Source organism: Phyllobates terribilis, unplaced genomic scaffold (genome assembly GCF_046119375.1).
Source record: "Phyllobates terribilis strain yellow unplaced genomic scaffold, ASM4611937v1 Scaffold_4__5_contigs__length_816908805, whole genome shotgun sequence".
NCBI classification, from domain to species: domain Eukaryota; kingdom Metazoa; phylum Chordata; class Amphibia; order Anura; family Dendrobatidae; genus Phyllobates; species Phyllobates terribilis.
The window spans coordinates 48,724,033-48,796,121 of record NW_027362764.1 but is presented as its reverse complement, the minus strand read 5'-3'; positions in this window follow the sequence as shown (position 1 = coordinate 48,796,121).

The window sequence follows — 72,089 nt, the reverse complement described above, 5'->3', positions numbered from 1 at the left end:
CATTGTTTCACGCCGGCAACCTGCAAAGTCTGAGGTGGAGCACAACAGAGGGCAGCGGACCTAGGAGAAGGGAGCGGAGCCCAGGATAACTGGGAAAGGTGTGTAACAGGGGTGTACTGTGTATCATTTTTATATGCTCATTTTATGGTACTTTTATGTATGAACTGTATGGCAGTACTGTCTGGCCACTGTATGGCACTGCTTTATGCTTACAGCAAGATACTATCATATAAGTGCTAAGTTGGCACTTTGTGGTGCTTGTATGGCACAGTTGTGTAGGCACTCTACATCAGTAGCAAACTGTGTAGTACTTTTAGTTGGCCGGAGTGGTAAGGCAAATGTAATGTTATTACTTTTGCAATATTATTATCTATTTCCCTCAAACCAAAAAATAGTAGAGTAAGGGTACCCATCCCCTACAGTTTGACCAAGGACCACCATAGACCTTGATGTAGCCTTGGCAGATATTAATTGCAATTCTTCGAGATATACATATCCAATGGAACCCACGCCAAAGGATTTGTGTAGCCCTATCACCCACAGCTTATGGAGGACTCGTAGACATCAGGAATGAACGATCTATGCATTTCTCAGAATTCCCTCCAAATTAGACCACATCATTGCTCCTGAGCCTTTGGGGATGGAGGGAAACACCTTTGGTGTTTTTGTTAATCTTTTTGAATTTTTTTTTCAATCCATTTGAATCTTTTGCTAAAGGGAAAAGAAAAAGAAAATAATGAAATCATCACATTTCAATAATATGTTGGAGATTTTGGCATTGCAATCTATGGAACTGACCCAAGAGCTGACATCTTCTTCGCGGTATGAAGAGATGATTCCAGAATAGCCGGAGGATTAGTTGCTGACCCCTCGTACTGTACACTGACTGCTGACTGTTTAGTCACAAACTGTTCCAATTGATTAGTAAACACTAAAAACTTGTGTTTTGATCGGTTCAAGGGAGTCCGCCGGGAATTTACAGGAAATTTTCCGTGCACCTGAAATACAATGTTTTTGTCATGACTCTTGAATAAAAAATATCTGGTACCAAGGTCGTAGATGTAAGGGGTGAAGAGGTAGCAGTCATAGAAGAGCGCATCGATACACCGCCTTGGAGAAGAATGCGATGCCAAACGTAGGTTCACCTATACCATTTCCGTAATTTTTGTGAAGAGTGCCTAGGAGATATGGGGCCCCATAGTAAATATCAATATTGGTTCCTTATTGTGAATCAAGGTTTTACAACCCAGGACATAAGAGCTTGATGATAATTTCTATAGCCTTTCCGTGTCCCATGGGCTAGTAGCATGTAGGAGTCCTGGACAGGTTCTGACCACCTAGTACCAAAAGGCTTGGAACCAAGCAAGGCTGAGACCTTTTTCTCCAAGGGCCCTATAGAAGCTAAATAGTGTGTCTCTATGTAAACCGGGGTAGAGCTCTCATTACCCTCACCAATTCCACATCTATACCACTACTTTCTATTGATACCAAATGTGAAACTTAAAGGAGTTGTTCGATACTAAGATATTGATGGCCTTACGATATGTCATGATTCCACCCCTCAGTGTGTCTGGGATGCAGTTACTGATGGCTCAGCCGTTCAATCTGTTACAGGGGCGTTTTGAAGCTGTCAGTACTTTGATTGACAGCTCAGTGTCCAGTCTGGTGCAGGAGCGTGCTGAGCTTTCGGTGTTTTAATTGACAGCTCAGCTGTCCAATCTGAGACTGGGAGGTGCTGGCTATCTCCAGGTGTTCATTATCCCAGGTGAATGCCAGGCTACTTAACTGGGCTGTTAGTCCCAGATCTCAGCCAGACGTACATTCAGCTCTGTCAGGTTTGTCTCTCTGTGCCATGTGTTCTCTTTGTTGATCTTTCATTTCCTGACCTTGGACCTCATTCTGACCCTCCTTCTGGTTAACACCTTTGCTCTGATCCACTATCCTCCTGGTATTTTGACCTCGGACCGTTACATGACTATTCCTTTGTCTCTTCCCTCTGTGTAGGACATACCCTCCTGGCTTTTGACCTCAAACTCCTTGACTATCCCGACTCACATCTTGTCAGTGAGAAATGACTCAGCGTCACAGAATAGGTCATTAATATCAGATCGGTGGAGTTAGGACCTCTGGCACCAGCACGATCGGCTGATACCTGGAGCCGCGAGATCACAGCTCCATATACCATATAGTGGCCACTATCTGGTACTGCAGCTCAGATCCAAGGAACCTGAGCTGCATGTATCAGCTGATTAGTAGCTGTCTGGGGTTTGGACACCACATAGCCTAAGGATAAGTCTTCAATATCTTAGTCCAGAGACAAATCCCCAATGAAAAAAAAAAATCTAGCAAGGCCATCGAAATGCTAACATTTCTCATTACTGTCCTTCTCTTCTGTGGATGGGTTTTTGGATCCCACATGTATCCTCTGCATTACATCAAGAAAACTAAAAGGGATTATCCAGGATAAGAAAAACATGGCTCCCTTCTCCCGAAAACAACGCCATCCCTGTCTACTGGTTGTGTGGGGTACGGCAGCTTTGCATCATTCATTTAAGCGAAGCTTGGCTGCAATAGCGCTCACAACTGTAGACAAGAGTGGTTCTGTTTTGGAAGAAGGTAGACAGGTTTTTCTTATCAAGGACAACCCCTTTAAGCACTGGACAAGCTAGAAGCATCTAAGTCATGGGACTAGAGATGCAGTTATAGTTTGTCAAGGGGCTCGGGTCGCGTCCAAGCCATGGAGCCATTGGTGGCCCAAAAGGTCCCTTCAGTCCATAATAGAAGACCAATTCTATTAAGGACTAGAAATAATTGGGGGACCCTTTTGGAGATTGTGAATTGGGACCCTATAAACTTCAAGTTATGCCACTGACGAGTACTTTCACCCTAATCAAAATTGGAGTTAAGTTGTTTTATCCTCGGGGCACAGTAAGAATTAGCTTTTTACATATTGAATATTTGGGCCAATTTGGATCTAAGTGATTTGGAACATTTGTCAGGTCCATGGGTCATTATTTAGTTGTCCTGCGGGCCATGACGTGAACGGCCAAGTCAAGTGACCTTTAATAAACATCATTTCCTCAGTGGATAGAAGACTATGACCAAGTCTTAAAGGCGCCCGCTTGATTATTCATCTTGTACGGAACAGATGCAGCCGGGTGGAACAGCGCAGAGTAGCATAACGGCTCAGTCTGTTCCATACGCGCTGCATCCTAACCCCTGATACTTCCCAGTGCTCTCTGTGTTTGTTTCTCTGTTTGAAGTTTTATCCTAAAATTGTCTCTTTTCATCAGGGTTGTGTTGCTGTGTCATGTGGCAATCATTGCGGGAGGAACAGCTGCAGAGCAGGCACACATTGCTGCGGATCGGCTCGCACACAGATGCAGGGCAGGAAATCACTTCCCTAGACACAACAGAGAATTGAAGTAGCACTTAAAATACAAACAGAAAGTTACGTCTGCAGCAAATCCGAGGCACCGACCTCAAACGTCAAGGAAGGAAAGTGAAGGCATAAAAAGAGCACAATTGCTCATATGTTTCCGAGTGTTGTAATAAAGCAGCGCTGTAGTAGCCATAGACTGATACTGTACGCAGCCTAACGATAGCTCAAACCTCTGGCATGTCATATTATATTGTTATATCCTACATTATATCATTACGAGACTTAAAAAACCACATAGTGAAGCTTTGTAGATGCTGGTACCCAACAAAAAAAATGTAGGAGGTCACATATTCAGAACCTTTATCTCTATTCAAGACCATTACTACCACGCTGGAACCAAGAAAGTGAGATGCTCTGGTGGAAAAGCACAGTGGACGTATAATGGACTTGTTAGGCCAGAGAAGAGTCTAACCCTATTTAGTGGCCGTGGCAGTATGACGTCAGGTGGGGGGGGGAGGAAAAGGCAGTTTGGTGCCATTTTGTTTACTAATCAAGACTTTAATACTCCTCATCGGAACAGTGATAGGCCAGGAAGCTGGTTAACTGGAGGAGCAAGTTGGTCCTTCTTGATGAGGTTGATGCTATGGAAAACGGTGGACCAGAGGTTAGGAGGTGTGATGGAGAGGCCTACAAAGAGCTGAGGAGACTGTAGAAGGATCACCTGTTGGAGCGTGAGTGGATCTTGGAATGGAAGTCATGTTAACTACTTTGCTAAATAGTGTCTTGGGACTGAGCCACAGAGTGGAAGGTGAGCAAGAAATTAACTAGCAATGGTCTAAGGTTGATAGATTCTGCCATGTAGGAGGTGGAGTAGAGGTTAAACCCAACTGGAGATGACTAAAGTGTATCAATAGAATGGTTAGATGGGTAATGGCTTCTAGGATATGGGAGCACTCAGCGCATTTGGGAACAAGTACTAGTTGAGGGTGGAGAGCTCAAACCTGGTGTTAGGTTCTGCAGTTGAGGATCCCTGGGGACCACTAGAGACAGCAATGAGATCTTCTTCCCCTGTTGTGCTTGGGAATTGCCTAAAATACAGTCTACAACTACACTGGGCCTTGTGAAGTAGACAGTGGAAGAGGTGACCTACCTGGAGAGGTCGGGTCTAAGTAAAAGGCTGCCTAGTTGTATGAGATGAGAGGACTATAAGAATGGCCTGAGTGTCCTATAGTTAGACTGATTAAAGAATGAAACTTTGAGAGCGGACCAAGCCCTGGAGGCCAAATTTTGAGATGCAGGGAATGATAAACGATAGACAGCAAACAGCGAAAAAGACAGAAATCCTTGAGTTACCTAAGGTTACTTTGCAACGTTCAAGAATAATCCCTCAATTGTGTACTGAAACCATAAAGCAGTTTGTGCCTGTTAAAGTGACGGTAACCATAACCCATTGTGTGCCATTGTGTTTACCAGTGGCGTAACTTGAAGCTCATGGGCCCCGATAAACAAATCTTTGACAAGGTCCCCAACTATCACAGGTCTTAAATGGTTTTGGTCTTCTCATATTGGTAACTGCAATCCCCTACACCCACTATGATTACGCCCCTGGTGTTTACTACTGTGATTGGTAAAAGTTTAACTTTTTGGTCTGTGATCCTCTTCTTTGCGTAAAAGGAACCGCTGATTTGGCCTTTGTTAAAAGCTAGTAGTAGAATTATTTATGTTCTGTATAGTGGTATTTTTTGGGCTCTCAGTCATGTTATAATCATATTGTGCGGTGGTTTTATATTGCAACTATATGTAAGATTAGAAGAAAAACAGGCTGCTCACCCATATGAAGGTCCGAAGCATGGAGACCGGCAAAACAATGGAAGGAGAAGGAAATGAATCCAGGGTCAATAACCACATTTTATTGGGTAAGTATTAAAAATCACATCCCCTGCACCATTGCCATGATTAAAGAAGGCAGTCTGAAACGCGTTTGCTAGATGTCGCTGTACAGGGGTTTGTGATTTTCAATACTTCCTCAATAAAATGTGGTTTTAACTGAAGATCTTGATGCTGGAATCCTTTACTTCTCCTTCTGTATGTAAGATTATTCAGCCTCTATGTGGCAGTATTAATTAGGGATTGTATGGCGACTTTATTTGGAAATTGCATGATGAAACATTTCAGTCACTGCATTGCAGTAGTACGTGAACACTGTAGGCGGTATTGTTTATGTACTTTATGGTTGCATTATTTAGTATTTGGAACTGTATGGAGGTATTATTTATAGTTTTGCTACAGTTGAAACCAGAAGTTTCCATACACTATATAAAAAGACACATCTGCATGTTTTTCTCAATATCTCATATCTCACAATATCTCAAATTTATGGGCAAAGCTGAAGAGGCTGCGAGCAAGGCGACCTACAAACCTGGATCTGTTACACCAGTTTTGTCAGGAGGAATCGGCCCAAATTCCCACCAACTATTGTGAGAAGCTGTGGAAGGAAATCCCAAACGTTTCACCCAAGTCATTCAAATAAAGGGCAATGGCACCAAATACTAATGAAATGTATGGAAACTTCTGACTTTGCAGTAAGTAATAAAAATGCCTTAAAACATTCTCTCTCTCTCATTATTCTGGCATTTGGCAAATATTAAAAATGATGGTAATCCTAATTGTCCTAAAACGGGAAAGGTTTATTCTGATTTCATGTCAGATATTGAGAGAAACATGCAGATGTGTCTTTATATATAGTGTATGAAAACTGTATGTGGCCGTATCATTTGAGAACTGCTGTATTATGCATTGTACCTTTTCAAAACATATTTTTAGACCCCGAATGACAAAAAATGGACAAGGTTAATAGATATATCTTAGCTTTTTTAAATCAGCTAATCCATCTGGTCCCCAAATAGTCCATTAATCACTTTGGGCTTCCATAAACGGCAATTACCCTCGTGGTTTTCTTTTGCAAAACAATCCTTCCACCTAGGGGCAGCATCAAAATCATTTCCATTTATCTTTTCTAGGATACAATTTACATATGAATTCCTAACAAACAATGATGAGCTGTAGTAATGGTAGAACAGTCTGGTAATAACTAGCGGTACTATGTATATACTATTCCTTCTCCTAACGGAAACCTCACATCTAAGATCTATTGTGCACCCTAAATGGCATTTCTTCCTCTATTCACATGCATGTATTTTTCCTCCTAGATGTACATTTCCATATCTAATGCATTGCCTCCGGCCAGTCTGCAAGACAAGGACCCACTTTTCTGGGTGCTTCCAAATGACCCTTTAAAGAATCACATCTGGAAGCATTTGCATCATGCAGTTAACCGTTCTCCGCAGGCCGGTAATTGGGCTCCCAAAATGAATTTCTCTCAACTAAATCCTATTCCTAATGTTTTGCTGTCAGACTGTGGAACATGAATTTCAGTGTCCGCTATGACAACAATCTCTAGTCCTGCGCCTATCCTTGCAATGACAATTTCCAACTTAAATCCCCAATTCTCAAGTAAAGGTAAGTCTGGGAGTCAAGACTTCTGTAAAGTGTTTAGAAATTCTAAATCTTGTGTTGTGCATATAAGGAGTTGGACATTTGTTTCTTTAGGGGAAAACTAACTCAATGTAGCCCACAGTCCTCCCCATAGCGGAAGGAGCAGGTTCTTCTTTTTGGAACAAATTGGCAAAATGAACCACTAATGCTCCCTATGGTGAGATCCTCATAACAATGTCAAAAGGGCTACATTATAGGGAGAGCACATGGGGCATCTCTGCTCCGGGCCATACACTACTTTGGCTACTTTGTGGACTTTAGGCAGCTCCACCCCCCAGTTATGTCCAGTACTTGCCAAACACTCTCAGTAGCAAGACAAGTATAACAAAGAACCAGATTATAGATATAATTTAGTGTTGCAAAATTAGACTAATCCATATAATCCCAAAGTAGTTTATACATCACTGGGTAAATTATATAAACAGATAAGTTTCTCTGTGTCTAGTCAGGAGTTGACAGCTGCAGAAGAATTTATGTGTAGTCAGGATCTTACAGCAGCAGAGGACTCTGTATTCAGGAGCTTACAGCAGCAGAGGACTTTATGTGTAGTCAGGAGCTTACAGCAGCAGAGGACTTTATGTGTAGTCAGGATCTTACAGCAGCAGAGGACTTTATGTGTAGTCAGGAGCTTACAGCAGCAGAGGACTTTATGTGTAGTCAGGAGCTTACAGCAGCAGAGGACTTTATGTGTATTCAGGAGCTTACAGCAGCAGAGGACTTTATGTGTAGTCAGGATCTTACAGCAGCAGAGGACTTTATGTGTAGTCAGGAGCTTACAGCAGCAGAGGACTTTATGTGTAGTCAGGATCTTACAGCAGCAGAGGACTTTATGTGTAGTCAGGAGCTTACAGCAGCAGAGGACTTTATGTGTAGTCAGGAGCTTACAGCAGCAGAGGACTTTATGTGTAGTCAGGAGCTTACAGCAGCAGAGGACTTTATGTGTATTCAGGAGCTTACAGCAGCAGAGGACTTTATGTGTAGTCAGGATCTTACAGCAGCAGAGGACTTTATGTGTAGTCAGGAGCTTACAGCAGCAGAGGACTTTATGTGTAGTCAGGATCTTACAGCAGCAGAGGACTTTATGTGTAGTCAGGAGCTTACAGCAGCAGAGGACTTTATGTGTATTCAGGAGCTTACAGCAGCAGAGGACTTTATGTGTAGTCAGGAGCTTACAGCAGCAGAGGACTTTATGTGTAGTCAGGAGCTTACAGGAGCAGAGGACTTTATGTGTAGTCAGGAGCTTACAGCAGCAGAGGACTTTATATGTAGTCAGGAGCTTACAGCAGCAGAGGACTTTATGTGTAGTCAGGAGCTTACAGGAGCAGAGGACTTTATGTGTAGTCAGGAGCTTACAGCAGCAGAGGACTTTATGTGTAGTCAGGAGCTTACAGCAGCAGAGGACTTTATATGTAGTCAGGAGCTTACAGCAGCAGAGGACTTTATGTGTAGTCAGGAGCTTACAGCAGCAGAGGACTTTATGTGTATTCAGGAGCTTACAGCAGCAGAGGACTTTATATGTAGTCAGGAGCTTACAGCAGCAGAGGACTTTATGTGTATTCAGGAGCTTACAGCAGCAGAGGACTTTATGTGTAGTCAGGATCTTACAGCAGCAGAGGACTTTATGTGTAGTCAGGAGCTTACAGCAGCAGAGGACTTTATGTGTAGTCAGGATCTTACAGCAGCAGAGGACTTTATGTGTAGTCAGGAGCTTACAGCAGCAGAGGACTTTATGTGTATTCAGGAGCTTACAGCAGCAGAGGACTTTATGTGTAGTCAGGAGCTTACAGCAGCAGAGGACTTTATGTGTAGTCAGGAGCTTACAGGAGCAGAGGACTTTATGTGTAGTCAGGAGCTTACAGCAGCAGAGGACTTTATGTGTAGTCAGGAGCTTACAGGAGCAGAGGACTTTATGTGTAGTCAGGAGCTTACAGCAGCAGAGGACTTTATGTGTAGTCAGGAGCTTACAGCAGCAGAGGACTTTATGTGTAGTCAGGAGCTTACAAGAGCAGAGGACTTTATGTGTAGTCAGGAGCTTACAGCAGCAGAGGACTTTATGTGTAGTCAGGAGCTTACAGCAGCAGAGGACTTTATATGTAGTCAGGAGCTTACAGCAGCAGAGGACTTTATGTGTAGTCAGGAGCTTACAGCAGCAGAGGACTTTATGTGTATTCAGGAGCTTACAGCAGCAGAGGACTTTATATGTAGTCAGGAGCTTACAGCAGCAGAGGACTTTATATGTAGTCAGGAGCTTACAGCAGCAGAGGACTTTATGTGTAGTCAGGAGCTTACAGCAGCAGAGGACTTTATATGTAGTCAGGAGCTTACAGGAGCAGAGGACTTTATGTGTAGTCAGGAGCTTACAGCAGCAGAGGACTTTATGTGTATTCAGGAGCTTACAGCAGCAGAGGACTTTATATGTAGTCAGGAGCTTACAGCAGCAGAGGACTTTATATGTAGTCAGGAGCTTACAGCAGCAGAGGACTTTATGTGTAGTCAGGAGCTTACAGCAGCAGAGGACTTTATGTGTATTCAGGAGCTTACAGCAGCAGAGGACTTTATATGTAGTCAGGAGCTTACAGCAGCAGAGGACTTTATATGTAGTCAGGAGCTTACAGCAGCAGAGGACTTTATGTGTATTCAGGAGCTTACAGCAGCAGAGGACTTTATATGTAGTCAGGAGCTTACAGCAGCAGAGGACTTTATGTGTAGTCAGGAGCTTACAGCAGCAGAGGACTTTATATGTAGTCAGGAGCTTACAGGAGCAGAGGACTTTATGTGTAGTCAGGAGCTTACAGCAGCAGAGGACTTTATGTGTATTCAGGGGCTTACAGCAGCAGAGGACTTTATATGTAGTCAGGAGCTTACAGCAGCAGAGGACTTTATATGTAGTCAGGAGCTTACAGCAGCAGAGGACTTTATGTGTAGTCAGGAGCTTACAGCAGCAGAGGACTTTATATGTAGTCAGGAGCTTACAGCAGCAGAGGACTTTATGTGTAGTCAGGAGCTTACAGCAGCAGAGGACTTTATATGTAGTCAGGAGCTTACAGCAGCAGAGGACTTTATGTGTAGTCAGGAGCTTACAGCAGCAGAGGACTTTATGTGTAGTCAGGAGCTTACAGGAGCAGAGGACTTTATGTGTAGTCAGGAGCTTACAGCAGCAGAGGACTTTATGTGTAGTCAGGAGCTTACAGCAGCAGAGGACTTCATGTATCCAGTGTGGATCTTACAGCAGCAGAGGACTTTATGTGTAGTCAGACACTTACAGCAGCAGAGGACTTTATGTGTAGTCAGGAGCTTACAGCAGCAGAGAACTTTATGTGTAGTCAGGAGTTTACAGCAGCAGAGGACTTTATGTGTAGTCAGGAGCTTACAGCAGCAGAGGACTTTATGTGTAGTCAGGAGCTTACAGCAGCAGAGGACTTTATGTGTATAGTCCGGAGCTTACAGCAGCAGAGGACTTTATATGTACTCAGGAGCTTACAGCAGCAGAGGACTTCATGTATCCAGTGTGGATCTTAGAGCAGCAGAGAACTTTATGTGTAGTCAGGAGCTTACAGTAGCAGAGGACTTTATGTGTAGTCAGGAGCTTACAGCAGCAGAGGACTTTATATGTAGTCAGGAGCTTACAGCAGCAGAGGACTTTATGTGTAGTCAGGAGCTTACAGCAGCAGATGACTTTATGTGTAGTCAGGAACCTGCAGCAGCAGAGGACTTTATGTGTAGTCAGGAGTAGTGTTGAGCCACCCCCGTAGTGTTCGAGTTCGGTTCGGTTCGTCGAACACCCGTGTGTTCGCCGAACTGTTCGTCGAACTGTTCGTCGAACACCTTCGAACACCGTTAAAACCAATGGCAGGCAAACAAAAACACATAGAAACACATAGAAAACACCTTCAAAGGTGTCCAAAAGCTGACAAACTGCTCAGAAGACATAACTAACACATGGAAAAGTGACAAGTACATATAGTCATGCGAAAATAAAAGAGGTGGAGGAGTAAAAGGAGGGGGAGACACAGATATAGGCATGTCATGCCCTTCTAAAATCCAAAAAGTGAGAAGCCGACACAGCCAGTCCGCTCCTGCCCGTGCCACCTCCGTGTCGCCGGGTTTGTGCCAGAGCCGCGGTGAACCCTGACGGCCAGCCCCCCTCTCCCAATACTGGTGCCTGTCCGCTGGTGGGTCGAGCGAGCCCCCCTGTGGTGGAGGCAGCTCTAAGCTTTTTAATTTAAATTGTCTCTCTAATTTGAATGAATACACTTTAAATCCATTTACAAGGATCTATTGGGGGGCAAGTCTCATGCCAGCAGCCGCATAATTCCAGCTCCAGTAGCGTCCACTAAAGCTGCTGCAGTTAAAAAGCTTTTATAAGGATCGAGCTCGGCTGTCCACCGCAAGGCATCCTACTGCCAGTCCCAGCCCCTATGCCTTGGGGTGCCTCCTGATGCTCTTCACTAAGTATCCCATGGTCCCGAATCATTTCCTTTGAAAAAATTAAGTGTCTAAACTACAGGTGGTGTAGCTTGCTTAACAGCCGGGATAATCCGCTGACTAGCAGACACTGCTACTAGGCACAAAGTATTTCCTGGGCTAGATGCAGTTAAAAATTTGTAATTAGATACTCTCGTTGGATGCTGAGAAAGCATTCCATAGAGTCTCCTGGCACGCCATATATGATTCTCTTAAAAAGCTTGGGGTAGGGGTCTAGGGGACCCTTTTATAGCCAAAATCACGGCCCTGTATCGCAATACGTCACCTAGGCTGAAGATAAATGGAACTGTAGCACCCTGAGGGCTCGGTTGCTACAGACGTATTGCACCTCACCCAGAGGTGTGATATCTCACTCTCAGGTAAGGATGGAGTGTGGATCAGGACCCGACACCTGCATGCATTACACCACATTGCCGTGGGGCAGGGCGACCAATATGCCCCTGAGATGGGCACGACAGTCCCTGTCCCTGGCTGGAGTGGGGGGAGGGAACACTGAGGAAGGGGAACCCTGTAGTGCAGGAGCAGGGAGGAAGCAGTTCCTGGGTGCATTGAGAAGGGAGTATAAAAGGTGGGCACCATCTTAGTTCAGTGCAGAGAAGTCTGAGCAGAAGTGGCAGGGAGCAGGGGCTCTGCATGAGCTCTGCTCCGGAGGCGGGCCTAGTAACAGAGGCCCAGGCCTGGAAGAGGGAGAAGGAAGGAAGAGGAGCGGAGAAGGCTCCAGGAACGAGGAATGAAGAGATCCCAGGGGTGCGGACGGGCGAGTCGCCACCGCACGCCCGAATCCACCTGCGTGGAGGGGTCAGGCCAAAGGGGGAGACCGGTCCCCGAACTAGTGGAGGCAGGAAACGACCCTCAGCTAGAAACCGGAGGCTCTGACATTTTATGTGGCGCAGCCCCTCGCTACACCCGCTAGGAAGGCACCACATAGGGTCAGGGAAACTGGCGCCAAGTTTACCAAGAGGAGGCCCGAGGCAGCCGGACAGAAGTGTTGGTAAGAAAGGCCAGACAAAGGACACACAAAGGGGGTCCTGTGAAGTGCTCCAAAGTTATCTGGGAGTTGTCTGAGCCCCTCACCTGGTGAGCACAGTACGACGTGGGCAGCCGTTACCTGCAGACGTGGTCTGGATAATAAGAACTGTGAGTAAAGGCCCTGAACTGCATCACTGACTCCGTGTCGTTACTGCTGCTGCCCTGCACCATCACCCCCATCCTCCGCATACACTGCCCTGAGGCTATACTCCTCCCGTGGGGAGTTATGCTACGCTCTGCTGCACCCACAACACCAGCCTCAGCGGTCTGCCCTGTAGCAGCGGTTCACTCAGACCGCAATCCACGGGTGGCGTAGTCGGACATTTAAACATCAAAACCATATAAATAGTTCAGCCACTGGTTTGACCGCCCTGAGCCACGGAACCGGGTCGCCGCCACGAAGACTACAACCACCAGCATCCACCAAAAAGGGTCCGGCTCCGGGTGTCCCAAGGCCCAGGGAGCGCGTCAGAACATTTTCATCACCTTTCACAATCACCAATGGGACAAGGCAGGGATGTTCTCTGTCCCCTCTCTTATACATCCTAGTGACGGAGCACCTGCTCTCATCAATTCGCCATAACCCCAATATTAGGTGGATTGAGGTGGGAGGCACCGAGTACAAGTGCTCTCTATTTGCTGATGATGTCCTAGTATATATCACTCAATCACATATATCCATCCATGCTGTTATGGCTGAAATAGATCACTTTGTTACATGGTAAAATTTTAAAATCAATGCAGCGAAGTCTGAGGCCCTCGATGTCTCCCTCCCCAAATCCATATAGGATTCCATCCAGTCCAACTTTCCCTTTGCCTGGCCCTCAAAGGGTATCAAATACTTAGGAATTCCTATTCATAGAGACCTCTCCCATCTATGTTATCTTAATTTTGGGCCCTTTATTGAACAACTCCATACAGACCACGGTTGGCAAGTTAGAACTGTAAGATTCACTACGTGAACCACTGGTGTTTTGTGGAAAAGCACATGTACACTGCGTTCCAAATTATTATGCAAAAAGTGTTTAGGAGTGATAAGGGAAGAATTTGTTTGTTTGTCAGTTAAACTCATTGATGGTGATGTGTGTCAGGGCTCTTTATATCACTGTAAGCAATTGCAGACACCTGTGCTAATTAGTTTGGCAGGTGTGTCCAATGAACGGCAAGACTACTTAAGAAGGCTCTCTCACATTATTAAGCAGCCTACATTTTCTGCCAAAATGGGAAAGAAAAAGGATGTGTCGGCTGCTGAGAAGCAACAAATTGTGGAGTGTTTAGGTCAAGGCATGACTACAATCAACATTGTGCGATGATCAGGATGAAGTGTCTTGGCAATCAAGAAGTATGTAGCTGATTCACAGTACACACGTGTGCGTGCTGATAAGGGCAAATTGAGGACTCTTTCCTACAGGCAATTACGTCAGGTTGAAAGAGCAGCGGCAAAAAAGCCTTGTCATAGCAGCAGACAAGTTTTTGAAGCTGCTTGTGCCTCCAACGTCCCCCGAACAACAAGATGCAGGGTCCTTCAGAGGTTTGCAGCTGTGCATACGCCATCCTGTCGACCTCCTCTATCCACTTCACACAAGCAGAAACGGCTCCAGTGGGCCAAACATTACATGAAGACTGATTTCAAAACTGTTTTGTTCACGGATGAGTGCCGTGCAGCGCTCGATGGTCCAGATGAATGGAGTGGAGGATGGCTGGTTGATGGACACCCCACGCAAACACGGCTACAGCGCCAACAAGGAGGAGGTGGAGTAATGTTTTGGGCTGGAATCATGGGGAGAGAGATTGTCGGCCCCTTTAGGATCCCTGAAGGCGCTAAAGATGAACTCCATAATGTATGTGGATTTTCTCAAACAGCACTTCCTGCCATGGTTCAAGAAGAAGAACTGTGTATTTCACAGCAAGATCATTTTTCTGCATGATAATGCACCATCTCATGCTGCACATAAAACATCTGCATCTCTGGCTGATATGGGCATAAAAGGGGACAAACTTATGGTGTGACCCCCATGCTCCCCTGACCTCTACCCCATTCAGAACCTTTGGAGCATCATTAAAAGGAGTGTCTATGATGGCGGGAGGCAGTTCACATCTAAGCAACAGCTCTGGGAGGGTATTCTGTCCTCATGCAAAACAATTGAAGCAGAAACCATCCAAAACCTGACAAATTCAATGGACGAGAGAGTTCAGAAGCTCCTTTCGAACAAGGGGTCCTATGTGAAAATGTAACATCACCTAGAATAAAGTTTTGAGTTGAAAACTGTTTGATTTCAGTTTCTAACAACCTGCTAATGCTTATAATTTCAAAAATGACCATTTTTTTGGTCTTTATTAAAATGAAAAGGTTGATCGAAAAGTTTGGGGGATCTAAGAGTGTGGCAACCCAGTAGTCATGATTACTTCGAATTCTGACAATATGAGGGTCATGCTGCAGGTAGTGCAGCAAGAAGGCACTTATGTGTCTTGCGCATCTCGGAGCCCCAAAATTATTTTCCGGGCTAGATGCAGCTAAAAATTATTTTTAATTTTAAATCTGGTGAAGCTTTAGTATAGATGGCCTAATAGGATCAGTGCTGCACACTGCTACAAAGCCCAAATTATTTTCCAGTCAAGATACAGATAAACATGATTAGTAATTTGAAAGCTTAAAACGGTTGGTAGGGTGATTTTAACCAATCATCAAGCTTTTACTCTCCCCAGGATGACACAGGGGTAGAAAAGTCGTTTCGGATCCATGATTTGTTCATCTTTATGAACGTGAGTCTGTCTACATTATCAGTGGAGAGCCGCGTGCGCTTATCTGTCAGCACACCACCAGCAGCGCTGAACACACGTTCAGACAGAACGCTGGCTGCGGGGCATGACAAGATCTCCAAGGCGTAAGTGGCTAGCTCCGGCCATTTATCCAGATTGGAAGCCCAAAAAGAGCAAGGGTCCAGTGACACAGTCGTGGCTTCAATGTTTACTTGGAGATACTCCTGTACCATCGTCTCTAGGCGTTGACTATGTGTCAGACTTCTTGTCTCCTGTGGCCTTGCAAAGGATGGGCTAAAAAAGTGGTGAAATGATTCCGCAAAATTGATGTTACCAGCAGATACTGTGGTTCTGTTACGGTTTGAGTGCTGAACACTTGACGGTCCCACGGTTGGCAAGTTGGAACTGTGAGATTCACTACGTGCACCACTGGTATTTTGTGGAAAAGCACATGTAAGATTCTGCAACAGTCTCTGCTGATACTCCTGCATGCGTGCATGCCTTTCTATGGCAGGAATAATTTCTGCAAATTTACTTTTGTACCGGGGATCTAACAGTGTGGCAACCCAGTAGTCAGGATTATTTCTAATTCTCACAATTCGAGGGTCATGTTGCAGGTAGTGCAGCAAGAAGGCACTCATGTGTGTTGCGCATCCAGGAGCACCAAGTCCCTGTTGTGTTGGTGGCGAGGTAACAATCATGCTTCCTTCCTCTGTCCTCTCCCCCCAACCTCGCACAACAGAAATGTGATCAAGTCCTCCCTCATCTGATGAGTCTTCCATCAGTTCGTCCTCCACTTCTTCCTGGGCTCCTGCACCTTCCTCACTAGTTTGGCTGCTACCATGCGCCCTGGTAAAACCATCTCCCCCACCCTCACATGCCTGCCGCCTTGGTGCTGCCGACCGTGTGGACCTTGCAGATGTTAGCCCTTCCGCATACAACTCCTCCTCCTCTACTTCCTCCACCTCCTCTTGTGCCACCACCTGACTCCGAATTCTGTTTAACATGTGCTCCAGCATGTAAATCACCGGAATAGTCATGCTGATAATGGCATCGTCAGCACTAAACATCTTCGTCGCCATTTCAAAACTGTGCAGAAGGGTGCATAGGTCCCTGATCTGAGACCACTCCTCCAGCGTGATTTGCCCCACCTCTGAATCTCGTTGGCCCAGGCTATACGTCAGAACGTATTGCACCAGGGCTTGTCGGTGCTGCCACAGTCGCTGCAACATGTGTAGAGTTGAATTCCACCGGGTAGGCACATTGCATTTTAGCCGGTGAAGTGGCAGGCCCAACGACTTCTGTAGAGATGTAAGTCGCTGAGCTGCGGGATGCGAACGGCGGAAGTGAGCACACAGCGACCGTGCCCTCTGCAGAAGGCCATCTAGTCTGGGATAGTGGGCTAAAAATTGCTGGACAACCAGGTTCAACACGTGAGCCATACAAGGCACGTGTGTGACATTGCCCCGGCGAAGGGCCGCACCCAGGTTTGCAGCATTGTCGCACACGGCCTTCCCTGGTTTCAGGTCCAGTGGAGACAACCATTCATGAAATTGGTTCTCCAGAGCTGACCACAACTCCTCAGCTGTGTGACTCACATTTCCCAGACATTTCAATGTAAAAACCGCCTGATGACGTTGAGCCCTACTGCCAGCATAGTAAGGAGGTGTGCAGGATCCCTTCTGCGCAGTTAGAAAGCTTGTGGCATGACCAGACAGGCTTTGGGTGCAGGTGGAAGACCGAGAGGAGGTTGAGGAGGCAGAAGCAGTGGAGGAACTTTGACATAAAGAGGATTGACGCACAACTCGTGGGGACGGCAAGACTTGGACAGCAGCCCCTTGTCCTGCTGTCACCATAGTTACCCAGTGCCCAGTCAGCGACATGTAACGCCCCTGTCCATGCCTACTCGTCCAAGTGTCTGTGGTGAAATGCACCCTGTCACACACAGAGTTTCTCAAAGAAGCGGTGATGTTGTGTCCGACATGCTGGTGGAGCGCAGGCACACCTTTCTTTGAGAAGTAGTGCCGACTGGGCATTTGGTACTGGGGCACTGCGACGGACATAAGGTCTCGAAAATCCTCTGTGTCCACCAGGCGGAAAGGCAGCATTTCTGTAGCCAAGAGCTTGCAGATGGTGAAATTCAACCTCTTAGCTTTCTCATGGCTAGGAGGAAATGGTCTTTTACTTGTCCACATCTGAGGGACCGAGGGCTGGCTATTGTGCTTAGACGGGGTTGATAAGGGTGTCCCCGGCAAACTGCCGGTCTGTGAGGAAGATGCAGGCGGACATGTTAGGTTGCCTTGATCCAAAGGTGGTGCTATCGATGTCGGACAGCGCTCAACACCAGCTGGTGTTCCCACCGCCAAAGAAAATGATGACCTGCCAATCACGCTGGCTGTTGCGGGTAAAGAGGTGGCAGGTCTGCGCCCCAAAACAGGTGTGACTGCTGTCCCCCCAGTCACAGAGGATGAAGAGGCCGCGGATGCACAAGATATGGCAGACGGTGGTTGGCCCGGCCGGCTAGGCCGCATTTTAGCACACTGAGCTTCCCACTGCAACTTATGCTTCATGTCCATGTGCCGGTTCATGCATGAAGTACTCAAACTATGTATTTTTTGGCCTCTACTTAGCTTTTGCTGATAAATGTTACAGATAACACGAGTTGGGTCATCTTTATCGATCTGAAAAAATGCCCAGGCTATGCAAGGCTTAGCACCCATGCGACCTGAAGAGCCACCACGACTTGTGGTGAGAGGCAGAGTTGTGTTTGAGGATGCAGTTGTTGACGTGCTTCCAGTACTACGTCTCTGTCCAGGAAGGCGCAACCTGACCTCGTCGTCACTAGCATCCTCATCCACCTCCTCTGCTGACCTCATCTCTTGGCTGACTGTGGGTTGACAGTAAGTGGGATCTCCAACCTCATCATCATCACCCTGTGTGTTATCACACCCGTCGTCCTCAGAGCCAACCTGTTCCTGCCCTGACAAAAAACTAAAGTTGTCGCTCCAATCAGGTATTTGAGTCTTATCATCGTCTTCCTCATTGTCTCCACCAACAGGAGTTACAGTTTGGGAATGAGGGTCTACATTATGGTCAGAACCTTCTGCGTCTGGTCCTGGATCCGACTCATAAAGATTCTGGGCATCAGTGCAGATCATTTCCTCGTCTGGATTCACAGAAGCGCTGGAGTCGACCTCTGATTCCCAGGCTATAGTATGAGTAAACAGCTCTGCAGACTCAACCATCTGTTCTACCTCATACTCAGACGGGCAGCTGGAGATTTGGGAGCTGTGAGGAAGCAAGTGCGATTTGGGTGACACCTTTGAGGACTGGAGTATTTGTGATGTTGAAGTTGATGTGGAGGAGAGCCCACTTAAAGGAGCACTTGATATCCGTTGAAGCACCTGCTGTTTTTGTGCCTCATCTGGAATTTGTAGAGATTGGCGTGGCCGTAAGAAAGGGATCTTATCACATTGTCCGCTAAAAGAAGTAGACATTTTAGTTTGGCTGGAAGATGGTCTTTCTTCTGCAGATGTTACTGTTGCTTTAACACCTACCCCACGGACACAACCTTTTTTCCCCTTCCCAACACGCCTATTCCCCTTTCCACCAGCAGCAGGCCTTTTTCCACTCATTTTGGTGGTTAACTAATTCACAACTCTGGAGTTGTTTGCACAAAAAAAACAATGGATGGTAACCGAGCAGAGCTGAGTGGCCAAACTGTGGTATTAGGCCAAAACTATTGGCTGGGTTAGATGCAGAAAAAAATTATATTCAATTTGCAACCTGATGGAGGTCAGTATAGATGGACTAATACAACAAGTCCCACACACAGCTAGAAGCCCAATATTTTTTCAGAGGTAGATGCAGAAAAAATATATTCAGTTTGCAACCTGATGGAGGTCAGTATAGATGGACTAATACAACAAGTCCCACACACCGCTAGAAGCCCAAATATTTTTTCAGAGGTACTGTAGATGCAGATAAAAATTATTTTTAATTTGCAACCTGATGGAGGTCAGTATAGATGGACTAATAGAGAAAGTCCGACACACTACTAGAAGGCCAAATATTTTTTCAGAGGTAGATGCAGAAAAAAATATATTCAGTTTGCAACCTGATGGAGGTCAGTATAGATGGACTAATACAACAAGTCCCACACACAGCTAGAAGCCCAATATTTTTTCAGAGGTAGATGCAGAAAAAAATATATTCAGTTTGCAACCTGATGGAGGTCAGTATAGGTGGACTAATAGAACAAGTCCCACACACTGCTAGAAGGCCAAATATTTTTTCAGAGCTAGATGCAGACAAAAATTATATTCAGTTTGCAACCTGATGGAGGTCAGTATAGATGGATTAATAGAACAAGACCCACACACAGCTAGAAGCCCAATATTTTTTCAGAGGTAGATGCAGAAAAAAATTATATTCAGTTTGCAACCTGATGGAGGTCAGTATAGATGGACTAATAGAATGATGCTATGCCCAAAAGATTTTACTTCACTAGGTGCAGTAAAAAAATTGGTATTCTATACACAGGTGTTATATCTTGCAACACAGATAGGCTACTCCACTGACTAACACACTCTGCAATAGGCCAAAAAGGATTAGCTTTGCTAGATTCAGCCAAATGCTGTGAAAAAAACTTGCACAGCACTGGCACAGACCTGCCTGGCAAAAACTGATAGGAACTGATGTAACCTAGTCCTGAAAAGGACTCCAATTACAATTAGTCTTTACTCCCACAACCTATCTATTTAAGAGCACAGACCTCCCTGATAAAAGTCGTAGGAAATGCTGTAACCTAGTCCTTAAAAGGACTGCAATCACAACTATTCCCTACTCCCAAGCTATCTGTATATTTGTGCGAAAATTGGCTTGAAATTAACAAGGTATAGCGCACACAGCAACAGCGGTGCCGTCTAACACGCAGCTGCAGCAGTGAGAAAATGGTGGCGACGGGGAAAATGGCTTGGTCTTATAGGGCAACGACAGTCTAGATCACGTGAAGTCATTATCGGTCTTTACTCCTCTTTGGTCAGACCTCATCTGGAATACTGTGTACAGTTTTGGGCACCACATTTTAAAAAAGACATAGACAAACTGGAGCAAGTTCAGAGAAGAGCGACCAGAATGGTGACTGGTCTGCAAACCATGTCCTATGAGGAACGGTTGCAGGATTTGGGAATGTTTAGCTTGCAAAAAAGAAGACTGAGAGGAGACTTAATAGCTGTCTACAAATATGTCAAGGGCTGTCACATTGTAGAAGGATCATCTTTATTCTCATTTGCACAAGGAAAGACTAGAAGCAATGGGATGAAACTAAATGGGAGGAGACACAGATTAGATATTAGAAAAAACTTTTTGACAGTTAGGGTGATTAATGAGTGGAACAGGCTGCCACGAGAGGTGGTGAGTTCCCCTTCAATGGACGTCTTCAAACAGAGGCTGAACAGACATCTGTCTGAGATGATCTAGTGAATCCTGCTTTGAGCAGGGGGTTAGACCAGATGACCCAGGAGGTCCCTTCCAACTCTACCATTCTATGATTCTATGTGACATACACTGCCAATGACACATGCCCTTGCTTGTGTGAAAAAAAGCACTTCGCTCCGTGTGTGCGCTGCTGATAGGCTGACAGATTGCACCTCCCCACTGCAAATGCGGGAAAGAGAAAAAAAAATGGAGATCTTCATTGTTCCTGCAGAGATCCATCCCCTGCCCCTCCCCCCACCCCGCTGTACACTCAAACTGCGTATTAACATTAATTTTCATCATTACTGAGAAAAAATCCAGTTATGATTTTGGTGCACGAACAGTTATCGAACATAACCTCGAACAGCCGAATTTTTCTCAAATTGTTCGTGTTCGCCGAACGGCTCGAACACCGCCCAAAACAGCTCGAATTTGAGATTGGCGAACAGTTCGAGTAGAACAACGCTCATCTCTAGTCAGGAGCTTACAGCAGCAGAGGGCATTATGTGTCTAGTGTACTGTTTGCAGTAGCAGAGAGTTGTATTTGTCCAGTGTGGAGATTACAGAAGCATATGGCTTTGAATGTATTGTATGGAGCTTACAGCAGCAAAGGCCATCATTTACCCAAATGTGGAGCATCTGAACATCCAAAAAGATTTAGCACACCCTTATCTATTTACTAGTATTAGTAAGTAATGTGTAAAGAACTTATGCAACATGGGTCTGGCCACTGTTTGCATTATATTTAGCGTCAGTATAATAACTCCAGTGTTGCATTTTAAATGTCTTAAAAAAAACATAGATAAGATGTATATTTGACTCAACCCTAAGGCTAAGGCTGCGTGCCCACTATGCATTTTTCAAGCATTTTTTCCTCAGCGAAAACGCTTAACAAACGCCTGGTAATACGCGCCCCATGTTCCCCAATGATAATCCGGATGTGCTGTGCACATGCTGCGGAAATTTCCGCTGTGGATTATCATTGCGGAAAAATACGAAGCATGTCCATTAATTTTGCGGACACGCAGCGTAACTGCCGCCATTGACTTGCATTGAATCACATATTATCTGTGTCAGCACATTTGCACATACGGATATTATGCGATTCTATGTGCGGATGGTACCCGGGTCTGGAGAAGAGGAGACTCTCCTCCAGACCCGGGTACCATTGTACTTGTAAAAAAAGAATTTAAAATAAAAAATAAAGATTATACTCACCTTCCGATGTCCCCCGGTGTTTTCTCCGCTCCGTCTGGTCTGTTGTATATGTGCCCACGATGCAGAAATGCTGCATATTTTTTCCGCTTCTCCCTGGCAGGAGAAACGTATGCGGATTGTACATGCGGATTGTACATGCGGATTGTACATGCGGGTTGTACATGCGGGTTGTACATGCGGATTTTACATGCGGATTGTACATGCGGATTTTACATGCGGATTTTACATGCGGATTTTACATGCGGATTGTACATGCGGATTGTACATGCGGATTTTACATGCGGATTGTACATGCGGATTGTACATGCGGATTGTACATGCGTTTTTCCTGCCAGGGACATGCGGATGTGAAGCGTTCTTCACATGCATTTCCGCATGCGGGTTATCAAGCGCTTTTCCAAGCGATTTTAGCATCAATTGGAAAGTGCTTCACAACTTGGTCACACTATATAAATCCATGCAAACGCCATGGATTTCTATAGTATGACCAAGTAATAGTTAAAAAAAAGAATAAGAATGGTAAAAAATAAAAAATAAAGATTATACTTACCTTCCGATGGCCTCCGGTGTTTTATCCGCTCCGTCTGGTCTGTTGTATTGGTCGCGGTGGTGTGAAAGGACCTGCGATGACGTCATTGAGTCATGTGACAGGTCACGCGACCGCCGATGTCAGCAGTTGCGTGATCTGTCACATGACTAAATGACATCATGGCAGGTCCTTCACACCACTGCGACCAATACAACAGACCAGACGGAGCGGAGAAAACACCGGGGGCCATCGGAAGGTGAGTATAATCTTCATTTTTTATTTTAAATTCTTTTTTTACAGTTTCTATGGTACCCGGGTCTGGATGAGCGTCTCCTCTTCTCCAGACCCGGGTACCATCCGCACATAGAATCGCATAATATCCGTATGTGCAAATGTGCTGACACAGATAATATGCGTTTCAATGCAAGTCAATGGCGTCAATTACGCTGCGTGTTAATGGACATGCTGCGTATTTTACCGCACATGCGGATTATCATTGGGGACCATGGGGCGCGTATTACCAAGCATTTTTTAAGCGTTTTCACTGCGGAAATTCCACGGCAAAAACGCTTGAAAAACGCATAGTGGGCACGCAGCCTAAGTGGCCACCACAGAGCCTTAAAGTCCATTTTGCTGGCGGTTGGCAATTCTCGATATTTATATTGTACCCCATCTTGCCATTGAATTGCATAAATGTTATTCTGCTGGACATCCCGTCTTCTCTTTTGGTCTTCTATGTTCTCAATGCAGTTTTTGTAACTTTTTGAGATTGCCCCTATTCTAACCATATCATCCTTTTTGTCTGTTTTCCTTCCACCAAAAATGCCTTTTTGCATTGGGCTTGGTCTGCGTATGGTCCCTGTGAAAGATAAAGTTATATTTGTTCTCAAAAAATCAAACCATCCAAAAATAAAAAGTAAAAAGCCAAAAATAGGACAAAATGTAATCCCAAACTAAGGTAGTTTTAACATCGGTTGGGTGATATTAATGACCCCTCTGATCCTGTTCTCATGCCAATTAATGCCCTTTAAGTCCCAATGGCCTCTATATTTAGCCTCGCTTTGCTCTTTCCATGTGATAGGAATTAGTGCGTTTCCTGTGGACACAATAGTAGGTTGCAGAGCCACCTCCACGGCTAATGGCAGAGCTATTTATAGATAAAATAGTAGCGCTTGGCTAATAGCCTATGTAATAATTGCCGCAATCAACTGGGAACAGACATTTAACTCCATTCCATAAGTATTAGATCCCTTCTAGTCGCAGGGTTATAATAATGTAAAGCTTTATAGCTTTGGGGAAGTCTAGTTGTTTTGATGCGTTCAGTATGGATGGGCCGATGACTAGCAATCATATGCCAATAACCCATTGTATGTGAGGGCACAACGTGAATCACCTGGGCACAACAGGACAGACATTACACCACATAGACAGCTACACAATGCAATATCACAGCAACAAAGAAACCGCACATACAACCTCATTTTCCGCTTTATATACAGATAAAATCGACATAATATGTGTACAAACATTACATTACTGATCCTGAGTTACATCCTGTATTATACTCCAGAGCTGCACTCACTATTCTGCTGGTGCAGTCACTGTGTACATACATTACATTACTGATCCTGTACTGATCCTGAGTTACATCCGGTATTATACTCCAGAGCGGCACTCACTATTCTGCTGGTGCAGTCACTGTGTACATACATTACATTACTGATCCTGAACAAAACCTACAAAAGACAAAAGACAAAAATATATCTCATACCCTACCATCATTATATATAAATGTAAAGCAAAGTTGCATAATAAATATAGGGTACTTAGTGAACTATTTTTGATCAAAAATGGTCTGGAGTTGGGACCCGGTCCTATTTGTCTACCCTTTTATATGCATTACTTCAACTTTGATATACAGTAAGGTTTTTAATATAGGCAGTATAGGTACCGTCCCAATTTAGGGTCACCTTGCCGCTGGTGGGACGGCTTGTATACTTTTTTTGATCAAAAATAGTTCACTAAGTACCCTATATTTATTATGCAACTTTGCTTTACATTTATATATAATGATGGTAGGGTATGAGATATATTTTTGTCTTTTGTCTTTTGTAGGTTTTGTTTCTTTTTTGCTAGTGTGAACATGCTCCTATTTCTTGCATGTCTACCATCTTAGACCTCAGTTCACATTGCCTGGTTTTTTGTCTTGTTTGCATTCTGTGCAATTTAAGGGTGTGGCATCCCCTTTGTTGAGCTGACTGGTATATATGTAGCTTACCACGGGCCTGGGTGGTCTGGAGTTGGGACCCGGTCCTATTTGTCTACCCTTTTATATGCATTACTTCAACTTTGATATACAGTAAGGTTTTTAATATAGGCAGTATAGGTACCGTCCCAATTTAGGGTCACCTTGCCGCTGGTGGGACGGCTTGTATACTTTTTTTGATCAAAAATAGATTACTGATCCTGAGTTACACCCTGTATTATACCCCAGAGCTGCACTCACTATTCTGCTGGTGGAGTCACTGTGTACATACATTACATTACTGATCCTGAGTTACATCCTGTATTATACTCCAGAGCTGCACTCACTGTTCTGCTGGTGCAGTCATTGTGTACATACATTACATTACTGATCCTGAGTTACATCCTGTATTATACTCCAGAGCTGCACTTACTATTCTGCTGGTGCAGTCACTGTGTACATACATTACATTACTGATCCTGAGTTACATCCTGTATTATACTCCAGAGCTGCACTCACTATTCTGCTGGTGCGGTCACTGTGCCCATACATTACATTACTGATCCTGTACTGATCCCGAGTTACATCCTGTATTATACTCCAGAGCTGCACTCACTATTCTGCTGGTGCAGTCACTGTGTACATACATTACATTACTGATCCTGAGTTACATCCTGTATTATACTCCAGAGCTGCACTCACTATTCTGCTGGTGCGGTCATTGTGTACATACATTACATTACTGATCCTGAGTTACATCCTGTATTATACTCCAGAGCTGCACTCACTATTCTGCTGGTGCAGTCACTGTGTACATACATTACATTACTGATCCTGAGTTACATCCTGTATTATACTCCAGAGCTGCACTCACTATTCTGCTGGTGCAGTCACTGTGTACATACATTACATTACTGATCCTGAGTTACAGCGTGCATTATACTTCAGCGCTGCACTCACTATTCTGCTGGTGCAGTCACTGTGTACATACATTACATTACTGATCCTGAGTTACAGCGTGCATTATACTTCAGCGCTGCACTCACTATTCTGCTGGTGCAGTCACTGTGTACATACATTACATTACTGATCCTGAGTTACATCCTGTATTATACTCCAGAGCTGCACTCACTATTCTGCTGGTGCAGTCACTGTGTACATACATTACATTACTGATCCTGAGTTACATCCTGTATTATACTCCAGAGCTGCACTCACTATTCTGCTGGTGCAGTCACTGTGTACATACATTACATTACTGATCCTGAGTTACATCCTGTATTATACCCCAGAGCTGCACTCACTATTCTGCTGGTGCAGTCACTGTGTACATACATTACATTACTGATCCTGAGTTACATCCTGTATTATACTCCAGAGCTGCACTCACTATTCTGCTGGTGCAGTCACTGTGTACATACATTACATTACTGATCCTGTACTGATCCTGAGTTACATCCTGTATTATACTTCAGAGCTGCACTCACTATTCTACTGGTGCAGTCACTGTGTACATACATTACTGATCCTGAGTTATATCCTGTATTATACTCCAGAGCTGCACTCACTATTCTGCTGGTGCAGTCACTGTGTACATACATTACATTACTGATCCTGTACTGATCCTGAGTTACATCCTGTATTATGCTCCAGAGCTGCACTCACTATTCTGCTGGTGCGGTCACTGTGCCCATACATTACATTACTGATCCTGTACTGATCCTGAGTTACATCCTGTATTATACTCCAGAGCTGCACTCACTATTCTGCTGGTGCAGTCACTGTGTACATACATTACATTACTGATCCTGAGTTACATCCTGTATTATACTCCAGAGCTGCACTCACTATTCTGCTGCTGCAGTCACTGTGTACATACATTACATTACTGATCCTGAGTTACATCCTGTATTATACTCCAGAGCTGCACTCACTATTCTGCTGGTGGAGTCACTGTGTACATACATTACATTACTGATCCTGTACTGATCCTGAGTTACATCCTGTATTATACTCCAGATCTGCACTCACTATTCTGCTGGTGCAGTCACTGTGTACATACATTACATTACTGATCCTGAGTTACATCCTGTATTATACCCCAGAGCTGCACTCACTATTCTGCTGGTGCAGTCACTGTGTACATACATTACATTACTGATCCTGAGTTACATCCTGTATTATACTCCAGAGCTGCACTCACTATTCTGCTGGTGCAGTTGTAGCACCCTGAGGATTCGGCTGCTACAGGGGTATTGCACCTCAACCCAGAGGTGTGATATTCCACTCCCGGGTAAGGATGGAGTGTGGAACTGAGCTCAGTTAGCTGCATGCACTACACACATCCCATTTCCGAGGAACAGACCGACGGTACTCCCACTAGAGAAATGTGCAGGTACGACAGTGTCTGTTCCTGGCTGGAGTGGGAGGGGGGTGGAACATCCCAGTAGTGTAGGGGCAGATAGGGGGAGCAGTCTGGGTAGTGATAGGAGCTCATTGGGTGCTGGTCACCTGAGCTCACACATAGAGGGAGTATATAAGGTGGGAACCATCTTAGATCAGGGTCAGTCTTTTTGCAGAGTCAGAGGAAGAGAGCAGAGGAGGAGAGCAGCTCCAAGGCCCAGAGAGAGAGAGGAGAAAGAAAGACCCAGAGGGGGAGAACGAAGGAACTCCAAGAGCCCAAATTAGACCAGAGGGTGAAGAGTTGGCAACAGGGTACCGGATCCCAAGCTGGCAGAGGCTACAGCACACCTTAGCCAGGAACCGGAGGTCGTGGGCAGGATCTGCCACGATCACCCACTAAATCCACCCGGAAGGCAGACCAGGAATAGGGTCAGGGAACCCAGAGACAAGGGTTTACCACCAAGAGGCCCGAGGGAGCCGGACATAGGTGGATCCCTGGTGGGGAAGGCCAGAGTAGAGGACAGGACAGAAAGGGAGCTCAGGACCACGCTCCAGAATCACCTGGGGGTTGGCCGAGTCCAGGACCTGGTGGACGCAGCACGGCTCGGGTGGTCACTTAAGGCCGGAGTGACCAGAACAACTGCAGTAAGTAAACAAACCCTGAACTGCACAGCCCGACTCTGCGTCTCATTTCCATCCTCGCTGCACCACCACAACCCCCATCCTCTGCAACTGACCCCCTGAGGCTATACCCCTCCCGTTGGGGGTTATACTACCTGAGCTGCACATACATCACCAGCCTCAGCGGACCCTGCTGCAGCGGCGGCCGTACTGACCGCAATTCAACGGGTGGCGTAGTCGACACAAAAGAACATCTAGTAACATCATAAGGACTGCCACACACTGAGTTTGACACCCTGGGCACGGACCGGGTCAAAGCCACTCGGAGACTACAACCCCCATCTGATCCGGCTCCGGGTATCCCTAACAACACTGGCCCAGGGGGCGCGTCAACTTTGGCGTAGTCGGCAGGATAACGTGCCCGCAACAACCGGGTACTGCGTGCCTGAAGAAAGGTTCACCGTTACCTCAAAAAGAAGTCTCCTGCCGGTTCCGGAGGGTCCCCGCCAACGGACCCCATCACAGGTCGTTTCCCGCCGGTTGTCCGCCATTTGCAGCTTTTTCCCGCCATCCATGGAGTTTCCCGCCACTGGGAGACGATTCCCGCCATTTCCGAAGATTTCCCGCCTTGGAAGAGCGGACGCCATTATGGGCGTGCCAGAGGGTGGCAAGAGGTCACCTCCCATCGTGGGCCAGGTCAAGGAATGGCGCCAAGAGCGGAAACCGCGCCCACCAACAGAGACTGTGATGCTGGAAGTGTCCATCAGCGTGAGAGAACTGCCCCTGGAACTGACAATCACAAAGTTGCCCCGGGACCACCCTCGATGTGGGCGGAGACAGAACAGGAGAGAAAAGATGGGTGTCGCCTGGAGCAGTCTGGAGAGAGCGCACCCGGAGACAAGACGTCTGGAAGAGAGTCCAGAGAAAGCCTACCCGGAGATGGAGGGAGAGTCAGGCAGCACCGACCCAGTGGTCAGGAGCCTGTTGCAGGTCGCCACTCCAGAAGGCCTGCTGGAGATCCTAGCACAGCTCCCCCGAGACCGGGAGTGTGCACAGACCGCGCTGGAGGGCCTCGCACGGAGGATGGCCCGGGTGCAGCGAGAGACGTTGGCGGAGTGGAGCCGAGAGATGGCCCAGCAGACCGAAATCCGTCAGCGGAGCACGCCACCCGAGACGAGGAGACAGACCGCCTCTGAGGATGGCGCAGGAGGAATGAAGGCAGGAGACGGCGCCGAGAAGGGAGCTGAACGGACGGAGGCAGGTAAAGGGGACGTCTCTACCCCGAGCCGGGAAACCGCGTGCCTGCCCCAGCTCCCCGTCGCAGAGCCCGAAGTTCCCCCTGCCGTGCCCGTCGCTGCATCGTCACCGCCGCCGACTAGGCCTCAACCGGAAACCGCGGCCGCGACCTCTGTGACGTCACACGCCTCAACCTCGAGCGTGGCAAAGCAGGAAATACCACCGGCCTGGTCGCAAGGCCTAGTACCCCCGGGCGCCGCAATACCAACAGCGCCCCCTACCTCCGCGGAGCCACCGGCCTGGTCGCAGGGCCGAATAACCCAGGGCGCCGCCGTTCTTACGGTGCCCTTTGCCTTTAAGGTGCCCCAGGCCTGGTCGCAAGGCCTGGTTAACCCGGGCGCCGCTACCATCAACGCGCCCTCAGCATCTAGAGTGCCGCACCTGGGTGAAGATCTATTCGCCCAGCATACGTGCCCGGATGGGCAGCCCTTCATATGGCCCCAGGAGTACATTCAGCTGGAACTCCAGAGAGCAAGGCCCATGTGCGAGCCCCTGATTCCGGCTCCGAAGCCTGTAAAGAGGACCTCACCCCCGCTGGAGGAGGCACAGTTTGAGTGGGACCCCACCGGAGAAGACCTCATGGGGTTCACTCAGGAGACTCGGGCGGCCGCAGCGGAGCGTGCAGAGTGCTGCCGGCAGCAGCTCGAGGTCTTCGAGAGGGAGCGGAGAGAGAGGCGGGTCCGGGAACAGCAGATGCAGATAAGGAGCGCGGAGCAGAAGAGCCGGACCAGGAGGAATCCCCGTGCAGCACATGGTCCCCCTTCCACCGGGACTGAGATAAAGTTCAATATGCAGCACGGATGGGGCTTTATTAGAGACCATCAGACCCCCGGCGACGTCTTTGTAACCCGCAGAGACGTAGAAAGCCATCTGCCGGAGGGACACAGAGGTCGTGACCTGTACGTAGGGGACGAGGTCACCTTCACCCGGCACAAGTGTGCCAAAGGACCCTACGCCCTCCATGTGCATCGCATGACGGAGGAGGAGCTGCGGTGTGAGGAGGAGCAAGAGGACCCGGACGGGTCTGAAGACTCTAAAGAAGGAGCAGGAGGACGCCGTCGTTGAAGTACGGTAGAGAGAGACTGTACATAGTTACCCGTCAGGGTATAAGAACTGTTCTAGTTAAAATATAGTCCCCGTTGGGACCAGCAAAGTGAACTGTTAACCCCGTGTGTCCCTATTCCCACTGACCGAGGACTGAGAGCGGTCAATCCTCCCTAATACCTGGCCGAGGACTGAGAGCGGCCATATCCCCTTGTATGTAGTTGCGCTTCCTAAAGCGCCCCCTACCGGTTTTTTAGGAAACCGTGTTTCTTCAAGAGACTGTCGCACTTTACCCGGTCACAAGTTGCACCGTGACCGGAGGAACCAGGAACAAGAGTGTTATTTATGAAAAGTATTATATGAAAAGTTTATTGCTGCTGATGATGTTTTATATGTTTTATATGTTTATGTTTATGAAAAAAAAAATGTATGTTTGTGGATGTTTATATCTTACAGCCCGAGGACGTGCTGTGATTTACCAGGGGGGAATGTAGCACCCTGAGGATTCGGCTGCTACAGGGGTATTGCACCTCAACCCAGAGGTGTGATATTCCACTCCCGGGTAAGGATGGAGTGTGGAACTGAGCTCAGTTAGCTGCATGCACTACACACATCCCATTTCCGAGGAACAGACCGACGGTACTCCCACTAGAGAAATGTGCAGGTACGACAGTGTCTGTTCCTGGCTGGAGTGGGAGGGGGGTGGAACATCCCAGTAGTGTAGGGGCAGATAGGGCGAGCAGTCTGGGTAGTGATAGGAGCTCATTGGGTGCTGGTCACCTGAGCTCACACATAGAGGGAGTATATAAGGTGGGAACCATCTTAGATCAGGGTCAGTCTTTTTGCAGAGTCAGAGGAAGAGAGCAGAGGAGGAGAGCAGCTCCAAGGCCCAGAGAGAGAGAGGAGAAAGAAAGACCCAGAGGGGGAGAACGAAGGAACTCCAAGAGCCCAAATTAGACCAGAGGGTGAAGAGTTGGCAACAGGGTACCGGATCCCAAGCTGGCAGAGGCTACAGCACACCTTAGCCAGGAACCGGAGGTCGTGGGCAGGATCTGCCACGATCACCCACTAAATCCACCCGGAAGGCAGACCAGGAATAGGGTCAGGGAACCCAGAGACAAGGGTTTACCACCAAGAGGCCCGAGGGAGCCGGACATAGGTGGATCCCTGGTGGGGAAAGCCAGAGTAGAGGACAGGACAGAAAGGGAGCTCAGGACCACGCTCCAGAATCACCTGGGGGTTGGCCGAGTCCAGGACCTGGTGGACGCAGCACGGCTCGGGTGGTCACTTAAGGCCGGAGTGACCAGAACAACTGCAGTAAGTAAACAAACCCTGAACTGCACAGCCCGACTCTGCGTCTCATTTCCATCCTCGCTGCACCACCACAACCCCCATCCTCTGCAACTGACCCCCTGAGGCTATACCCCTCCCGTTGGGGGTTATACTACCTGAGCTGCACATACATCACCAGCCTCAGCGGACCCTGCTGCAGCGGCGGCCGTACTGACCGCAATTCAACGGGTGGCGTAGTCGACACAAAAGAACATCTAGTAACATCATAAGGACTGCCACACACTGAGTTTGACACCCTGGGCACGGACCGGGTCAAAGCCACTCGGAGACTACAACCCCCATCTGATCCGGCTCCGGGTATCCCTAACAACACTGGCCCAGGGGGCGCGTCACAGTCACTGTGTACATACATTACATTACTGATCCTGTACTGATCCTGAGTTACATCCTGTATTATACTTCAGAGCTGCACTCACTATTCTACTGGTGCAGTCACTGTGTACATACATTACTGATCCTGAGTTATATCCTGTATTATACTCCAGAGCTGCACTCACTATTCTGCTGGTGCAGTCATTGTGTACATACATTACATTACTGATCCTGTACTGATCCTGAGTTACATCCTGTATTATGCTCCAGAGCTGCACTCACTATTCTGCTGGTGCAGTCACTGTGTACATACATTACATTACTGATCCTGAGTTACATCCTGTATTATACTTCAGAGCTGCACTCACTATTCTACTGGTGCAGTCACTGTGTACATACATTACTGATCCTGAGTTATATCCTGTATTATACTCCAGAGCTGCACTCACTATTCTGCTGGTGCAGTCACTGGGTACATACATTACATTACTAATCCTGTACTGATCCTGAGTTACATCCTGTGTTATACTCCAGAGCTGCACTCACTATTCTGCTGGTGCAGTCACTGTGTACATACATTACTAGTGATGGGAGAGCACTAAAATGCTCGGATGCTCATTGCTCGGGTCGAGCACATTGGAATACTCGGGTGATCGACCCGAGCAATGAGCCCAATGTAAGTCTATGGGAAACTCGAGCATTTGTCAGGCGGCTCCCCCCGGTGGTCTGCAGAGGGCCTAAAAATTGCCCAAATCGATGGAAACAGTGCACAAATGACATGGGAACAGCATGGGGAAGACCCCTAGAAGCATTTCTGACTCCCAGGTCACTTCTGTCAGCAACGTTGTCAGAGGTATTACGCCACTTTTACGGACTCACAATAAAACATACAAAAATGAAACCAAAATGGATTTTCCTGGGAAATACTGTATATTAAGGAACATCCTTTCCAGGGTAATGACTTGTATATAAAGCAAAATAAATAGCCAAAAACAAAAATGCTCCTCCACACTTTGGGCTATGTTCACACGTAGCGTTTTTGATGTGTTTTTGCACTTTTGTATTGCTTTCCGTGACAAATGCAATCACTGGGAAATGTCATTTTAACATTTTACAACCTTATCTGGCCATGTGGTGTGTGACACATCATCAGACACATCGTGTTTCATTTATGAAGGAGGGACGCTGAAAGTCACAAAGCCTACTATGTTTTATTGTTCCCATTTCTAAAGAGTGGGTCTCCTATACTGTTATTGCATATGCAGTGAGTGGCAGGGGTGCCCAAAATTTGGACGCACCCCAATACCACTTTGAAAATTTGGACGCACCCCAATACCCCTTTGAAGAGACTTAGAGGAGGGCCTCCTGAAAACAATGTTCCCATTATGAGGAAGTGGGTCTCCCAATATGTTTGCCTATGCAGTGAATGCAAGGGTTGCTAAAAATTTGGAGGCACTCCAGTGCCCCTTGGAAGAGATGTAGAGGGCCTCATTAAAACAATGTTCCCATTATTGGGAAGTGGGTCTCCCATTGTGTTTTCCTATGCAGTGAATACAAGGGTTGCCAAAAATTTGTAGGCACTCCAATGCCCCTTGTAAGAGACGAAGAGGGCCTCATAAAAAATGTTCCCATTATTAGGAAGTGGGTCTCCCATAGTGTTGACCTATGCAGTGAATGCAAGGGCTGCCAAAAATTGGGAGGCACTCCAATGCCGCTTGGAAGAGACGTGGAGGAGGGGCTCATAAAAAATGTTCCCGTTATTAGATAGTGGGTCTCCCATTGTGTTTGCCTATGCAGTGAATGCAAGGACTGCCAAAAATTGGGAGGCACTCCAATGCCCCTTGGAAGAGACATAGAGGGCCTCATAAAAAAATGTTCCCATTAGGAAGAAGCGGGTCTCCTATATTTGTAATGCCCATGCACTAAGTTTATGGACTGACAAACATATACGCCCGGGGGGGTATACATGAACATACTGTATAAAAAATTTTTTTTACGGGCATCATAAACACCCTTTAAAAAATTATGTGGGTGTTGCATCACGGACCACGATCACCCTGGTGATATGGTGGTGGAGGATGAGGAGAAGGAGGAGGAAAAGAGCAAATAGCCAAAATCAGGAAGCGTATACCCATGTGTGGGTGTGAAAAGGTGCATGGGAATACACCTCCCAAGAAAAGACACTGGATTTGAGTTTATGTTTCGCTGCTATCATTCGGTGGTGTTGAGAAGTCTGGCCCAATCCAGCCCTTGTTCATTTTTATAAGAGTCAGTCTCTCAACATTTTCAGTTGACAGGTGGATGCGCTTATCAGTTATAATTCCACCAGGGGCACTAAAAACCCACTCTGATAAAACGCTGACGGCAGGGCAGGCCAGGACCTCCAAGGCATAGAGAGCCAGTTCATTCCACGTAGCCAGCTTGGATACCCAATAATTATAAGGCACAGAGGAATCACGGAGGACGTTTGTACGGTCGGCAAGGTACTCCCTCAGCATCTTCCCAAACTTTGCACTCCTTGTGAGAGTACCCCGCGCCTCAAGGCTTGTGCGATGGGAGGGGCTGAGAAAATTCTCCCAGAACTTTGACAGTGTTCCCCTGCCTCTGCTGGATTGAAGTTGTGTCTCTCTCACCTGTACTCATGGGTTTTCCAACGAAGTGTGACCTCTGTCTCCAGTGTTTACAAATGGGAATTTTTTTAAAAGTTCCACAACAAGGGCCTTGTGGTACAGCCCCATTTTTGCAGACCTGTCCGCCTCAGGAATAAGAGATATAAAGTTCTCCTTGTAGCGTGGGTCTAGAAGTGTCACCAACCAGTAATGACTGTCACCCAAAATTTTGAAAGGCAGCATAACAAAACTCAGCCATGCGTGCCAGACTACTAACAGGTAAGACTTCCTTGTCCTCACCAAGAGGATGACTGACCATGCTCTCCTCCTCCTCCTCTCTGTCCTCTGGCCATCCACACTTAACAGACGGTATGACAGCTGTGCAGGTAGTACCATCTATAGCGCATGAAACTAGCTCTTGTTCTTCCTCCTCCTCTTCCTCATTGTCCCCCAATCCATGTTGGGATGAGATGAGGCTGGGCTGTGTGTAATCACCCTGTATGGTTCCTGGCTCCATCTCATCGTGCTCCGCCTGCAATGCATCCTCTTTGATTGTGAGCAGAGAGCATTTCAGAAGACAGAGAAGCAGGATGGTGACGCTAATTATGGCGTCATCGCCGCTCACCATCTTGGTGGAGTCCTCAAAGTTTTGGAGGATGGTACATATGTCTGACATCCATGTCCACTCCTGAGGCCTTATGTGTGGAGTCTGAACTGAATACCGACGGCCTTGTTGATGCTTTTACTCAACAACTGCCCTCTTCTGCTCACAAATCCTTCCCAACATCTGCAGTGTAGAGTTCGAATGCGTGGGGACATCACACACCAGTTGGTGAGCCGGAAGCTGCAAACACTGCTGAAACACGGCAAGGGCGGCGGAAGCTGTAGGTGACTGTAGGTGACTTTCTAAAATGGGAGCACAGGCGGCGTACTTTAAGAAGCTCCGGGTAGGTTTTGAGAAACCACTGAACCACGAGTTTAAGCAAATGGGCCATGCATGGTACGTGTGTGAGCTCGCCTCAGAGCCGCCACCAGGTTCCGGCCATTGTCACACACGACCATTTATGGCTGTAGGTTCAGCGGTGTGAGACACAGATCTGCCTGATATTTCAGAGCTGTCTACAACTCTTCAGCATTGTGTTGTTTGTCACCTAAGCATATTAGCTTCAGCACAGCCTGTTGCAGCTTGGCCGAGGCAGTGCTGCAGTGCTTCCAGCTTATGACTGATGTGGTCATTTCACAGATGGAGGCTGAAGAAGAGGAGGAGGCTGAGGAGAATGAGGTGCAGGAGCTGTAGACCGTGGGGGCAACCCTGACTGACCTAGGGCCCGCAATCCTTGGCGACAGGAGGACGTGTTCCGTCCCAAGGTCCGACTGGGTCCTGGCTTCTACTATGTTAACCCAGTGTGCCGTCAGCGAGATGTACCGTTCCTGCCCACAAGCAATTGTCCACGTGTCCGTGGTTAGGTAGACTTTCCCGGTAAGTGCGTTGTTGAGGGCACGGCTAATGTTTTGGGACACGTGATTGTGTAATGCGAGGACGGCACACCGGGAGAAATAGTGGTGGCTGGGGACCGAGTACCGAGGGACGACCACCACCATCAGGTTGCGGAATGCTTCCGTCTCCACAAGCCTAAAAGGCAACATTTCGAGCGCAAGCAGTCGTGAAATGTGAGAATTTAGCAGTGTAGCCTGTGGGCGTTGGCTGCGTATTTGCGCTTGCGTTCCAAGCACTGGGATATGGACAACTGAACACTGCGCTGGGACAAGGACGTGGACATGTTTCCTGATGCTGCTACTTGAGAGTGTGCAACGACAGGTGCAGGGCAGGAGGCATCTTCACATGCACCATGGACAGGGGATTGGCTTGCATGCACAACAGCGGAAGAAGCAATGGTGCCACCTGCAGACACTGTTCCTGGACCGTTGGGGGCGAGAGGCCCGAATCTATAAAATGAAAAGTGAACAGCTCTTCAGAGTGTCCAAGTGTGGGATCATTTGTCTCCAGGCACTCGGAATGGTGAGAGGAAGGAGGATCAGGGTGAAGAATATGCGGTTCAGACTCACGGCTACTGAGACTTGACCGTGTGGAAGACAGGGTGGTGGTGGTGGCTAAGTGACTGGAAGCATTATCCACTATCCAACCAACAAACTTTTGACATTGCTCTGGGTTCAATAGTGGTGTGCTGCAGTCCCCTAGGAATTGGGGCAGGAAGATTGGGCGAGAAGATGTGGGTGTTTGTTGTGGCACAATTTCAGCTTGCCCACGGCCTTGTCCTCGGCCTCTACATGCACCATCACCATCACGTCCAGTTCCCTGTCCCTTGCCACGTGCCTTGCCAATTTTAAATGGAGGACAATATCTTCCACGTGACTCGCCCAGGGGGATGGGGACGACTCGGTACCCGGGCCTTTTGCCTGACCTTGGGGATGTCGCAATGGTCTGCTCCTGGGCCCGTACTCTGGGGTCAGCTTTTAAAAAAAAAAGGATTGTTTGTTAATTTTATCAAAGTTTGTGACGCCACCTGTGGGTCCTGGTGAGAATCACCAGTGCTGCGGCAGTCCGCTGAGGCCGGTGATAAGGCAGCTCGATGGTTTAGTGTTATGTTCTGCTACCAGAGCTAAGGAAAGAGAGGAGATCTGTCCCTACGATAGAACTCAGCTTTATCCCTACGATGTAACAGGGAACCTGATCCTGCGATCAGACCTGCTAAAGTCCTAAGCTAGTCTGTACGGAGACCAGACCTATAGATGTGGGGAAGGAATCCCTACAAGTACTAAGGACTGGGAGGAAAATGGGACACCTCCTAACAGAAATAGTAGCAGACAGACAAACAAACAAAATATATAGAACATAGAGGTCCGTAGACCAAGCAAACTAACAGAGTTAGATACAGAGCACAGGCTAGCTAGAAAGTAGTTAAACAATGAAGTCCAGCAAAGCCAGAAGGGCGGAGCAGGATTAAATAGGCCAACAAGGTCATGTGACCAGCAAAGGAAAAAACCTAAGAACAAGGTTCTAACAGTACCCCCCCTTCTAAGAGGATCCTCCGGATCCCCTAGGACCAGGCTTATCAGGAAATCTCCTGTGAAACGCTCTGATAAGTCTGGACGCGGAAACATCATCCGACCTCACCCAAGAGTTATCCTCGGGTCCGAAACCTTTCCAGGCCACAAGATACTGCAAACTACCTCTATACTGTCTAGAGTTAAGGATGCGAGAAATTTCATATTCCCCGTCCTCCACCACCGGAGGAACAGAGGCAGAGGCGTCACAATCCGATACAACAGCTTTTTTCAACAAAGAGACATGAAATACCGGATTAATTCTCCAGGAGGTAGGAACCTCCAACCTAACAGCAGATTGGTTGACAACTTGAAGCACCTTAAAGGGCCCTACAAACTTGGGACCCAATTTCTTAGAAGGAATCCTCAACCGCAGATTCCTAGAGGACAACCAGACCATGTCACCAACAGCGAACAAAACCTCCTGTCGTTTCCTATCAAAGTAGTCTTTAGATTTTCTGTTGGCCTCCTGAAGATTACCACGCACATCCGACCAAACTCTCTCCAAATCACCGGAAAAATTCTCCTCCTCAGGCACGGCAGATCCCAACTTGGAGAACGACCCAAACGACGGATGTCTCCCAGAACAACAAAAAAAAGGCGAACAACCAGCAGAAGAAGATGTATGATTGTTCAGAGCAAATTCAGCAAGTGGCAGAAACTCAGACCACCCCTCTTGATTGTCTGCCACAAAACAACGCAAGAACTGCTCAACATCCTGGTTTTTCCTTTCTGTCTGGCCATTAGATTCAGGATGATATCCGGACGAGAACGACAAATGAACTCCCAACCTGTCACAAAAGGCACGCCAAAAACGAGCCACGAACTGAGGACCCCTATCAGAAACAATGTCAGTAGGAACGCCATGAAGTCTGACAATTTCCTTGACAAAGGCCTTAGCGAGAGTTTTAGCGCAGGGCAGTTTGACGAAGGGGACCAAGTGACACATCTTGCTAAAACGGTCCACGACCACCCAGATGACAGTAAAACCCTCAGAGGGGGGAAGGTCAGTTATAAAGTCCATAGCCAAATGTGTCCAAGGAGCACTGGGAACCTCCAAAGGACAAAGCAACCCCGCAGCAGGAGTATGTGAGGACTTAGATCTAGCACATATAGTACATTGACGCACCCACTTAATGACTTCCTTCCGCCATCCAGGCCACCAAAAACTGCGACCCACCAGTCTCTTGGTCTCAGAGATTCCGGGATGACCTGCCAACCGAGATTCGTGACACTCAACAAACAAATCTCTCCTAAAGGTCCCAGGCACAAGCAACCTCCCATGAGGAGTGTTAGATGGGGCATTCTCCTGTGCTTTAAGAATCTCATCTTCCAAAACGGAGTCCAAAGCAGCTATCACAACACCTTCTTGTAAAATGTTCTCCTCTTTCTCAGCACCGACTATGGGAGAAAAACTGCGAGACAAGGCATCCGCCTTAACATTCTTAGTACCAGGGATGTAAGTAACGGAGAAATTAAACCGCGAGAAAAACAGTGCCCACCTAGCCTGACGGGCATTCAGGCGCTTGGCAGCATCAAGATATATCAGATTTTTATGATCCGTAAGAACCTGAACGGGAAATTCCGCACCTTCCAAGAAGTGGCGCCAGTGTTCAAATGCGAGTTTAATAGCCAATAATTCCCGATTACCAATATCGTAATTCAGTTCAGTCTCCGAAAATTTTTTTGAAAAAAAGGCACAGGGATGTAATCCATCCCCGTTATCCTGAGACAACACCGCACCGACCCCCACCGAAGAAGCATCAACCTCAACCAAAAACGGCTTAGTCACATCAGGCTGCATAAGGATGGGAGCAGAGGTGAACCTCTCCTTGAGATACACAAAAGCTTCAATGGCCTCAGAAGACCACTGAACCGCATCAGCACCTTTCCTGGTGAGATCGGTCAGAGGTTTGACAATACTAGAAAAATTTTTTATGAATTTTCTGTAATAATTGGCGAAACCCAAAAACCTCTGTATCGATTTCAAACCAATAGGCCTAGGCCATTCCTGTACAGCTTGAACTTTAACCGGGTCCATCTCAAAACCTTCGCTGGAGATAATGTAGCCCAAAAAACTAATTCTCTGTACAGCGAACTCACATTTCTCCAGCTTAGCAAAAAGCGAATTGTCCATTAATAACTGTAATACCTCACGTACGCTCCGCCAATGAGACTCCAGATCCGGCGAATAAATCAAAATGTCATCCAAATACACAACCACATTTTTGCCGATCAAAGGTCTAAGGATGTCATTAATAAGATTCTGAAAAAATGCAGGAGCATTAGTAAGACCAAAAGGCATAACCAGATTCTCAAAATGACCCACAGGAGTGTTAAAAGCAGTCTTCCATTCGTCACCCTCCTTCATGCGCAACAGATTGTATGCCCCCTTAAGGTCGATTTTAGAGAACCACTTGGCCCCCATTAACTGGTTAAACAGATCAGGAATCAATGGCAGTGGGTAAGGATTGCGTACAGTAATTTTGTTAATCTCACGAAAATCCAGACAAGGACGTAAACCGCCGTCCTTTTTTTTTACAAAAAAAAATCCAATCGCCACAGGAGACTTAGAGGGCCTAATGTGACCGGCGGCCAAACTTGTCTGTATGTATTCCTCCAAAGCCTTTCTCTCAGAAATAGTAAGGTTAAATAAACGACTTTTAGGAAGAGTCGCTCCAGGGACAAATTCAATAGAACAATCATAGTCTCTATGGGGAGGCAAAACCTGCGATTCCTTCTCAGAAAAAACTCTCCAAAAATCCTGAATAGGAACAGGCAATTCTCCCCTATCCAAAGCTGCAATACGCCCGTTACAACACTTGTCATAACATTTATGGCTTCAGGATTTAATTTCACTGGTAGACCAATCCAGTACAGGATTGTGAAATTTTAACCAGGGCAATCCCAATATTACTGGAGAAGGTAAGTTATTCAAAACTACCAAATCCAATTTCTCATGGTGAACACCATTAATAGTGAGAGGAAATTCACAGACCTTGAGAGTAATATTCTTCAAAGGGGAACCATCCACAGAAACCACAGCAATGGGGGATGATAAAGGTTCGGGTTTCAATTTGAGTCTTTCCAAGAATCCCCCATCAATAACATTCAGAGTAGACCCACAATCAACTAACACCCGAAATTCCATTAATTTTTCCTGAGCAATCGTGGAAGCAGCTAAAAATACACCCTTGGAATTTAAACAGGCAATACGGGCATGACTGACCATTTTTTTTCTTTCTTGATACGAAGCTCACAGTCTTTAATCATATGACCAGATTTTCCGCAATAGAAACACAAGCCTTCAGAAAATCTGCGATCTTTTTCTTGAGAGCGAGGTGCCATCGCTCCAATCTCCATCGATTCACCACTGTTAGTACACACATTCTCATAACCAGAAACTGACATAGCAGAGGATTTGCTCTCATTAACCCTTGCACGCAGTCTCCTATCCACCCGTATAGCTAATTGCATAGCCTGTTGCAAATCTTCAGGTGAAGGATAAGCAATTAGCAGGTCTTTAACCCTTTCACTGAGCCCAGCAAGAAATAGACTTTTCAGAGCAGAATCGTTCCACCCTGTTTGAGTAGACCATCGACGGAAATGAGTACAATATTTTTCCACATTACCTGATCCCTGTCTCAAACGTCTTAACTCTGTCTCAGCTGATGAGACACGGTCAGGATCATCATATAATAGTCCCAAAGCAGAAAAAAAAACTATCCACTGAACTGAAGCATGTATCACTAGGTTGCAAAGAAAAGGCCCACTCCTGAGGCTCTTTGCGCAAAAGTGACATTATAAACCCTATGCGCTGGGAATCATCCCCAGAGGACTTGGGTCTCAAACGAAAATACAATAAGCAAGCATTTTTAAATGAAAAAAATTCTCGGTGTTCACCAAAAAATAAATCCGGCAAACGTACCTTAGGCTCCAAGAAATGTGCTCCAGGACAGTTACTCACGTGCTGACGGAGCTCAGTCACCTCCAAAGAGAGTCCCTGCAGGTGTTTAGCCAAATCCAGAACCGACACCATGATGGAACAGAAAAAATCTTTCCTTAGAGCATTTGCTGGGCTGGACTTACTGTTATGTTCTGCTACCAGAGCTAAGGAAAGAGAGGAGATCTGTCCCTACGATAGAACTCAGCTTAATCCCTACGATGTAACAGGGGACCTGATCCTGCGATCAGACCTGCTAAAGTCCTAAGCTAGTCTGTACGGAGACCTATAGATGTGGGGAAGGAATCCCTACAAGTACTAAGGACTGGGAGGAAAATGGGACACCTCCTAACAGAAATAGTAGCAGACAGATGAACAAACAAAATATATAGAACATAGAGGTCCGTAGACCAAGCAAACTAACAGAGTTAGATACAGAGCACAGGCTAGCTAGAAAGTAGTTAAACAATGAAGTCCAGCAAAGCCAGAAGGGCGGAGCAGGATTAAATAGGCCAACAAGGTCATGTGACCAGCAAAGGAAAAAACCTAAGAACAAGGTTCTAACATTTAGCTCCCCACAGGTGGAGCTAGGCCTTAGGGCAGTATATGGAGAGGGGGATGCAGGACAGGCGAGACCCAGCCGGGTCAGAGCAAGAACGGGGACAGACACGATAGTCACTTCAGTACCTTTTACTGGTGGTAATTCAGGCACATCCCGGAGCACTGTAGGGTGAAGGGTGCATATCAGGATCCTCCACAATGAGCGGGTGTAGGGCCTCCTGTTTCTTGCCTTTGCGTAGTAAGTTTCTGACCTGCCTGGAGCTAGGCCTAACTTTGTCTCTGTCCTGCAACGGCTGACCTTGTGGTAGGGCCTTCTCTTGGAGTGCACGCTCCCAGCTTACGGGGCCTATGTGTCTCCTGGCTCTGTTACGTATCAGCTCTCTGGTGATCTGGGACCCGTAGTCCTCCAGGGATTCCGGTTATGCCTTACTGGGTCGTAGAGATCCCGGTAAACTCGGACCCGGTGTCCGGTTTATTTTTTGGGGTGAGCTGGGTAAGCTCCTCTGCCCCCACTGCTACTCACTTTCCACTCGCCTTCGGCCACGCTCGGGTCCTCACTAGGCTACTCACACTAACGGCAGCTTGCCGCTCTTCACCGCTCTTCACCGCTCTTACAGGTGTCGGCACACCTTAAGCTGTAACTGAGCTCCTTGAATCTAGCTAGCAGGAGCATCGTGCTCCACTGCTGAACTATTAACTGAGTTCCCTAGACTAGACTGAGCTCCACTGCAGACTGACCTCTCATAGGCTTCTTTACTGCAGGAACTCTTCAGATGAACTGCTGAATCACTCTAGCAGGCTAGGAACTGAACTGCTTAGCTCCACCTTCCCTATTTATATCCCTAACGGGCTCCCTCTGCTGGTCTGAGGTGGAAGGTGGAGATGTGTGAATGTTTATGGGGGCCTCTTGTGGAGGATTCCATCAATGCACTCTTCTAGGATCTGTGGTACCAAGCGCAGCTGGGCGCCACACACGCTTACTACAAATGACTGAATTTGGAGCGAACTTATATGTGATCTGTGTGACGGAGAGACCACAGTTTTAAATACCTGGCCTGTAGGTAACTATTTTGAACAGCAAACTGGTGTCAATTGCTTCACTGACACACTGAAACAAATTTTTAATGGAGGTAAGAAATGGCAGTATTTTCTGAAAACGTTTATGTGATCCGTGTGATGGAGAAAACACAGTTTTAAATACCTGGCCTGTAGGTAACTATTTTGAACAGCAAACTGGTGTCAAAAACTTTGCTGACACAGTGAAAAAAAATTTGAATGGAGGCCAAAAATGGCAGTATTTTCTGAAAACGTATATGTGATCCGTGTGACGGAGAAAACACAGTCTTAAATAGCTGGATTTTTAGCGCTGTAATATGGAAAGGACCTGGTTGTATTCTGCAGTGCCAACAAGCAAATGGCGCAGAAAAACGGTGTTCTCTGGATTGCTTTTTAAGCAAATAATGAGGATTAAGATCCAAAAAAAAGTATTCCTGGCCCCTGAGACCTGGGCCTTTGTCTAGAAATATCTAACAGCAGCAGAAGGCAGAATTGGAATGGAGCCTCTTGTGCTATATGCAGTGAAGTCTGCAATATACACTGCCTGCCTATATACACTGCCTGCCTATATACCCTGCCTGCCTGATATCTCTGCAGATGGATTAGTCCTCAGAAGGACTCTTTGTTGAGATGGACATGTGTAATTTACGGGTTTTCTCCCTACACTACCTAATACACAAGCAAATCTCTCCCTGACATAGCAGCACCTCTCCCTACTCTGCCTGATTCCGGAGTGACTGTGACGAGCATGGCGGCGTCAGGTCTGATATAGACCTGATGACGCTGTGCGGCCTGCCAATCACTGTAATGCCACAACCACCATGGCTGCGGCATTACAATGAGTGGCAGGCAATCCCTGCATGTTGATCGGCGCTGTAAAGAGCACCAAACATGCAGGGAGGGGACCTGAGCATCCGCCCGAGCATCTCGCAAGTACTCGGCGAGCTACGAGCATCTTGAGTACTGAGATGCTCGGGCAAGTACCGAGTACATTCGAGTATGCTAGTGTAGCACCCCGAGGGCTCGGCTGCTACAGGGGTATTGCACCTCAAACCAGAGGTGTGATATTCCACTCCCGGGTAAGGATGGAGTGTGGACCAGGACTCGTTTAGCTGCATGCACCACACACACCCCATTTCCGAGGGACAGGTCAACGGTGCTCCCACTAGACAGAAGTGCAGGCACGACAGCATCTGTCCCTGGCTGGAGTGGGGCGGGGGTGGAATACCCAGTGGTGTAGGAGCAGATAGGGGTGAGTTTCTGGGCATAGGTAGGAGCCCATTGGTTGCTAGTCACCTGGGCTCACACATAGAGGGAGGTATATAAGGTGGGCACCATCTTAGGACTGTAGTCAGTTGAGCCAGTTCAGAGAGGAGTTCAGCCAGAGAGGGCTGACAGGGAGCTGTGGCTCAGTCTGGGCCCAGCTCCAGAGGCAGGCCTGGAGTGGAGGCCAGAAACAGCAGAAAGAGAGAGGAGAAGGAACGGAAAGGAAAGTAAGAAAGGAACTGGAACAGAGGAGAAAGGAAGCAAGGAACACAGAGAAAGGCCCAGAGACACGAGGACAGAAGGAACCCCATATGCCCAGGAGATACAGGGTGAAGGGTTGGCAGAACAGGGTACCGGAACCCAAATTGGTGGAGGCAACAGATTCCTCAGCCAAAGACCGGAGGTTGTTACCACATCTTGGTGCGACCCCTCACTACATCCACCAGGAAAGCATACCGCATAGGGTCAGGGAAACCGGAGATAGGTTCCGCCAAGAGAAAGCCCGAGGGAGCTGGACAAAGGTGGGTCACTGGTGGGGACGGCCAGAGAAAGGAAAGGAAGGGAGCCCTGTGCCACGTTCTGGAATTGCCTGGGAGTTGGTCGAGTCCCTTGCCTGGTGAACGCAGCACGGCTCAGGCGGTCCCTCATGTGCACAAGTGACCAGAATAACAACTGTGAGTAAAGCATTGGAAACTGCAATTACAAGTCTCTGTGTTTCATCGCCGCACCAGCACCATCAGTACTGGGACGCTCACACCATCACTCCCAACATTCACTCTAGCTGCCCTGAGGCAATACTTCTCCCGTGGGGAGTCATCCCATTCCTGGCTGCGCATATAACATCAGCCTCAGCGGTCTGCAGCGCAGCGGCGGTCCCCACTGACCGCAATCCACGGGTGGCATAGTCGGACAGTTACAATACCAATAGACTGCCACTGGTTTGACCACCCTGGGCACGGACCGGGTCGCCGCCACACGGAGACTACAACCCCCAGCATCTTACAGAAGGCCCGGCTCCGGGTATCCCCTGCGCAGCACAGGCCCTGGGGGCGCGTCAACTTTTGGCGTAGTTGGCAGGATCTTTACCAACCCGCCACAAGCGGGTATTGCGTGCCTGAAGAAGATTGTGCATGTACCTTGAAAAGAAGTCTCCCGCCATTTCCAGAAATTTCCCGCCGTCCGGAGTCGTTTCCCGCCATCCGGAGCCGATTCCCGCCATCAGACGCCATCTTGGACCGTTTCCCGCCATCTTCATCCGTTTTTCCCGCCCTGGCAGAGCGGACGCCATTATGTGCGCACCAAAAGACAGCAGGAAGCCACCTCCCATCGTGGGCCAGGTCCCAGAATGGCGCCAAAGAAGGAGCCCGTCCCCACCAGCCATGAATGCAGCAGTGGACATGTCCATCAACGTGGGGGGGCTGCCCCTAAAGGTGATTGTCAGCAGATGCCCCCAAGACCACCCCCCATGGGGGCGGATAGGAAAGAAAACTGTGGGGTCGGGTGCGGCCTGGATCAGTCTGGACCTGCTGCTCCCGGAGATGGAGGGAGCAGAGAACTCCACCAGCACCCTGGCCCGCAGCCTGCTGCAAGCTGAGCCACCCTGCAGCCTGACTGAGTTGCTGACCCAGCTGCCCAGGGACCCGGACAATGCGCGCGCAGCGCTGGAAGACCTGAACAGGAGGATGGTCCGGGCGCAGCGGGATGTGTTTGCCGGGTGGAGGGAGGAGATGGCCCGGCAGCACGAAGGCAGCCAGCGGAGGACCCCGCCGGGACCGGGCAGCGCGCTTACTACTGGGCGCGGAGAAGAGGGACCGGCAGCTGCAGACGACGCCGCGGAGGAGGCCACGGAGACCGAGACAGGTAATGGGGATGCCACCACCCCAAGCCCTGGGAACACCAGCCTGCCCTCACCCTCCACTGCGGGACCCGAAGCCCTGGGGACCGTACCTGACATCATGCCTCCACCGCCGCCAGCTAGGCCTCAGGCTGCAAACGTCACCGTCACGCCCCGCCCCGCGCTGTGCCCTCTGAACCCGGGCGCCGTAAAGCGGGAGACGTCACAGGCCGGGACGCAAGGCCCAGCACACCCGGGCGCCTCTGCCTCACCAGCGCCCCCTACCTTGGGGCCACCCCCGGGCGCGACCAACAAACGACCACAGGCCTGGTCGCAAGGCCGAGTGCCCCTGGGCGCTGCCACCCGTCCGAAGCCCGCAGTGCCACCCCTGGGTGCGGACCTGTACGCCCAACATACCAGCCCGGATGGGCTGCCCTTTGAGTGGCCACCAGAGTTTGTCAACCCCCGTCTCCGGAGAGAACAACCCCTGAGCGAGCCTCTGATCCCGGCCCCGGAGTCTGCCAACATCGCTCCACCCCCGCCGGAGGATGCCCAGTTTGCATGGGACCCCACCGGCGAGAATCTCATGGGGTTCACCCAGGAGACCCGGGCGGAGGCTGCCCATCGCCTGGATTGCTGCCGTCAGCAGCTGGCCACCTATGAAAGGGAGCGGCGGCAGAGGCGCATCAGGGAGGAGCGACTCCAAGCCCGGAGCGCGGAGCAGAAGAGGAGGGCCCGTCAGGACTCCCAAGCCATCCGCGGTCCCAGAGCCACCGGGACCGTAGTAAAGTTCCAGCTAGAGCTTGGCTGGGGCTTCCTCAGAGACCCGGAGGCTGACACCGACGTCTTCGTCATCAGGAGAGACGTGGAAAGCCACTTGCCAGAGGGACACCACGGCCGTGACCTGTACCCCAGCGACGTGGTCACCTACACCTGGCACAAGGGCGCAAAGGGACTGTATGCCCTCCATGCCCACCGTCTAACAGAGGAGGAGCTGCGGTACCGCCCAGACATGGACTACCCTGAGGATCCGGACGGACCTGAAGACTACCCGGAAGAGTGAGGAGGACACCGTTACCAGTAAACGGTAAAATGGAACTGTTCCCGTTTGTGAAAGTGTGGTCCCCGTTGGGACAAATAGTGAACTGTTGACTGTTAAAAAAAAAAATAATAATTGCCCCTATATCCCTAATCTGGCTGGGGACGGAGAACAGCCATCCCCTTCCCTACCTGGCCGAGGACTGAGAGCGGCCATCCTGTAAATAGTTGTGTTTCTTAAAGCGCCCCCTACTGGTTTTATACAAAAACCGTAACGTCTACCTCAAGGCGGATTAAATGGACTGTTGCACCTTTTCCTGGTCGCAAGTTGCACAGCGGCCAGAGTTCAAGAATCTGTTTGAAAATGTTTTACTTGAAAATATCTTAAATTGAAAAGTTTAATATGCTGCTAAAATAATAATGCCAAAGTTTTATATAGTATTTTATAAAAGAGTTCCGGTGGCATTAGTAAAATGTTTTATACCAGTAACGTTGGAAAGAAAAGAGTACCTCCCATAAAGGGATGAGTGGTGGTTAAATGTCTTATATGCGAATGCATTCTAAAAATTTGTATGTTTTAAATTGTTTTGCTCTTTTCCAGCCCGAGGACGTGCTGTGATTTACCAGGGAGGAATGTAGCACCCCGAGGGCTCGGCTGCTATAGGGGTATTGCACCTCAAACCAGAGGTGTGATATTCCACTCCCGGGTAAGGATGGAGTGAGGACCAGGACTCGTTTAGCTGTATGCACCACACACACCCCATTTCCGAGGGACAGGTCAATGGTGCTCCCACTAGACAGAAGTGCAGGCACGACAGCATCTGTCCCTTGCTGGAGTGGGGCGGGGGGTGGAATACCCAGTGGTGTAGGAGCAGATAGGGGTGGGTTTCTGGGCATAGGTAGGAGCCCATTGGTTGCTAGTCACCTGGGCTCACACATAGAGGGAGGTATATAAGGTGAGCACCATCTTAGGACTGTAGTCAGTTGAGCCAGTTCAGAGAGGAGTTCAGCCAGAGAGGGCTGACAGGGAGCTGTGGCTCAGTCTGGGCCCAGCTCCAGAGGCAGGCCTGGAGTGGAGGCCAGAAACAGCAGAAAGAGAGAGGAGAAGGAACGGAAAGGAAAGTAAGAAAGGAACTGGAACAGAGGAGAAAGGAAGCAAGGAACACAGAGAAAGGCCCAGAGACACGAGGACAGAAGGAACCCCATATGCCCAGGAGATACAGGGTGAAGGGTTGGCAGAACAGGGTACCGGAACCCAAATTGGTGGAGGCAACAGATTCCTCAGCCAAAGACCGGAGGTTGTTACCACATCTTGGTGCGACCCCTCACTACATCCACCAGGAAAGCATACCGCATAGGGTCAGGGAAACCGGAGATAGGTTCCGCCAAGAGAAGGCCCGAGGGAGCTGGACAAAGGTGGGTCACTGGTGGGGACGGCCAGAGAAAGGAAAGGAAGGGAGCCCTGTGCCACGTTCTGGAATTGCCTGGTAGTTGGTCGAGTCCCTTGCCTGGTGAACGCAGCACGGCTCAGGCGGTCCCTCATGTGCACAAGTGACCAGAATAACAACTGTGAGTAAAGCATTGGAAACTGCAATTACAAGTCTCTGTGTTTCTTCGCCGCACCAGCACCATCAGTACTGGGACGCTCACACCATCACTCCCAACATTCACTCTAGCTGCCCTGAGGCAATACTTCTCCCGTGGGGAGTCATCCCATTCCTGGCTGCGCATATAACATCAGCCTCAGCGGTCTGCAGCGCAGCGGCGGTCCCCACTGACCGCAATCCACGGGTGGCGTAGTCGGACAATTACAATACCAATAGACTGCCACTGGTTTGACCACCCTGGGCACGGACCGGGTCGCCGCCACACGGAGACTACAACCCCCAGCATCTTACAGAAGGCCCGGCTCCGGGTATCCCCTGCGCAGCACAGGCCCAGGGGGCGCGTCACTCGCTCATCACTATATATTACATTACTGATCCTGTACTGATCCTGAGTTACATCCTGTATTATACTCCAGAGCTGCACTCACTATTCTGCTGGTGGAGTCACTGTGTATATACATTACATTACTTATCCTGTACTGATCCTGAGTTATATCCTGTATTATACTGCAGAGCTGCACTCACTATTCTGCTGGTGCAGTCACTGTGTACATACATTACATTTCTTATCCTTTACTGATCCTGAGTAGTGATGAGCGAACATCCCCGCCACTGCTCTGTACTCGCCCGAGCAGCACAGTGCTCGACAAGCTCGGAGAGTATTTCCGGGTTGCTTGGGTGGGAGCTCGGGTCCCCTCCCTGCATGTTTAGCGCTCTTTAGAGAGCCAATGAACATGCAGGTGTAAGGTGCCCCAGCGAGGTAGTCGTGGGCGAGTTGTAGCCCCTGCTCACTTTGACACCCTACAGACAATTTGTGTCCTCCCTCTGATATGTGGCTGGGTATGTGACATTCTTCACTTACTTCAATCCATCCGATCGCGGCTGTCTCCAGGCATTTCTCTTCTGGGACCAGGGCAGCAATAAATTCAGAGCACACAAAGTTCTCAACCATAACTGGGATTTTACTTAGGGGAGAGGAGTATATACAGTATTTACAGTCAGGTATATTGGATAAGGCCTAACAGGTTTTCATCTCCTATACAGGTGCTAGAAACATCTTCAGCCCTGGTTCCCTCTTTAGGTGAAGCATCTCTCTAATTCTATTCTCTGTCCCAAGAGATGTTTCCTCACCAGCAACAGTGTGTCCGGATCCTATATCTCCCTCACAGCTTAACCTGGAGTCCTATCTTCCTCTGCTACCTGCAGACTAGAAGTGCCTCGGGGTCCTCAATACCTCTGTTGAGTTTCTCCGGCCGGCTAATGGGACTCCTGCATGAGGAGATATTTACACTGCTTATCCATTGTCTGAGGGTAGGGAGCCCCCATCTACCCTAGCAGCCAATTTCTATGGCAGTCCGCCCGTAAGGCTTTCTGTCACAACTCTGACATGACTCCAACTGACACTTTCTGGAAAATTCTCCAGATGTTACCTAGGATGCCCTGCCCCCTGAAGCAGTTAATTCCTCACTGTCATTCTGGTAGCAGGCTCTCACTAACAGCTGGGCCTGACAGTGGCATCTTGTGGCCGATTAAAAGTACTACAGCCCCACAAGGAAATATGTCAAACTAAACCGCAGATATACTCCACGCCTGACAGAGACACTGCGTTCCCCCCTCTACTCTACTGACTGTACCACTGAAGCTAACCCCTTAACTTGATCTAACAGCAGTTCAGAGAGATCTAACTAATGGAACATGTTATTTTAACTACTTCAGTGCCAGGGGAAGGTTACACCCTTCCTCACTATTACATTCCCCCACACCTTAATGATGGTCGTCCTTGACCATAACAGGCAACCAACCACAATTAACATACCTAGCATATATCAAATTACTAAACATTTTAGTACACGGCGACTCCTGAAGTCTTCTTCTCAGGTGGAGACCGGCCCTTCTCGGTTTAGGGCCCCGGAACAGCAACTCAGACAGTCCATTGTCATAACCTTCAACAGTGTTCAAAAGTACCGGTCCTTCTTGGTAAGGACCCTGGAAACACAGTGTCCATGTCCATTTTATTAAGACAGGCGAACACGCCACTAGCCCTCAATCTCTTTTAAGGTCTGCATTCTGAGGCACACAGTCACAGGGGAACACCCCATGAGTTTCTTTCTTCCTGGACCTAGCGGGGGTCACCAGTTCTTCCCGCTAGGCCGCAAGTCTCTTAGTATTAGAGGATATCCATCCTCCAGGTGTGCTTCAGCGGTGCAAATTCCAGCAGAAAAAGGCACAACAGGGGAAACAAAAATAAACAATAAAAATAGAAATAAAGAGAGCAGCTCCTATTGGCACACAACTTGGTGCTGCATATGGCCTCCTCTGCCTGGGAGGTAGGGAAACAGTCCTCCTATTTTTCTGGCCCTTAGGCTAACATAGGGCGATCCGCCCTCATTGGGAAATAGTCCCTGGTAGAAACCACCACCAGTGGGTCCTATTTTTAAAGCAACAGGAAGGTCAATGGACCTTTTGGGTAAAAATGCTCACTTCTTCTGGGCCTCCTTCCGCTCCTTCATGAAGGCAGCCCATGCTGCAGATGAAGGTGGTTTCTTCCACATCCAAGGCTGGTCAGGGTATCTGCTGGGACTAGGGTCCTCATCCGAGGATGTAGCGCTACCACAGCCAACTTGGGTAGGGCCATAGCTGGTGACCTTGAAATTGTGAACCACATGACTGGTACTAGCTTGTGAGCTCCCAGCAGCCCCCTGACCAGATGCCTCAGCCCCCTCCAGGTGCTTTGGTGGAAAGCTGGCATTATGTGCCTCACTAGGAGAGTCAGCTGCCCCGCAGCTCGCAAAGTCTTCCTCTTCTTTACTTTCAGACTCCTCCCATTGGCGCCTTCTCTGCTCCTCCTCCTGAGGACTATTGGCTTTAGGCATGGGTAGGAATCCCTTGGGGGCTTCCCTAGCCCAACGCTGCAGAGCCTCTCTCTTGGCTCTTCGTTGGAAGACTTCCTCATCTCTCTCAAGGACATCTTCCCACTTGTAGTGGCGAGTAAGAGCCACCGCGTACCTCCCCCTGGTACAGTCACATTTCACAAAGTGGACTATATCCTCCACATGCAGTTTATGGAGGCGGGAGGGCAGGTAGCTGCGTTTAACAACTTCTCGAGTGAAGAATACCTCATCCCCGGTCCACTCTTCTTCCAGGAACTCATAGCCTTTTACCAGGTTGAACTGCCCCCAGGTTTGGTAAACTTCTACCGACTCCCTCCGCACCGCGGTGGACCCTTCCAGCCAGCCTCGCAAGAAAGTATCGGTCCACTGCCGGTGCTCCCGTGTAATCATTAGGCGATTGCGCGTTGTCAACCGTATGCGACTAGGCTCGGAGTGGCGCTTCGCTGGAGGTGTGTTTAGGGTCTCCATCACCATCTACCACCAGTTGATGCGTGCGACTTTTCTCTTTGGGGGCCTAGCCTCCGTCGCACCACCTTCGGGCCTGGGGGCTCCTCCGGGGGTTGTTGCCATGGGCGCTGCGAGCGGGGTTAGCTGCAGGGGTTCACACAGCTAACCTTCTTTTGGCTGTGCTGTGGCTGCTTCTTCGGCCCCGTCGTGGTGTTCTTCGCCCTCAGCCGAGGGGGGAACATCTTCCGGCATCCGGCTCCAGCACCACACTCTGAACTCATGGATGAGTAAGCCTACCTCGAGCTGAGGCCTGGTGGACCACTGGACGGTCATCGGTGACAGCGGTGTTGGCTCGCAGGCAGCGCTCGCTGGTGGGTGGCTTCCGGCTGCTGCCCCTGGGGAGGTAATCTCAAGGACTTCCTCCTCCATGGACCCAGGTGTCCGTGGTGCGGCTGACTGGTCCTCAGTCGCGCTGCCTGTGGACTCTTTTCTCTCCCTCAGATAGGTGCGACGCACAGTGCACTGCTCCTGAATTGACCTGCCGAGTGCCATATTCTTCCTGGCGTCCTCTCTCTGCTCCTTCTCTGTCGCAGGCTTACACAGGATTGGCGTTGGTAGCTTACCAGTGATGCGCTTCCTGCGCGTCCGACTCCTCCTCTTTCTAGGCCGGGCTCCCAAAGTGACTGCTGCGTCACAAATCACTCTGTGCGGCGCCCTCTTCTTTATTGGACATCCCATCCTGGGACGCATCTTTACTGCTGGGCCCATTCTTCTCTAGGCTGGAACTCGCAGGTGCTGGACACCTTTTCGCCCTCTTTGGCACCGTCCACCCCCACGATATACGGTTCTTCTCCTATACTTTACCGCCATTGTCACCATTTTAGAATCCATGCTTCTGGCTGCCATCTTGTGCCGCATGTCTTCCAACACTTTCTCCTCAGTGTTCTGCTTCGGCCCTTCCCCGTTTTCTTCATGCGAGGAGCTTCCATCATGCCGACTATGCCAAATGTAAGGTGCCCCAGCGAGGTAGTCATGGGCGAGTTGTAGCACCTGCTCGCTTTGACACCCTACAAAGAATTTGCGTCCTCCCTCTGATGTGTGGCTGGGTATGTGACATTCTTGTCCTCCCTCTGATGTGTGGCTGGGTATGTGACATTCTTCACTTACTTCAAACCATCCAATCGCAGCTGTCTCCAGGCATTTCTCTTCTGGGAGCAGGGCAGCAATAAATTCAGAGGACACGAAGTTCTTAACCATAACTGGGATTTTACTTGGGGGAGAGGAGTATATACAGTATTTACGGTCACATACATTGGATAAGGCCCAACAGGTTTTCATATCCCATACAGGTGCTAGAAACATCTTCAGCCCTGGTTCCCTCTTTAGGTAAAGCATCTCTCTAATTCTATTCTCTGTCCCAAGAGACGTTTCCTCAAAGAACACTGGAGTTTGGCTGTTGGAGCTGAAAAGAGGACATCGGTAAACCAGGGGAGGAGTCCTGAGGAGATAATTTGCATATTCCCACTGCATTTTGGGGTAAGTGAAGAGTCTCCGCGAGCTCAAAGAACACTGGAGTTTGGCTGTTGGAGCTGAAAAGAGGACATCGGTAAACCAGGGGAGGAGTCCTGAGGAGATAATTTGCATATTCCCACTGCATTTTGGGGTAAGTGAAGAGTCTCCGCGAGCTCAAAGAACACTGGAGTTTGGCTGTTGGAGCTGAAAAGAGGACATCGGTAAACCAGGGGAGGAGTCCTGAGGAGATAATTTGCATATTCCCACTGCATTTTGGGGTAAGTGAAGAGTCTCCGCGAGCTCAAAGAACACTGGAGTTTGGCTGTTGGAGCTGAAAAGAGGACATCGGTAAACCGCGCGCCTACCGGCGCGCGCATTTTGAAGCTTTTTTTTTAAGCTTTTTTCACTGTTTTCAGAACATTAACAATAAGAACATGGAAGAGTCCAGGAGCCATTTGGTGAGCTGCATATCCTGCTACATGTTCACAGACTTGCCAGTGGAAAAGCCAAACTTCACATGCCAGAAATGCAAGCTTGTGTCCCTGTTGGAGGAAAAGTTGCGAAATCTAGAAGAGAGGTTAACTACCTTGAAAATCATTAAGGAAGGTGAAGAGTTCTTAGACAGAGCAGAATTATCTCTTCATGATTCAGAAAGAGAAGAAATTCGAACTGCACCTGACGAAACAGAGGAATGGAAGCCTGTGACCCACAGAAGCAGGAGGATCGAGAGGCAGTCAGCACCCATACTGCTCAGGAACCAGTACCAGGCTCTCACGCAGGAGAATCATGAAGAAATACAGCAAAATAAGACTTTGCCAGCAATGAATAACCTTGTAAGCCCTCAGAATCCTCCTGGATGGAGAAAGAAGAATGTTGTGAAGAAAAAACGGAGAGTGGTGGTCATGGGGGATTCCCTGTTAAGAGGAACAGAGGCCGCTATCTGCAGACCAGACATAACCTCAAGAGAAATGTGCTGTCTTCCAGGAGCAAAAATTAAAGATGTGTCTGACAGGATATCAAGACTCTTCAGACCTACAGATCACTACCCATTCCTGCTAATACATGTGGGGACAAATGACACCGCAAGAAAGGACCTGGAAACCATCTGCAGTGACTTTGAAGACTTAGGCAAGAAAGTGAAAGAATTGGGAGCGCAGGTGGTCTTCTCATCCATCCTCCCAGTGGATGGCCATGGAACAATGAGGTGGAATAAGATTCTACAGGTGAACAACTGGCTACGTCGATGGTGCCGTCAACAAGGATTTGGATTTCTGGATCACGGAATGAATTACCTATACGATGGACTACTTGCTAGAGATGGGGTGCACCTTACGAAGACTGGAAAACGTGTATTTGGAAGTCACCTTGCTACACTCATCAGAAGAGCTTTAAACTAGAACAATGTGGGAAGGGAAGCAAAAGGCCAGAAAAAGCCATACAGCTGACAAATACTATTGAGATCTCTGCTACTGGAAGTGGAAAGGAAGAACAAAGACAAAACAATTTAAATAATAAAACTATGGGAGGAAGAGAAACCAATCACAAACTAAAATGTTTTTATACAAATGCACAAAGCATGGGCAACAAACAAGGAGAATTGGAACTACTAATGCAGGAAAAGGAATATGATGTCATTGGAATCACTGAAACTTGGTGGGACGATACACATGATTGGAATAAAAGGCTAAAAGGATACAACTTATTTGCAAGAAACAGACTTGATAAACGAGGAGGAGGTGTTGCATTGTATGTTAGAAAAGCGTATATCTGCACAGAGATTGAAGCTTCAGAGACTGGGAGTTCTGTGGAAACTGTTTGGGTAAGAATACAAGGAGAGAACAACGGAAAGGACACCATTGTAGGCATTTACTACAGGCCACCTGGGCAAGCTGAAGATATGGATGAACTCTTTATGTATCAAATGACCAAGTTCTCCAAAAAATATGACGTAGTGGTCATGGGAGATTTCAACTATCCAGACATTTGTTGGGAATCTCTCTCAAGTAAAACTAACAGGTCAAGCAAATTCTTATCCTCTCTTGCTGACAACTTTATCTTCCAAAAGGTAGGGGAGAAAACAAGGGGATCTGCTACTTTGGATCTAATCCTTATAAACAGGGAGGAAATGGTTGAGGAGGTAAAGGTGGCTGGGACCCTAGGAGGCAGCGATCATGCTATTATAGAATTTTGGATAACTAGAGGAGGAAGACATGTGAAGACTCAGACTTCAAGGTTAGATTTTAGAAAGGCAGATTTTAAGAGACTCAGAAAGAGAATAGGAGGGATCCAATGGCTGGATGTCCTTAAGGACAAAAATGTCCAGGAAGGATGGGAAATTTTTAAAAATGAGATTCTCAAAGCACAATCGTTAACAATCCCGAAAAGTAGGAAGAATGGGAAGCATTTAAGGAAACCAGGATGGATGAACACAGAACTTAAACACATGCTAAAAAGAAAGAAAGAAATGTTTATTAAATGGAAAGAGGGAGGCATATCTAAAGAAGATTATAATGCAGTCTGCAGATCCTGCAGGGCACGTATCAGGTTAGCTAAAGCTGACAATGAATTAAGGCTTGCAAGAGATGTCAAAAGCAATAAAAAAGGATTTTGGGGGTATGTCAAAAGTAAAAGAAAAGTCAAAGATGCTATAGGATTTTTACAGGATGAAAATGGAGAAATGGTAAGAGAGGATGTTGAGAAGGCCGAACTTTTTAATTCCTATTTTGCATCTGTTTTCTCTCAGAAAGAAAATGTAACATCAACTGATCTTCACTGTCCTTTTAAAGGAATAGAGGAATCCAAGTTATCTGTAAACAGAAAGATTGTGAGGGAATATTTAGCTAACATAAATGAGTTCAAGTCTCCAGGTCCAGATGAATTACACCCCAGAGTACTGAAGGAGATCGTAGAAGAAATTTTAGAACCACTCTCCATAATCTTTGAAAATTCTTGGAGAACAGGAGAAGTCCCAGAAGACTGGAGAAGAGCAAATGTTGTTCCTATCTTCAAAAAGGGGAAGAAGGTGGACAGAGGGAACTATAGGCCGGTGAGTCTGACTTCTATACCAGGAAAGATCTTTGAACAAATTATTAAACAACATGTATGTAAGTACATGGATAAGAATGAAGTGATTAACCAGAGTCAGCATGGGTTTGTAACTAGCAAGTCATGTCAGACTAACTTAATTTCCTTCTATGACAGAATCACTGACTGGGTGGATCAGGGAAATGCTGTAGATATAGTATATCTTGACTTCAGCAAAGCATTTGACAAAGTATCTCACACCATCCTTATTGAAAAAATTACCAAGTATGCAATGGACCAGGCAACTGTTAGGTGGATTCATAACTGGCTTAGTGATCGGACTCAAAGGGTGGTTGTAAATGGCTTCACATCCAGCTGGATGAATGTCTCAAGTGGGGTACCACAGGGCTCCGTCCTGGGACCTGTATTGTTCAACATCTTTATCAATGATTTAGATGAAGGAATTGAGGGTAAACTGATTAAATTTGCTGATGACACAAAGCTAGGAGGGATAGCTAATACTAGAGAAGAGAGAGAGAGGATTCAAAAAGACCTAAATAAACTGGAGCAGTGGGCAGCAACCAACAGAATGGTTTTTAACAGGGAAAAATGCAAAGTACTACATCTGGGCAATAAAAATGAAAAAAGCATATACAGAATGGGAGGAATAGAGCTAAGCAACAGTACATGTGAAAAAGACTTAGGTATACTAATAGATCATAGACTGAACATGAGTCAACAGTGTGATGCAGCAGCAAAAAAGGCAAATACAATTCTGGGATGTATTAACAGAAGCATACAGTCTAGATCACGTGAAGTCATTATCGGTCTTTACTCCTCTTTGGTCAGACCTCATCTGGAATACTGTGTACAGTTTTGGGCACCACATTTTAAAAAAGACATAGACAAACTGGAGCAAGTTCAGAGAAGAGCGACCAGAATGGTGACTGGTCTGCAAACCATGTCCTATGAGGAACGGTTGCAGGATTTGGGAATGTTTAGCTTGCAAAAAAGAAGACTGAGAGGAGACTTAATAGCTGTCTACAAATATGTCAAGGGCTGTCACATTGTAGAAGGATCATCTTTATTCTCATTTGCACAAGGAAAGACTAGAAGCAATGGGATGAAACTAAATGGGAGGAGACACAGATTAGATATTAGAAAAAACTTTTTGACAGTTAGGGTGATTAATGAGTGGAACAGGCTGCCACGAGAGGTGGTGAGTTCCCCTTCAATGGATGTCTTCAAACAGAGGCTGGACAGACATCTGTCTGAGATGATCTAGTGAATCCTGCTTTGAGCAGGGGGTTGGACCAGATGACCCAGGAGGTCCCTTCCAACTCTACCATTCTATGATTCTATGATTCCTCACCAGCGACAGTGTGTCCGGATCCTATATCTCCCTCACAGCTTAACCTGGAGTCCTATCTTCCTCTGCTACCTGCAGACTAGAAGTGCCTCGGGGTCCTCAATACCTCTGTTGAGTTTCTCCAGCCGGCTAATGGGACGCCTGCGTAAGGAGATATTTACACTGCTTATCCACTGTCTGAGGGTAGGGAGCCCCCGTCTACCCTAGCAGCCAATTTCCCTGGCTGTCCGCCCGTAAGGCTTCCTGACACAACTCTGAAAGGACTCCAACTGACACTTTCTGGAAAATTCTCCCGACGTTACCTAGGATGCCCCGCCCCCTGCGGCAGTTAATTCCTCACTGTCATTCTGGTGCAGGCTCTCACTAACAGGTGCACCTGACAGTGGCATCTTGTGGCCGATTAAAAGTACTACAACCCCACAAGGAAATATGTTAAACTAAACCCCAGATATACTCTACTCCTGACCGAGACACTGCATTCCCCCCTCTACTCTACTGAATGTACCACTGAAGCTAACCCCTTAACTTGACCTAACAGCAGTTCAGAGAGATCTAACTATGGGAACATGTTATTTTAACAACTTCAGTGCCAGCGGAAGGTTACACCCTTCCTCACTATTGCACTGTAATGCCGTAGCTATGTTGGTTGTAGGCATTACAGTGATTGGCTGGCTGTACAGCATCATCAGGTGTATATAAGACCGGACGCCGCCATGCTCGTCACAGTCTATCCCGGAATCAGGCAGAGTAGGGAGAGGTGCTGCTGCGTCAGGGAGAGATTTGCTTGTTTAGAGTTAGTATAGGTATTCCACAACATATACTGTATATATAATATCCATCTGAACTAACAGTCCTTCTGAGGAATAATTCAGCTGCATATATTCAGTGGTGATAGCAGGAATTAGGCAGGCAGTGTATGTGGCAGACTGCAGTGCATATAGTGCAAGAGGGTCCATTGAACTTTCCTACTGCTGCTGTTCTTATAGATATTTGTAGACATAGCCCCAGATATCAGGGGCCATTTTTTTTTAATTTTAATCCTAGTTATTTGCTTAAAAAGCAATCCAGAGAACACTATTTGTCTTCTCCATTTGCTTGTTGGCACTGCAGAATACAGCCAGGTCCTTTCCATATTACAGCGATAAAAATCCAGAAATTTGTAGTTAATGTCGAAAATATTGGCCTCCATTTAAATTTTGTTGCAGTGTGTCAGTGAAGTTATTGACACAAAGTCACTGTGAAAAATAGTAACCTACAGGACATCTATTAGAAACTGTTGTTTTCCATCACACGTATCACATATAAGTGCGCTCCAAATTCAGCCATTTCTGGCCTCCATTTAAATTTTGTTACAGTGTGTCAGTGAAGTTATTGACACAAGGTCGCTGTGAAGTATAGTAACCTACAGGCCAGCTATTTAAAACTGTGGTTTTCCATCACATATAAGTGCGCTCCAAATTCAGCCATTTCTGGCCTCCATTTAAATTTTGTTACAGTGTGTCAGTGAAGTTATTGACACGAGGTCGCTGTGAAAAATAGTTACCTACAGGCCAGCTATTTAAAACTGTGGTTTTCCATTACACGTATCACATATAAGTGCGCTCCAAATTCAGCCATTTCTGGCCTCCATTTAAATTTTGTTACAGTGTGTCAGTGAAGTTATTGACACAAGGTCGCTGTGAAGTATAGTAACCTATAGGCCAGCTATTTAAAACTGTGGTTTTCCATCACATATAAGTGCGCTCCAAATTCAGCCATTTCTGGCCTCCATTTAAATTTTGTTGCAGTGTGTCAGTGAAGTTATTGACATGAGGTCGCTGTGAAAAATAGTAACCTATAGGCCAGCTATTTAAAACCGTCAAACGTATCACATGTCACTGCGGTTCAAATCCAGCCATTTGTAGTGAACGTGGAAAATATTGTCCTAAATTTAAAATGAGCAAGGCGCGTGGCAAGGGAAGGGAAAGTGGACGTGATGGTGATGGTGCATGCAGAGGACAAGGCCGAGGCCGTGGGTAAGCTGAAATTGTGCCACAACAAACACCCACATCTTGTCGTTCAACCTTCCTGTCCCAATTAATAGGGACCGCAGAACATCACTATTGAACACAGAGCAGTGTGAAAAGGTTGTTGGTTGGATAGCGGATAATGCTTCCAGTCACTTAGCCACTACCACCCTGTCTTCCACACGGTCAAGTCTTAGTAGCTGTGAGTCTGGACTGCATACTGCTCACCCTGATCTTCCTTCCTCCCACCATGCCGAGTGCCCAGAGACTACTGATCCCAGGCTTGGACACTCCGAAGAGCTGTTCACTTTTCCATTTATAGATTCGGGCCTCTCGCCCGGTCCACTTGAAGCGGGGCAAGAGGAGATCGCATGTAGCGATGCCCAAATATTTGAGCAGCCACGGTCACACGAAGGCGACGGTGGGAAACTGTCACAAGAGGTGGATGATGATGACACACAATTGCCAGAAAGTCAGGAGGAGGACCAGGGTGCGGAAGTGGAAGATGAGGTGGTGGACGATGAAGTCACTGACCCAACCTGGCAGGAGGACATGCAGAGCGAGGACAGCAGCACAAAGGGGGAGGGAGGCAGAGCACCACAACAGGCAAGAACAAGCAGTGTGGTGGCTGCAGACAGAAGCAACCGTTCCCAGTAACATCAACACGACGAAAGTTGCCAGTACAACTGTTAGGTCTTCCTGAGTCTGGTTGTTTTTTAAAGACTATGCCGATAACCCCAAAAAGGGCATTTGCATCACCTGCCAGGCCAGCATCAGCAGGGGTGGCAAAACTAGCAGCCTGACCACCACCAGCATGATCAGTCACAGAGTAGCAAAGCACCTGACTAAGTGGGCCGAACCCCAGGGTCCAGCAACAGTGTCTGCAGGTGACACCACTGCTTGCTCCACTGTTGTGCGTGCACGCCAATCCCCTGTTCATGGCGCATGCCAAGATGCCTCCCGACCTGCACCTGTCGTCGAACACTCTCAACTAGCACCATCAGCAACCACGTCCTTGTCCCAGCGCAGCATTCAGTTGTCCCTACCCCAGTCCTTGGAACACAAGCGCAAATACGCAACTAACGCCCTACAGGCCACACTACTAAATTCACACATTTCGCGAATGCTTGCGCTTGAAATGTTGCCTTTTAGTCTTGTGGAGACGGAAGCTTTCCGCAACCTGATGGCGGCGGCCGTCCCTCGGTACTCGCTCCCTAGCCGCCACAATTTCTCCCAGTGTGCCGTCCCCGCATTACACAAGCACGTGTCCCACAACATTAGCCATGCCCTCAACAATGCAGTTACTGGGAAAGTCCACATAACCACGGACACATGGACAAGTGCTTGTGGGCAGGGACGGTACATCTCGCTGACGGCACACTGGGTTAACATAGTGAAAGCCGAGACCCAGTGGGACCTTGGGACGGAACACGTCCTCCCGACACCGAGGAATGTGGGCCCTAGGTCAATTAGGGTTGCCCCCACATTCTACAGCTCCTGCACCTCATCCTCCTCCTCTTCAGCCTCCATCTCTGAAATGACAACATCAGTCAAAAGCTGGAAGCACTGCAGCACTGCCTCAGCCAAGCGGCAACAGGCTGTGCTGAAGCTAATATGCTTAGGTGACAAACCGCACAATGCTGAGGAGTTGTGGACAGCTCAGAAAGAGCAGGTAGATCTGTGGCTGACACCGCTGAACCTACAGCTAGGCATGGTCGTATGTGACCATGGCCGGAACCTGGTGGCGGCTCTGAGGTGAGGCGAGCTCACACACGTACCATGCCAGGCCCATGTGCTTAACCTTGTGGTTCTGCGTTTATTCAAAACCTTCCCGGATCTGCCGGATCTGCTTGCCAAAGCATGCTGCCTGTGTGCCCATTTTAGAAGGTCAGCTACAGCTTCCGCCGCCATTGGCATGCTTCAGCAGCATTTGCAGCTTCTGGCTCACCGACTGATGTGTGATGTCCCCACGCGTTGGAACTCTACATTGCAGATTTTGGGAAGGATTTGTGAGCAGAAGAGGGCAGTTGTTGCCTACCAGCATCAACAAGGCCGTCGGTACTCAGGTCAGACTCCACACATAAGACCTCAGGAGTGGACATGGATGTCAGACATATGTACCATCCTCCAAAACTTTGAGGTCTCCACCAAGATGGTGAGCGGCAATGACGCCATAATTAGCATCACCATCCCGCTTCTCTGTCTTCTGAAATGCTCTCTGCTCTCAATTAAAGAGGATGCATTGCAGGCGGAGCACAATGAGATGGAGCAAGGAACCATACAGGGTAATTACACACAGACCAGCCTCATCTCATTCCCACATGGATTGGGTGACAATGAAGAAGAGGAGGAGGAGGAAGAACAGGAGCTAGTTTCCTGCGCTATAGACGGTACTACCTGCTCAACTGGCATACTGTCTGCTCAGTGTGAATGGCCTGAGGACAGGGAGGAGGAGGAAGAAGAGGAGGATGAGGAGGAGAGCATGGTCAGTCGTCCTCTTTGTGAGGACACGGAAGACTTGCCTGTTAGCAGTCTGGCACACATGGCTGAGTTTATGTTACGCTGCCTTTCCCGTGACCCTCGCGTTGTCCAAATTTTGGGTGACAGTCATAACTGGTTGGTGATGCTTCTAGACCCATTCTGCAGGGAGATCTTTATGTCTCTTGACGCATCCCCTGGGTCGTTGGGTACTCGGTAGCCGGGCCGGTCGATGCTGGGGGACGTCACGGTGGCAGTGACCTGGTCCATGACCCAGGGCAGTCAATTAAAGGAAAAGTAGCAGGGAATAAAGTTTTTAGAGATAATAATGTTCGTGACGCCACCTGTGGTATGCGGCTATATGGGGCCGCCGCTGCGGTGCAGATCCACTGGAGCTGATGGTGACGCAGCAGAGTTGGTTCAGCTCTCCACAGGCAGAGCTTAGTTCCAGGGCAGGATATAGGGATTTTATGAGGTAGATGTTGGTGAGGTGCAATGCAGGGCTGGTGAAGGTGCAGCAATAATTCCAGGACACAGTGGGGTGCAGTCTTCAAGGTTTACTCACAGTTGTTCAAGACTCCAGGCTACCAGGGCCAGTGTGTAACCTCCCATGTCGTACTGTGTTCACCAGGGAAGGGGGTTCAGCAACTCTCAAGTCTCTCAGGAGAACTTAAATGGGACCCCGTTCTATGTTCCTTTTCCCGCCCTCCTGCCCTGTGCCTCACAATCAGTGTCCCAAGCCGGTAGCCTCCGGTCTTGTCGGGCGACTTGCAGTCCCCTGGACCCTATACGGCCACCTTATCGGCGATGTAATTGTGGCTGTTGGCTGCAGCACCTTGAAAATGCAGCAGCCTCCGATTGTCTAACTGAGCCTGGTTGTTTTCCACTAGTTAGGGGCCAGTCCCCTTTTGCGGCCTGATCCCTCCACGTCAGCGTGAATTCGGGCGCACGGGTGGCCTCTGCACTCACCGTGCCCCTGGTATCCCCTCTGTTCCTCCTGGAGCCCTCCTCACTGCTCCTCTCTTCTTTCTTTCCTTCTCCTGGGCCTCTCTCACTGGGCCCTGATCCTTTCTCCACTCCTCCTGAGCAGAGATTCTCCGGAGCTCCTGCTCCCAACTCTCTCTCCTCACAACTGACCACTTCTAGATGGTTCCCCTTCTTCTTATACTCTTCCTGTCGGTGCTCCCCTGACCTTCTTCCTCCACCCACCTCCTCTACCCAGTTCCACCCTTCAGCTAGGGACCAGGGACTGTGCTCTCCCTCAGGAGCAATCTCGCCCTTCCCTACTGAAGTGGAGTGTATTGGATGTGGGTGTGTGGGTCCCGGGTAGTACTCCCTCCTTACCTGAGAGTGGGGTACCACACCTCTGGGTGAGATGCAGCACCTCTGTGGCGACTGAACCCGCAGGGGTGCCACACTCTTATTCTCTTGCAGGACAGGCCTAATAAAATGGTGCAGTATGAGAAGGCCCTTGTTGGGGAATTATTAAAAAAATTCCCATCTGCAAACGCTGGCGGCAGAGGTCACAGCTTGTTGGACAACCAAGGAGTACAGGCGAGAGAGCCACAAATGCACTCCAGCAGAGGCAGGGGAACACTGTCAAAATTTTGACACAGTTTTCTCAGACCCACCCATCGCACAGGCCCTGAGGCGCAGAGTACTCTCACAAGGAGTGCAAAGTTTCAGAAGATGGTGAGGGAGTACCTTGCCGACAGTACCAACGTCCTCTGTCATAACTCTGTGCTTTATAATCATTGGGTATCCAAGCTGGAAACAAGACATGAACTGGCTCTCTACGCCTTGGAGGTCCTGGCCTGCCCTGCCGCTAGCGTTTTGTCCGCCTGTCAACTGAAAATGCTGATAGGCTGACTCTTATAAAAATGAACAAGGGCTGGATTGGGCCAGACTTCTCAACACCACCGAATGACAGCAGCGTAACATAAACTTAAATACAGTGTCTTTTTTTGGGGAGGTTTAACTCTATTCCCATGCACCTCTTCACATCCAGATATGGGTATATGCTTCTTGATTTTGTCTATTTGCTCTTGTCCTCCTCCTTCTCCATATCCTCATCCTCCACCACCATATCACCACCATATGTACCATATCAACATATCTACGTCTCTTGCAAGGGGCATTGGAGTTCCTCCAAATTTTTGGCAGCCGTTGCTTCACTGCATAGGCAAATAGTATGAGAGACCCACTTCCTAATAATGGGAACATTGTTTTCAGGAGGCCCTCTGACCTCTATGTCTCTTGCAAGGGGCATTGGAGTTCCTTCAAATTTCTGGCAGCCGTTGCTTCACTGCATAGGCAAACAGTATGGGAGACCCACTTCCTAATAATTGGAACATTGTTTTCAGGAGGCCCTCCGACCTCTACGTCTCTTGCAAGGGGCATTGGAGTTCCTCCAAATTTTTGGCAGCCGTTGCTTGACTGCATAGGCAAACAGTATGGGAGACTCACTTCCTAATAATGGGAGCATTTTTTGCAGAAGGCCCTCCGACCTCTATGTCTCTTGCAAGGGGCATTGGAGTTCCTTCAAATTTTTGGCAGCCGTTGCATCACTGCATAGGCAAACAGTATGGGAGACCCACTTCCTAATAATGGAAGCATTTTTTGCAGGAGGCCCTCCGACCTCTACGTCTCTTGCAAGGGGCATTGGAGTTCCTCCAAATTTTTGGCGGCCGTTGCTTCACTGCATAGGAAACAGTATGAAAGACCCACTTCCTAATAATGGGAACATTGTTTTCAGGAGGCCCTCCGACCTCTACGTCTCTTGCAAGGGGCATTGGAGTTCCTCCAAATTTTTGGCAGCCGTTGCTTGACTGCATAGGCAAACAGTATGGGAGACTCACTTCCTAATAATGGGAGCATTTTTTGCAGAAGGCCCTCTGACCTCTATGTCTCTTGCAAGGGGCATTGAAGTTCCTCCAAATTTTTGGCAGCCGTTGCATCACTGCATAGGCAAACAGTATGGGAGACCCACTTCCTAATAATGGGAACATTGTTTTCAGGAGGCCCTCCGACCTCTACATCTCTTGCAAGGGGCATTGAAGTTCCTCCAAATTTTTGACAGCCGTTGCAGTCACTGCATACGCAATAACAGTATTGGAGACCCACTCATTAATAATGGGAACAACAAAGCATAGCTGGCTGATTGTTCTCTAACAATAGCGAGGGCCGACTGCTGGCCATTTTAGAATAGTAAGGGCCGCCTGATGGCCCTATAAAAATAGTCTTTGTGACTTTCAGAGTCCCTCCATCATAAATGAAACAGAATGTGTCTGATAATGTGTCACACACCACATGGCCAGATAAGGTAGTAAAATGTTAAAATGACATTTCCTGGTGAATGCATTTGTCTTGGTTGAAAGCAATTGAAAAGTGCAAAAACGCATCAAAAACACTACGTGTGAACATAGCCCAAGGTATGGAGGAGAATTTTTGTTTTTGGTTATTTATTTAGCCTTATATACAAGTCATTACCCTGGAAAGAATGTTCCTTAACATATTGCCCAGGAAAATCCATTTTGGTTTTGTTTTTGTATGTTTTATTGTGAGTCCTTAAAAGTGGCGTAACACCTCTGACAACATTGTTGACAGCAGTGACCTGGGAGTCAGAAAAGCTTCCAGGGGTCTTCCCCATCCGTTTCCCATGTCATTTGAGCACTGTTCCCATCGATTTGGGCAATTTTTAGGCCCTCTGCTGACCGCGGGGGGAGCCGCCGGAAAAATGCTAGAGTTTCCCATAGGCTTACATTGAGCTTGTTACTCGGACCGAGCACTCGAGCATTCCAATTTGCTCGACTCGAACAATGAGTACCCGGGCATTTTAGTGCTCGCTCATCACTAATCCTGAGTTACATCCTGTATTATACTCCAGAGCTGCACTCACTATTCTGCTGGTGCAGTCACTGTGTACATACATTACATTACTGATCCTGAGTTACATCCTGTATTATACTCCAGAGCTGCACTCACTATTCTGCTGGTGCAGTCACTGTGTACATACATTACATTACTGATCCTGTACTGATCCTGAGTTACATCCTGTATTATACTCCAGAGCTGCACTCACTATTCTGCTGGTGCAGTCACTGTGTACATACATTACATTACTGATCCTGTACTGATCCTGAGTTACATCCTGTATTATACTCCAGAGCTGCACTCACTATTCTGCTGGTGCAGTCACTGTGTACATACATTACATTACTGATCCTGTACTGATCCTGAGTAGAGATGAGCGTTGTTCTACTCGAACTGTTCGCCAATCTCAAATTCGAGCTGTTTTGGGCGGTGTTCGAGCCGTTCGGCGAACACGAACAATTTGAGAAAAATTCGGCTGTTCGAGGTTATGTTCGATAACTGTTCGTGCACCAAAATGATAACTGGATTTTTTCTCAGTAATGATGAAAATTAATGTTAATACGCAGTTTGAGTGTACAGCGGGGCGGGGGGAGGGGCAGGGGATGGATCTCTGCAGGAACAATGAAGATCTCCATTTTTTTTTCTCTTTCCCGCATTTACAGTGGGGAGGTGCAATCTGTCAGCCTATCAGCAGCGCACACACGGAGCGAAGTGCTTTTTTTCACACAAGCAAGGGCATGTGTCATTGGCAGTGTATGTCACATGTCCTTGCCCTATAAGACCCAGCCATTTTCCCCGTCGCCACCATTTTCTCACTGCTGCAGCTGCGTGTTAGACGGCACCGCTGTTGCTGTGTGCGCTATACCTTGTTAATTTCAAGCCAATTTTCGCACAAATATACAGATAGCTTGGGAGTAGGGAATAGTTGTGATTGCAGTCCTTTTAAGGACTAGGTTACAGCATTTCCTACGACTTTTATCAGGGAGGTCTGTGCTCTTAAATAGATAGGTTGTGGGAGTAAAGACTAATTGTAATTGGAGTCCTTTTCAGGACTAGGTTACATGAGTTCCTATCAGTTTTTGCCAGGCAGGTCTGTGCCAGTGCTGTGCAAGTTTTTTTCACAGCATTTGGCTGAATCTAGCAAAGCTAATCCTTTTTGGCCTATTGCAGAGTGTGTTAGTCAGTGGAGTAGCCTATCTGGGTTGCAAGATATACCACCTGTGTATAGAATACCAATTTTTTTACTGCACCTAGTGAAGTAAAATCTTTTGGGCATAGCATCATTCTATTAGTCCATCTATACTGACCTCCATCAGGTTGCAAATTAAAACTAATTTTTTTCTGCATCTACAGTACTTCTGAAAAAATATTTGGGCTTCTAGCAGTGTGTGGGACTTGTTCTATTAGTCCATCTATACTGACCTCCATCAGGTTGCAAACTGAATATAATTTTTTTCTGCATCTAGCTCTGAAAAAATATTTGGCCTTCTAGTAGTGTGTCGGACTTTCTCTATTAGTCCATCTATACTGACCTCCATCAGGTTGCAAATTAAAACTAATTTTTATCTGCATCTACAGTACCTCTGAAAAAATATTTGGGCTTCTAGCTGTGTGTGGGACTTGTTGTATTAGTCCATCTATACTGACCTCCATCAGGTTGCAAACTGAATATATTTTTTTCTGCATCTACCTCTGAAAAAATATTTGGCCTTCTAGTAGTGTGTCGGACTTTCTCTATTAGTCCATCTATACTGACCTCCATCAGGTTGCAAATTAAAACTAATTTTTATCTGCATCTACAGTACCTCTGAAAAAATATCTGGGCTTCTAGCAGTGTGTGGGACTTGTTCTATTAGTCCATCTATACTGACCTCCATCAGGTTGCAAACTGAATATATTTTTTTCTGCATCTACCTCTGAAAAAATATTTGGCCTTCTAGTAGTGTGTCGGACTTTCTCTATTAGTCCATCTATACTGACCTCCATCAGGTTGCAAATTAAAACTAATTTTTATCTGCATCTACAGTACCTCTGAAAAAATATTTGGGCTTCTAGCAGTGTGTGGGACTTGTTCTATTAGTCCATCTATACTGACCTCCATCAGGTTGCAAACTGAATATAGTTTTTTCTGCATCTACCTCTGAAAAAATATTGGGCTTCTAGCTGTGTGTGGGTCTTGTTCTATTAATCCATCTATACTGACCTCCATCAGGTTGCAAACTGAATATATTTTTTTCTGCATCTACCTCTGAAAAAATATTTGGCCTTCTAGTAGTGTGTCGGACTTTCTCTATTAGTCCATCTATACTGACCTCCATCAGGTTGCAAACTGAATATAATTTTTTTCTGCATCTAGCTCTGAAAAAATATTTGGCCTTCTAGTAGTGTGTCGGACTTTCTCTATTAGTCCATCTATACTGACCTCCATCAGGTTGCAAACTGAATATAATTTTTTTCTGCATCTAGCTCTGAAAAAATATTTGGCCTTCTAGCAGTGTGTCGGACTTTCTCTATTAGTCCATCTATACTGACCTCCATCAGGTTGCAAATTAAAACTAATTTTTATCTGCATCTACAGTACCTCTGAAAAAATATTTGGGCTTCTAGCTGTGTGTGGGACTTGTTGTATTAGTCCATCTATACTGACCTCCATCAGGTTGCAAACTGAATATATTTTTTTCTGCATCTACCTCTGAAAAAATATTTGGCCTTCTAGTAGTGTGTCGGACTTTCTCTATTGGTCCATCTATACTGACCTCCATCAGGTTGCAAATTAAAAATAATTTTTATCTGCATCTACAGTACCTCTGAAAAAATATTTGGGCTTCTAGCAGTGTGTGGGACTTGTTCTATTAGTCCATCTATACTGACCTCCATCAGGTTGCAAACTGAATATATTTTTTTCTGCATCTACCTCTGAAAAAATATTTGGGCTTCTAGCTGTGTGTGGGTCTTGTTCTATTAATCCATCTATACTGACCTCCATCAGGTTGCAAACTGAATATATTTTTTTCTGCATCTACCTCTGAAAAAATATTTGGCCTTCTAGTAGTGTGTCGGACTTTCTCTATTAGTCCATCTATACTGACCTCCATCAGGTTGCAAATTAAAACTAATTTTTATCTGCATCTACAGTACCTCTGAAAAAATATTTGGGCTTCTAGCAGTGTGTGGGACTTGTTGTATTAGTCCATCTATACTGACCTCCATCAGGTTGCAAACTGAATATAGTTTTTTCTGCATCTACCTCTGAAAAAATATTGGGCTTCTAGCTGTGTGTGGGTCTTGTTCTATTAATCCATCTATACTGACCTCCATCAGGTTGCAAACTGAATATATTTTTTTCTGCATCTACCTCTGAAAAAATATTTGGTCTTCTAGTAGTGTGTCGGACTTTCTCTATTAGTCCATCTATACTGACCTCCATCAGGTTGCAAATTAAAACTAATTTTTATCTGCATCTACAGTACCTCTGAAAAAATATTTGGGCTTCTAGCAGTGTGTGGGACTTGTTCTATTAGTCCATCTATACTGACCTTCATCAGGTTGCAAACTGAATATAGTTTTTTCTGCATCTACCTCTGAAAAAATATTTGGCCTTCTAGTAGTGTGTCGGACTTTCTCTATTAGTCCATCTATACTGACCTCCATCAGGTTGCAAACTGAATATAATTTTTTTCTGCATCTAGCTCTGAAAAAATATTTGGCCTTCTAGTAGTGTGTCGGACTTTCTCTATTAGTCCATCTATACTGACCTCCATCAGGTTTCAAATTAAAACTAATTTTTATCTGCATCTACAGTACCTCTGAAAAAATATTTGGGCTTCTAGCTGTGTGTGGGACTTGTTGTATTAGTCCATCTATACTGACCTCCATCAGGTTGCAAACTGAATATATTTTTTTCTGCATCTACCTCTGAAAAAATATTTGGCCTTCTAGTAGTGTGTCGGACTTTCTCTATTAGTCCATCTATACTGACCTCCATCAGGTTGCAAATTAAAAATAATTTTTATCTGCATCTACAGTACCTCTGAAAAAATATTTGGGCTTCTAGCTGTGTGCGGGACTTGTTGTATTAGTCCATCTATACTGACCTCCATCAGGTTGCAAACTGAATATATTTTTTTCTGCATCTACCTCTGAAAAAATATTTGGCCTTCTAGTAGTGTGTCGGACTTTCTCTATTAGTCCATCTATACTGACCTCCATCAGGTTGCAAATTAAAACTAATTTTTATCTGCATCTACAGTACCTCTGAAAAAATATTTGGGCTTCTAGCAGTGTGTGGGACTTGTTCTATTAGTCCATCTATACTGACCTCCATCAGGTTGCAAACTGAATATATTTTTTTCTGCATCTACCTCTGAAAAAATATTTGGCCTTCTAGTAGTGTGTCGGACTTTCTCTATTAGTCCATCTATACTGACCTCCATCAGGTTGCAAATTAAAACTAATTTTTATCTGCATCTACAGTACCTCTGAAAAAATATTTGGGCTTCTAGCAGTGTGTGGGACTTGTTCTATTAGTCCATCTATACTGACCTCCATCAGGTTGCAAACTGAATATATTTTTTTCTGCATCTACCTCTGAAAAAATATTGGGCTTCTAGCTGTGTGTGGGTCTTGTTCTATTAATCCATCTATACTGACCTCCATCAGGTTGCAAACTGAATATATTTTTTTCTGCATCTACCTCTGAAAAAATATTTGGCCTTCTAGTAGTGTGTCGGACTTTCTCTATTAGTCCATCTATACTGACCTCCATCAGGTTGCAAATTAAAACTAATTTTTATCTGCATCTACAGTACCTCTGAAAAAATATTTGGGCTTCTAGCAGTGTGTGGGACTTGTTCTATTAGTCCATCTATACTGACCTCCATCAGGTTGCAAACTGAATATAGTTTTTTCTGCATCTACCTCTGAAAAAATATTGGGCTTCTAGTAGTGTGTCAGACTTTCTCTATTAGTCCATCTATACTGACCTCCATCAGGTTGCAAACTGAATATAATTTTTTTCTGCATCTAGCTCTGAAAAAATATTTGGCCTTCTAGTAGTGTGTCGGACTTTCTCTATTAGTCCATCTATACTGACCTCCATCAGGTTGCAAATTAAAACTAATTTTTATCTGCATCTACAGTACCTCTGAAAAAATATTTGGGCTTCTAGCAGTGTGTGGGACTTGTTCTATTAGTCCATCTATACTGACCTCCATCAGGTTGCAAACTGAATATAGTTTTTTCTGCATCTACCTCTGAAAAAATATTGGGCTTCTAGCTGTGTGTGGGTCTTGTTCTATTAATCCATCTATACTGACCTCCATCAGGTTGCAAACTGAATATATTTTTTTCTGCATCTACCTCTGAAAAAATATTTGGCCTTCTAGTAGTGTGTCGGACTTTCTCTATTAGTCCATCTATACTGACCTCCATCAGGTTGCAAATTCAAAATAATTTTTTTCTGCATCTAACCCAGCCAATAGTTTTGGCCTAATACCACAGTTTGGCCACTGAGCTCTGCTCGGTTACCATCCATTGTTTTTTTGTGCAAACAACTCCAGAGTTGTGAATTAGTTAACCACCAAAATGAGTGGAAAAAGGCCTGCTGCTGGTGGAAAGGGGAATAGGCGTGTTGGTAGGTGTTAAAGCAACAGTAACATCTGCAGAAGAAAGACCATCTTCCAGCCAAACTAAAATGTCTACTTCTTTTAGCGGACAATGTGATAAGATCCCTTTCTTACGGCCACGCCAATCGCTACAAATTCCAGATGAGGCACAAAAACAGCAGGTGCTTCAACGGAT